The 72,089-nt window shown below is 38.7% G+C and overlaps 1 protein-coding gene across 4 annotated transcripts; it reads right to left on the reverse strand.

Annotated features, from left to right (window-relative positions):
* Nucleotides 1-5,220: 5,220 nt before the first annotated feature.
* On the reverse strand, nt 5,221-37,883 carry Ddx6 (DEAD-box helicase 6). Of its 4 annotated transcripts, none has more exons than XM_047517452.1 (14): nt 37,640-37,883; nt 33,756-34,224; nt 30,371-30,434; nt 29,232-29,336; nt 22,278-22,407; nt 21,293-21,439; nt 19,934-20,028; nt 18,675-18,797; nt 18,396-18,524; nt 17,297-17,413; nt 15,239-15,302; nt 11,668-11,769; nt 10,678-10,860; nt 5,221-9,585 (listed from the first exon to the last, which is right to left on the reverse strand). In XM_047517452.1, exons 2-13 carry the CDS (start codon nt 33,953-33,955, stop codon nt 10,685-10,687), a joined length of 1,452 nt encoding a protein of 483 aa, XP_047373408.1. In that variant the 5' UTR covers nt 33,956-34,224; nt 37,640-37,883; the 3' UTR covers nt 5,221-9,585; nt 10,678-10,684. The 4 variants fall into 4 exon arrangements, with proteins under 4 accessions (XP_047373408.1, XP_047373409.1, XP_047373407.1 ...); XM_047517453.1 differs by lacking the exon at nt 37,640-37,883 and adding an exon at nt 37,154-37,274; XM_047517451.1 differs by lacking the exon at nt 37,640-37,883 and adding an exon at nt 36,952-37,046.
* Nucleotides 37,884-72,089: the final 34,206 nt, after the last annotated feature.

The raw sequence follows: 72,089 nt of genomic DNA on the forward strand, positions 1-72,089 counted from the left end.
CAGGGGAGCATACTGGTGGTAACCCCTGAAGATCGATAGCGCTCTTGTGACTGGCACAGGCCTGTTCTACCCAATGTCTTCATCCTCCTGATCAGGATGTCGCCAGCCCCCATTAGGTTTTTTGTTTTTTGTTTTTTGTTTTTTTTTAGTTATAAATGGACACAATGCCTTTATTTTGTTTATTTATCTTTATGTGGTGCTGAGGATCAAACCCAGGGCCTCACGCATGCTAGGTGAGCACTCTACCTCTGAGCTACAACCCTAGCCACCATCAGGTCTTTGAAACAGTGCTGATATTTCGGGCTTGGGGTGTGGGGAGCCGTGTAGAATCTCACTGAATGCCTCAAGGCTCCTTTTGAGTCAGTTCTCCTAGGGGTGTGTCCTCTAGGCAGACATTTCTGCTTTTAGTTTGATAAGGAATCTCTGGGAAGGTTCTGCTTTCTGCATCTCTTGATTCCTATTTGCCTCTAGCCCAAAAGAGTTACTGTGCCAAAGTGACATATTTTGGGGGTGACATCTTTTTATTTGATTTCCTACAAGTTCCACCTCCCAAAGCTTTTGCAAATTTTATTTTGTTGTCAATTCTGATCCAGAAACAAACAGGGAAGGGGATTCTGGGGAAAGCAGTTTTAGCTTAGTAAAGTTAGCAAACTACCAATCCATCAGAGTAGAACTTTAGAGAACAGGAGATTTTTAGGAAATGCAGTTCCACATGAGCTACGTGGGCAAGTTACAAAACCGTCATATTCTACCACTTGCTAACCTGGCATTTAACCACATCTCTCTCCCTCTCTCCCCTTCTCTCTCTAGCAGTACTAGGGATTGAACCCAGGATCAAATGCACTGAGCTACATTCCCAGCCCCACCCCCATTTTAAATTTTGAGACTGGGTCTTTACTAAGTTGCCCAGGCAGACTCAAACTTGTGATCTTCCCACTTGAGCCTCCCTAGTCCCTGAGATCACCGTCATGCACCACCATATGGCCAATCACATCTCTTTCAAAGCCATTTTTAATTTCCAAACAAGACAACAGTAAAATGTTTCTGAAGAATATTCTCCAATGTCGATCAAAAAATCAAACACATGCTGAACCTCTCCCTAGAAGAGGACACCAATTTCTGTATGTCACTTTATCTTCAGGTGATGTTCAAGGCTTTTCTAACTGGCTCAAAACCCCCTTTGTGTAAGAAGTAAGGTTAATCTCTATTAATAGTTCTTAGATGGTAGGACAATGCAAGGAGGGAGAAAGAGAAGAAATGGTTAATAAATAAGGAAGAGATACTCCAAACCATAATGGTCTCACCTCTGCTGATCATGTAGTTAAAATGGTTATTTACAACTTCCTTCTTTCTCCCGCCTCAGCCTCCTGATTGCTGGGATCACAGGTGTGCACCAATGGGCCCGGCTATGCTCCAATAACTTTTATCACATTATATAGTAGCCCCGAGAGATATGCATTACAGACATCATCTTCCTTATCCTCTTCATGTAGTCACAACCCTAGTCCACTATTCAAGTCAGGATTAATCACCATGAAGTGGTTCTTTATCTATTGGTTCATGAGCTGGTGAAGCTCCAAGTAGGCAAGTGACAGTCTCAATTTCCTGTTAGTGGAACCACTGCTGAGCTCCTTGGTGGAGGCATTCCTCTCTTGGGAACTAACACCTCTGGGCCAGGAGAGCCCAAAGTTGCCTTATGCTGTGGTGGGTCAGGCAACACATGGTTCATGACGGGCAACTCCTGTCACACATGAACTTGGTGACGCTCGGTGGTTTCACAGTCAGGCTCTGTCTACCCTGGTCTGGGTGGCAAACCAGAGCTGTTTTTCAAAAGGGAACCAGTATTGCAGAGGATGGCATAACTTTTCTTTAAAATCCTCAAGGTCTATGCAGTCATTCACCTAAAGAGGTATAGCAAAATCTCCACAAAGCATCCCTTATCTGCCATAGGGACTTTAAGATCAGAAGACCCCAAGTGACAACTACCTGTGATGACGGCCTAGATGTGTTGTAAAGCCTTCTCTTGTTCTGGACCCACCTCAAAAATTTGCACAAGTCAGATTTCCCAGCGAATGGGTTCAAGTAGCACACTTACCATCTATTGCTACCAAGAGTTAAAGAAGCCCACTGGGTTCTTAACAGTAAGAGGCACCAGATGCAGCAATTTGTCTTTCACATACAATGGGATATTTGCAATATGCCCAAGTTCATTGAGACCCTGGAAATTTCAGGGAGGATGCTAGACCAGGATTCTCTGTGGAATTTATTTCCTATCCTATGATATGCTTGGGTTTTAGAAAAGTATCCAGGGCAAATGGTACATCCTGCTCTGCATTTCCATAATAAGTTTACCAGCATGATGATCTGTAACATTCAGAGGTGATTAAAGTGATTAAATTAGAAGGGAACAGAGCCCCCATAAAGGACAATAAAGTTACAGTTGGTTCTGCCAGCTGAAAGAAATTGTTTTCACAGTTGTTACTATCACATCTGAAGAATAAAGGTCTTCACTACAGCAATAGCTGCATATAGGTGGTAGGGGACATGTCGATTCGCTCCAGCAAAATGAACATCTGGAACAGCAGTTGGGAGTCACCTCCTGATTTTTTGATAATCTATCATTCTCTTAGCCTCTTACCTTCAATTGTGTGCATTGAGTGGAGACTGGTGGGAACCACCAACCCTGCATATTTGGGTCTTTGTTGATAACACTCATCTCTTCAATCTTTCCGGAGAATGTGATATTTTGGTTATTTTGATAGAGGTGCTTCCATTTAGCCTTTTCTGTCACAATGTTCCTTGTTCTGTTGGCCAGGGAGCTTATTTGTGGATTCTGCCAGTTGCTGAGGCTCTTGATTCTTCCTGTACTGTCTGGATCTGTTTATACAGATCAAGTAAAGCTTTCCTAGGCTGCTCTTTATTTCAGTCCTAGGGACATTAGCCCAAGATGAGGGCCCTTCAACCTCCCAAGGAAGTCTTCTTTGACTATTGATGCCTGCATGTTTCTCTTATTCTGCAAGTGCCTGAAGACCTACTGTTGCTGTAATGATCGCCACAGCCCCATTTCCCATAACTTTCCTTCTACCTGCACTTCCTTCTGTGATACCCCCAATCAAAATCTGAACTGTGATATCGTTTGCCATGAATTAGTCATGTTCCATCCTGTTCCTCCACCAACCCTCATAAGGAGGACATCATTGAGCTCACAAGATTTTACTAAGTTTACCCCAGAATCTCATTTAAAGGAACGTTTCCTGGTGCCACTTCTGGTACCAATCTGGGTTCCAATTAGAAAAAGATTACACACTTGCAACAAAGCTTATTATTACACACAATCTATTTAGGATGTATTAGGTGTAGTACAACCTAATAAGAGGAGATAGTAAACAGAAAATGAGGTAAAGGGTCATGTCGATTGAGCTTCCTTCAGAACTCTTAAGAGACAAAGCAAAGGCAATTTTACAAGTAGGGAACTAACTCTAATTAGGGAATCAGAGGATCTTACTCTTCCCTTTGAATTCTACAGAGAATCCCCAGCCAGCAAAAAATGGAAACCAGGGAGCAGAGGAAATGTTAACATAATTCATACAGGTTAATTCTGGAGACTGAGCTGAAAACTGACCTGGGAAGGCAAACAGATATATCTTGTAATTAGTGTAATCAGAGAATGGAAATCAGAGACAGATCTAGAACTGTTCTCCAAGGAAATCTGACCCTACACCAGTCTGTACAATAATCCTAAGTGATTTTCACATCCATTCTCCTTATGCCTTAGAAAGGTTGGTGGCACGTCCCCCTACGTGACTTCATAGTCTAAATGCATTCTAGTCAAAGAACTCAACTTGATGGCAGGTTACCCAATTTGACTTTCTCATGTCCAAGCTGTGCATCTTGGACAATCTCCTTAAATTCTGAATTTACTGGAACTAAACTCTTAATTTGTTATCCTAAGACACTATTTCTTCTATATTTTCCACATCTCTCCATATAAGAGCACGTTCAGCTTTCTGCAGAACCCAAACAAGGTCACAGAGATTGTTTTTCTAAGTGTCAGTTATTTTATCTTTAGGTAATTTTTTTTTTTTTTTAAACAGATGGGGGGTCTGTTACCCAGGTTATCCCAAACTTCTGGGTGCAAGAGATCATCCTGCTTCAGCCTTTAGAGTAGCTGGGCCTGTAGGCATGTGCCATTGTGCTTGGTTGGCTATGATCACTTTAAAGTTTTATGTAAGGTGCAAAGAATAGCTGAATGATGGTCTTAAAAATATGGACATCCAGTTGTTTCAACACCACTTGTGGAAGGATTTCATTGAATTGCCATTGCACTTGTTTAATTATCAACCATTAGCCAGTAGTAGTTGCACACACTTGTAACCCCAGCAACTCAGATTAAGGCAGGATTCCAAGTTCAAGGTCAGTCTCAGCAATTTAGCAGGGACCCTGTTTCCAAAAAAAAAAAAAAAAAAAAAAAAATCCCCAGTACAGCAGGGGAAAATATTTTTCAATTGTTTGCATTTATTTTGTTCCATTCTCATACAGCTCTATCCTTTTGCTAATACCATTAAAACTCCTGACAAGACTTCAAATCAGGTAGTTCTTCAATTTTCTGCTTTTACAAGGCACAGCTTGCCTCCCCATATAAGCTTAGAATCATCTTGTGGAAATGTACAAAAAGCCTGCTGGAATTGATTGAAAATGCAGTTTAAATAGATCATATTTAACCTCACCTTAGCATTTTCCCTATCCATGAACATTACCTCTCTCTCCAGTCATCTGATTTCTTTCATCAGCATATTTTATGGTCTTAGATACCTGTATATCTAGGTATCTATTGAGGGGAGGGGTAAGGTCTGTGTGAGAAGCTTTGTGTCTGAATTCTTTATTTAGGTCTCCTGATTTCTTTTATCAGTGTTCTGTAGTTTTGTGGGTGTGCTCAGCTTTTCATCTGAAAACAGTTTTGGGAGGTGATGGTAAAAATTCTTGACATTCTAGACATCTCCCTCCTTCCCAACTGATTACTGGGTTCTCTATTTAGGCTATGAAAACTGTGAATGTACAGTGGGACAGTACCTAGGCTAGATGAACACTCAGATTTTAGTTATCTGGGCTTACAGAAATACTGTTGGAAATGTGACTGCTTCACTGTATGAATTACTTTAGTAAATGCTCTCAGACTCCTAAACATGCAGCCTGCTGCCAAGGATGTACAGTACACACACATTTGGAGTTCCAGTGGGCTTTTATTGAGATAAATTAACAAAAATCAAGATTTTACCAACCATCTTTTCTGAACCTTATAAACTCAATTAAGACTCTGGTCTATATACGTGTACATACAACATAACACATCCCATCAAAAACAGAGTCCCACTGGAACACACTTGCCAATTAACAGAAAGCCAATTTTCCCTTTCCCCAAATGTTTTCAAATTTGAGTTTCCACTGTTTACTTCTCAGTGGAACTGGTCCCTTGTGACTAGGGACATTGAAATTTTCTCCTGTTTTTACCAAACAAAAATTATTTTTTTCAAGTTTGTTTTGTTTCCAAAAAAAAAAGGGGAAGTGACTTTGTTTTGTCCAGGCACCCCTCCCCAACAATCACTGGTTAAAATACAGTAGCCTGTATCTTAATAACCCAGCCCTACCCCCTCCCTTGCCCTGCCCAGCATTGTCTACTGGAGAATTTAAATACACTTCTGTTGGAATCTGTCAGCTGTGGAGGGGCAGAGTCCAGGTGCCAGGCTAGCTCCCTCTGACCTCATGAACAGTTAAAACCTTTGGACACTTCTTTACCCCAAAGATGAGTTTTTAGATCAGAGAGAATAGCTTTTCTTTGGGAGTTAAGAAAAACAAAAACAAAAACAAAAAAACCCTATCTTTATGAATATAAAGCAGAACTACACAAGCTCACCAAAGTCCACATTAAGTTCAGCAAAAGCTGACTTAACTTCAGCTTCCACAAGGTCAATAATTTTGCTTGACAGATATTTGGCAAGAAAATGATTCCACCATAACAACTGTAAAGATACACAGAACACTGGAAAATGCAGCAAATTAAAATAACATGGCTTAATTCCCAAGAACTTATTTCATCTTTTTGTTACTCATCTAGAAGGTCAGGAGTGCGGCTAAAGGCAGTTTCTGATGAGGTTATGAGCTTCCAAAGTGTTTCTAAATCCTTAGTGCAGACACCCTCCCCTTTGGGACACAGTACCCTCCCCTCCCACCCACATTTAAACAAAAACAAAACAAAACAAAACAAAACAAAAAACAGTGATCAGAATGAGATGTTTTGATTCCAACAATTTATACTCAAGGCTTTGTGCTGAAGTGTCTTGTTTTAACCAAGCACGATGGTATCAAAAACAAAGCAGAGGAAAGATGCTCCCATCTCATTCTGAAAACAAATAATGATTAACTATCCACCCACCCCAACCCTTTGGGACCAATTTGAAATAATTTAGAAAAATATTTTGGTTTTCCTCTCCCACTTCTTTTCATCAAAGATCACTTTGGGATAAATTTATCCCACACCAAAGGGAAAGGCAAGAGTTTCACTTTAGAATACGAGAGAAAAACAAAACAGGCTCAGAGGCAGCAAGGTGTGTAATAAATGATCCATAACCCATTACACTACCACATGACCAGAAAGCTAAACCACAAATTGGATGTAGTTTCAATATTAAAACGGGGTCTAGTTCTCATCCAAATGAACCACTAGGAAGGAAAATAACCATTACTAAAAAAAAAATAAAACAAAACAAAAAACTGGAAAGAATCTGAAGACAATTTCCAATAGTAACAATGCTCCTTATAAGGGATTGGGGGGAAAAAAAAAAAAGAACTAGGCTTTGACCTAGTCTTTAGAGCATCTTTCCATTTAACGATTCCTATTCAAGTCAAGCACCAAAACTGGACAGCTGCCTCTCTAAAAGACAGTGTCCAATTGTGGTGTCCCAGATAGTTTAAGTGCCACTTCCTCATCAGAGGCTGTACTTCAGTAATACTTTCAATTTAAGTCTGTGCTTTAAGAGGGACCCACAGGCATGTGGCACCAGGCAGCAGTCTAAGATTGACAAAGGAGACTGCTTTTTGTTTAGTTACCCACAGGCTCTCTGGCAAGATGCAAAATTGCATTTATACTCCTTTCTTGTTCTACATGAATGATCCCTCTTATCTCACCAGAGGCGGTGGGAGCAGGGGGTGAGGGGTGTAAGAGAGCTGCATCAGTACAAGGCCAAGATATGTTGGTCAAAAGATGACACCTTTAAAGTTCCCTCCCCCACCCCTCCTTGGAAAAAAGTTACTTTCTTAGTATACTGTTTGTATTTAATAACCAATGTTGACTGGACATTATGTGACTTGGATGCCAAATAAAGGAGCTTGCTCATTTTGGGTTTGTACTGTGCAGCTCTTGCTACAGCTGTTAAGGAATTAGGGCTATGTCTGATCAGGAGGCATCTGCAGGATTTTGATTCCCCAAACAATTTGGGGTGAGTCACAAATAGTTTTGCTTAGAATTAGGCAAGAGTCAAAAAAGCAACTTCAAATAATTGATTTCTTTACCCAGAAATTTACTGAGCATGAAAGCATATGCAGGATTTATCTGTAATATTTTAGGGTTTTGAAAAACAATGGAAGATGGAAATCAATTTTTTAAAAATTTGTTTTTTGCTTTTTTTTCTCCCCAAGATGCCTCCTGATTAACCTAGTACACTGGGTTAAAAGGGAATTAAAAACATTAAAAAAAAAAAAAAAAGTTCACTGGTTTTGATTCATCTCACTCCTTTTGCCTGGAGATCAGGCCAAACATCAAGCATGTTGGGAGGGGCACAATTTAAAGCAACACTACTGACTGTAAAGCATTTGCCAGCAATTTACAATGCAAAATGACAGATAACAATTCTTGTCACAACGGAAGAGGATGGCAAGCAGCTTTCTGTAGCATGGAAGTTAACAGCTCTCAAGGGTTGCCCATTTCTGCAGAAGTTTATTTACCAAGATGGGCAGAGGGCAACACATTTACACATTACAAGAGATGATCCACAGAAAATTAAGCTCCAGAACTGCTAACGCTATCAAAGCTGGTACTGGCTAATATTCTGAAATGCAAATCTGTGCTTTGTACATATTTTGCTCAAAGACTGCTATTCCATGTAATTCCCACACTGCACAGATTAATCTTTACCCCCTTTTGTAGAGCTTGAAAAGTTCCTCACACTTTTAGAAAGGAAGAAGCAAAATCAGAGAGCTTCTCAAAAAATCACCTTGAATTAGATTTTTGAAGCTTCCTTGCTCTCTGATGAAGACTACTCCAAATGTACTATATGTGACAGTGTGGCAGCAAACAGTGCATTTCCAGACCTCTGGGTCCCTTTTCTAACACAGGGTCCCCATAGATGTCTGATCTCTACAGTAAGAGGCCAAAGTACTTGTTTTAGAATTTAGTGTTGCAGAAAACTGAGCCCCTCTCATCTTTAGCTGCTCCCATAATCACTCTAATCCCCTTAATCCCAGCAACCTTCATCAAAGAAAAAAATAATATATATATATGTATATATATATATATATGAACCCAGAAAAAAACTTATTTACAAAGTTTATACAAGTATACACACCCAATTTTCTATGGGACACGCTCTGCCACAGAGGAAAGAGGGTCAAGGCTCTGACATGTCTACACATCAAGTGCCATACTGCTAATGGAGGCGTATGTAAACCAGTCTTTAGTGTTCTGCTATAGAGCACAAAGGCTTGTCATATGGCTCCTGCAATGATAGACTGCTCTTTCCTTTGGGAGCGATGATGTTGTATCTACTCAGCCCAGAAGAAATTTTTACTTGGGATTGTTTTTTTAAATACATGTATTTACAGTGCGGATGAACTGCAGTTGCATATCAACTCCTCCTCATAAACAAAAAGAAAATGGTGTTTAACATTACTAGTAAGTTTCATCTTTCAGCCCTGGGTTTCAGTATTGGGTAGAAAGGGAAAAGAGAGACTTCTACTTGAAACCAAAATGAAGAGACAAAAAAAGTTTAAAAGAGGGGGGGAGGGGAAGAAGGAAAATTGTTGATTCCGGGCTGTGTCTAAAAGATGATATTCTGAATGGTCTCATAGCATAAGGCACTTCGCACAAATAAGTAATAAGCTCTTCAGGCTTAAAAAACGGATGAGTAATTAGGGAGAAGTTGAAATGCACTTGAAGAGTCAGCTGTTGGAGAATTTTGAAATTGTAGACAAGCTTGTGTGTTCAAGATTCTTCTCTTTTTAGGGTTTCTCCCCTTCTCTTCTTTTTCCTCCTTCCTTGTCCCCTTTCCCCAAAAAACATTTTTTTTTTTTAAAACCAGTTAGTGCAACTAATGTTCAGTCAGCACACAGTGCAAACAAGTGGAACAAAAAAGGTATATTCCTTCTTTTCAGTTTTTTTTCCTCTTCACCAGTTAAAAAAAGAAAAATGTCTGAGCTCTTTTAAGTCTTCATAGCTCCAAAATAAAAGAAGATGAAAAACCCACAAAGAGAAGAGCACCCCCCCAAAAACGATGTGTCACAGATCCAAAGGAGCGTTCTGGAGTTTGTCAAAGCCTACAGAAAGAGCGAAGAAACCTGAAATTAACATTTTTGAAAGCAATGCAAAGCTAGGATACACACATTTCACAATTTTCATCCCAAATCTTTGTCTAGTAGTTTTCTACTGAGTCTTTGTCTACTGAAAATGCAATTAAAGAACTTCTCCTAGGCATCACTGAGACAGAATGAGATCCTGAATGTTCTTGTGGCAACCCTCATTCATGACAATTAAGTCAAGGAAAAAAATGTCTATTAAAGGCTGGGGTTGTAGCTCGGTGGAGAGCTTACCTACTGCGTGTGAGGCACTAGGTTTGATTCTCAGCACCACATAAAAATAAAGGTCCATCAACAACTAAAAAATATTTTTAAAAAATGTTTATTTAATGAGCTGAATAGTGTGCCAAAGTACTAACAAATATTGTAGTTTTGTTTGTCTAAGGGTTTTGCATTTGATATTTAACTTAGGAAAAAAAGTGAAGAGTAATTCAAGAATTCTTTAAGCTTAACATATTCACTATAATTTCAAAATTACTGCCACATTAAATTGGACTTTCCTAAGGAAAAACTTTGAAATATTCTATATTGCGTAACATGGAGCCTTATTTTTATGCATTTCCTAACAGAGCCCAAGTGTCACCAAAAGATGAAGGAAGACGGTGTTCAGGAAATTAGAGGCATTTAAAATGACAGCCATCCTTATAACTGATTACACACTTGGTAAAATAATTTTACTGCATTTATTAATGCACACTTTGGAACTGAACAGTGAATGCTGAAAGCAAATTACTTTGGGTGAAAAAGTAACAGTAGAAAATCTTTTCACACTCCAAATTGCCAAAAAAAGAAAAGAAATTTTCTTAAACTTTATTTTTGGAATCTAAATGCGTGTTAAGTACTGCTATCCCATTAATTAGGAAGCTACATTCCAGAACATTCAAATATTCTATGATATTACTGCCTCACCCAAGCGATGTCTGCTTCTGACTGTCATTTATGCTATTTGCTATCATACATGGTAGTACATCAAATTTCCCCTAGGAAAGAGAATCTTATTTCTTTCCTTTATATTTAAAGGTTCTGCTCACTTTACTATTGTCAAGTACTTACATGCTTGTTAAGGTTTCTCATCTTCTACAGGCTCGCTGTGGTATTCTGCCACATACAGGCTCTTGTCAATGTTGCTTGGAATAGGTTTAATTTCTGTTCCCAGCTGCTCCTCAATACTTTTCAGGTTGAAACGATCATCATATGTGATCAAGTTGATGGCTAAGCCAAGATGACCAAAGCGACCTTAAAAAAAAAAAAAAAAAAAAAACAAGAAAAAAAAAGGAAGGAGTTAAATATAACAACATGCAGGTGACAAGTCTTTAACCTGACAAAACCACAAAGGATTAATATCTATGTTCAGCACCATCTAAGTGTAAGAAAACATTTCTTATGGTCTCCTCATATACATATTACCCCATTATCTTCAGGTCTAAATCCAAAGTAGTACAGTTGGCCTTCTGCATCTGTGGATACAACCAACTGTGGATCGAAAATAGTTGGATAAAAAGTGTAACTGTACTGAATGTGTACAGACATTTTTTGGCCATTATTACCTAAATAATACAGTATAACAACTACTTCCATTGTATTAGGTATTATAAGCAAGCCAGGGATCATTTCTAAGTATATAGTAGCAATGTGCATAGGTTATGTGCCAAGTACCATGCCATTTTATACAAGAGATTGAGCACCCAGATTTTGATATCCACAAGAAGTACTGGAACCAAAACCACATGGATACTGAGACAGCTATATTTTACCTTCTTCAAATGACAAAATAGATGTTCACTTGCATCAAAAATTGCCAAAACATACACACTGAACAGTACCGTCACATACTGTACCATCTAATGAGTCAAGTTTTCACATTAATTTCATCTCAAATTAAGTAGTTATTTTAAACTCTTCTTAATAATTAAAGTCGAAATTATAAGTCAATCAAATAAATCAATTATTGTAATTTCACCGTTCTAGTAGATACTGTATTTTTTTAATAATTACACTTCTCAAAAACCAACTCCCACCAAACCATCCCCTTCCTCTCCTCACCTGATCTTCCAATACGATGAAGATAGGTCTCTGCCAGCTTTGGGAAGTCAAAATTTATTACCACATTCACAGCTTGTATATCAATACCTCGGGTAAACAGATCTTTAAAAAACAAACAAAAAGATAATTTTCACTATACCTTTTAATTTAAACATACTTCTTCTTGACACCATACTTTAAACACTCATTTCTAGTGTAACCTAGTTTTAAAATTTCAGTTATTAACACGCACTTGCAAATTACCAACACCTTTCATGATTACATCGACATAAACAACTTTCTACTTTAAAGTTACCTTTTCAGTTCTACAAGTAGGTTTTAAATAATAGTCCAAGGTAATTGGGCAAATGCAGGAAGAAGACATGACTGGTACATTAAGTTCATAAACGAGTTTCAGGAGTAAATAATTTCCTTTAAGTCTATTTTCTAGCATTTATCCAAGATATATAAAGCTAGAATACTTCAAAAAGAGGCAATTTCACTAATCAGCATGTTTAGTTTAGAATTCATTCATTCCATTCTGCTAAATGATTCACAACAGACCTAAAATAAGTTAATGTGTAAAATTCCTTCTACTCCTTTCTAATCACAGAATTACTATGCTAGTTTGAATTCTGGGGGAGAAAAAAACTCCAAAACACCTAGACTGAGATAACAGTCAAGTTTTCTTGTTTCCATCAGCTCCATACTCCAAAAGAATCCACGACAGCTGGGCATGGTGTCACATGTCTTTAATCTAAGTTACTTGGTAGGCTGAGTCAAGGGGATGGCAAGTTTGAGGCCAAGCTAAGCAACATAGTTAGACCCTGTTTCACAGTGAAAAATAAGAAGGGCTGGGGATGTAGTTCAGTAGTAAAACACAACTGGGCTCAATCTCCAGTACCATAAAAACAAAAACAAAACCATGATACAGACTGGTGTCTCTAATATACTGCTTTAAATCTGTAATTCAAAAAAATTGCTACTAGAAGCCAGGCCCGGTGGTGTAAGCCTGTAATCCCAGCTGCTTGGAAGACCGAGGATCACTAGTTCAAAGCCAGCCTCAGCAACAGTGAGGCGCTAAGCAACTCAGTGAGATTCTGTCTCTAAAAATATAAAATAGGGCTGGGGATGTGACTTAAGTGTCCCTGAGTTCAGTCTCTTGTACCCACTCCCACCAAGTGTTACTAGATAAAATTTAAATTGCGAGTTGAGGTTCTCTACTCCACTTTGGTTCTAATTTAATTCTCTAACACATTTCTACCAAACTCATTCACATATTCCTTCTCAAACTTACCTTCAAGGCCCTTTATGGATCATTTTTTAAAAAAATTCGTCACCTACCTAAATATTTCTTCCTCTGTAGGTCTAAAACTTACCTAGGTTATAAAGCTAATTAAAATTCCATCTCTTCTCAAACCACCTCACAGCTATTCACTTTGCTCTCTAATGAACACTTAGGATTTCTTACTATTGTACTTCATATGTGCTAATCACTTTTACTTTACCTCTCTCTTTTGAATTCAGCCCAACTAATATTTTTTTTTAAAAAAAGTTTGACTGCAATATGATTATGCCCTTTCATTTATGTACTAAGGCTGCTTCAGAGAGCTACAATGACAGAGTTGAGTACTTGTCTAAAATATTTACTATCTGGCACTTTATAGAAAAAGTGTGGAGGACTTGCCTTAAAGTAGTTTATCTTTGGGTCTGATTAAATCACGGTTCCCTGAACAAAGGGTGGAAACGTTTATTTGTACATTTCACACCTATATGTTATGCAGAACTTATTTACATAAAAAACCTTATCTGAGGGCAACCATATAATTAACGATTAAAAATAAAACCAATTAACCAGTGTAACAATTCTTCTCAATGTGCAAGTACTAAGAACTTTTACTGTTTACTTTTTGGGTACTAGAGATGGAACTCATGGCCTCTGAGCCTCAACTTCCTTTTCTTAAAGAAAGAATAATTCATTCTCTAATAAGGGAATGCCTGATGGCAAATGGCACCATGTTCCTATAAATTCTGATTAACTTCTCTAAATGTTTTACTGATTAACTATTTCTTCTTCTAGATTATGGGTTCCCTAAGTGTAGTGAAAATACATATAATGTGTAATAAATTTTTAAAACCATGTATACAAATACATATCTTTACCATTTTCAAGTGTCTATATGTGATATATAGATATATGTAGTAAAGGTTAATACTTGTTGAATATCAACAAACATCTGTTGAAAGAACAACAACATATTTAGAATCTAGTTTATAAAGCATCTCCATCTTATTAAAAAAATAAAAAAATAAAAAACAGAAAATATGACTTGTCCCAAGTCACAATTAGAGGTTAAAAAAAAAAAAAAGTGAAGATTGGAACCTAATCTCAAAACTCTAGGTGTCTAATATCTTTTCCACTAAATCAGGTATTTATATTTTAAGTACTATACTTAAAGGTCAAGTTGCCAATAAAAAGTAAGCATAAATGTATTAATTCCTAGCTTAATTAATCGTCCTTTCAGAAGGCAAAGAAATAAGATAGACTATAAATATGCATGATATTTTATAATCATTTTCTTACTTTTTGTCAATTACCAAATTTAATAATCCAGGAAAAAAAGTGTTGAAGTTTATTTCTAGAATAGCATTTTTAAAAATCCAGATTTTGAAATATTCTAAACCTTTATCTAAGTGATTATTGTTTAGGTGTATATGTACAAAAATTAATCAAGTAATATACAAATCAGTGTATTCTTCTGTATGTGTATCTCAAACTCCAAGTTCTTCATTTTACATTAGATTATTAATCTCATACCAATAAGATTAGATTTCAAGTGTAGAGATGGAAGGGGTACTGAATCCATTTGCTTTGTCTGACTTGACTATCTACCTGAGTTTTCAATTTGTTTTTCTTTATGTAGCAAAATAAAAGAAAGAGATTAGTCTGTTTCTGGGGAAGAAAAAAAGAGAGAACTTCAAAATCATAAGTGATTTCTTAGTATTCATTTTGTGTTAGCTCATTCCTGTATGCTAAAACTACTCAGAAAACATACAAATTCCAAAAATAACTTAAGAGATGAGTTATGAGTGCCAGTGTGGGGAAGGAAAAGGCAGCAGAATGAACTGGACATAACTTCCCCATGTTCACATATAAATATACGATGTAACTCCACATCACATATAACCACAAAAATGGGAAGTTATATTCCGTGCATAAACAATAGCAAAATACATTCTACTATCATGTATAACTAAAAAGAACAAAAATAAATAAATAGTTATGAATTCCAGAATACATATTCTGCACATTCAGATAAGGAGGACCAACTTTGGGGGTTAACTCAAGTTCATTCTTTTGTAATTTCCACAAACCCAGAGTTCTGGGGACTCGAACCCGGGCCTCCAGCATGAGAGGCAGACCCTCTAGGAGATGGGCTATATGGCCTGCACTTCAAGTTCATTCTTAATTTCAGAAATTCTCCAAGTGGTACTATGGTTTGCAGGTCTACGTCACAAGATGCACTACACGACAAGAGAAAGCAAGCAGAAGTAGGGAGAAAAACAATAGATAAAATATAAAAATCCTTACCAGTGCAAACAAGATTGCGGCATAAGCCATTTCGGAAATCATGAAATACACGATTTCGATGTTCCTAGGAAGAAAAGCACTCTATTTAATTAAATAAAGCTAATATACAGCCTGAATTTTTCATCATTGTTTCTCCTAACCCATCATTCTTTTTTAAAAAAATTAAATTCCCGTGGTACTGGGGACTGAACCCAGGGTCACCCTACCACTGAGTTACAGCCTTTTAATTTTGAGATAGTTGCTGCGGTTGGTCTTGAACTTGTGATCCTCTTGCCTCAGGTTCCTGGATCCCTGGGATAACAGGCAGGTACCATTACCTTTGGCTTCAATCAGATCTTTATACCCAAAAATGATCCATGATATTAAGCTTATTTTCTCTCTCTTTTTTTTTTTTTTGATACTGAACCCAGGGTCTTGCACATGCTAGGTAAGCACTCTACCACTGACCTACATTCCTAGACTACATTAAATTTCTTTCAAAACCAAATTTAAGTTCCTCATCAGTCTATAGAAACTTCTATGAAATTTTAGTGTTGTAGACAGCACATTAAAAAAAATGTAATATTGTCAGAGTCCTAAATTATTTCCTATTAAATCAAATTATGACATTCAGAAATTGCTTCCTTTTCTTATAGGCAAATAGTAAAGAAAAAAACAAAACAAAAAAAAAAAAAAAACACCTATCAGGTTAGGGACCATATACAGTAGTTCAACCTTTTCCTTTGTTTTGCTTTCTATGGTCTGTTACCCATAGTCATCTCAGTCCAAAAATGTTAAATGAATAAGACACTCCAGAAATAAATGTAAGTTTTAAACTGCATGCTCTTCTGAACAGCAATGAAATCTTGCACCATTTCATCTGAGAAGTGAATCATCCCTTTGACCAGTATATCCAAACCATACATACTATGGGTATATACTACCCATATCACTTAGCTATCTCAGTTATCAGATCAACTGTCATTTCATAGTGCTTATGTTCACGCAGCTCTTATGTAATAGCCTAAAGTTGCATCACTCATAATGCCTATGTGATTCACCTCACTTCATTTAATCATGTCAGCACTGTATCACCTCACATCATTATAAGAAGGGCAAGTATAGTACAGTAAATATTTTGAGAGGGATCAGTCACATAACATTATAGTCTACTATTATAATTATTCCATTTTATTAGTTACTAATCCATCACAATGACTAATGTTTAAATTGTAAATGTGTAATACATAGAAAAAATAGTATTTAGGGTTGGTTTTATGACGTTTCAGGCCTCCACTGAGGATCTTGGTACCTCCTCAGGTAAGAGAAAAGTATTATAGCAATAAGTTAAAAATCTAGACCAGAGATTTCTGTAATAAAGGAAATGTTCTTTATTATACTCTCCAATATGAAAGTCACTAGCCATAGGTAGCTATCTGAGCACCCGAAATATTGCTGATTTGTCTAAGACACTAATTTTTAATTTTCACTTTAACTAATTTAAATTGTCACATACGGCTAGTGGTTATTGTAAGAAACACTGCAAATCTAGAGCTTACCTAGGAAAAAAGAAGAAAATTTCACTTCTGTATCATACCCCTTCTAAGGTATGAATGTGTACCATTAACCTGATTTTATTTTTAGATAACTGAATCTCAGGCAGTGTTGTAATGAAGAGTCCCTTGCTACAAAAGAATGATACTATTTTTCCCTCCTCCTAGTGCTGGGGATTGAACCCAGGGCCTTCTCTGCCACTGAGCTACACTCTCAGCCAAGAACAGTTTACTCTTAAATCCAGGGCACTTGGATTTAAAACAAAACAGCCCAGTGCAGTGATGCATGCCTATAATCCCAACAACTCAGAAGGCAGTTGGCAGGATTGCAAGTTCAAGGCCAGTCTAGGCAATTTAGCAAGACCCTATCTCAAAACAAAAAATAAAAAGGACTGGGGATATCATTCAGTGGTAAAGTGCCCCTAGGTTCAATCTTTAGACATGAATAAAAAAATATCTAAGAAATAATTAGACAGGTTTTTTTTTTTTTTTGTTAAATCTGTTCAAGTTCTAATTTTATACTTACCTGCCTCATTTTAGCATGGATATAGAAGCAGGAATAACCCAGTTGAGAAATCTTCTTGGCTAGCAATTCAACTCGCTGAGAAGAGTTACAGAAAATGATCGACTGGTTTATCTGAAGCTGAGCACAGGAAAAATTAATTGGTATGAGAAAGAAAAGCAAAGGTCTTCATTTGTTTTGCCTATTAACTAGCAATCAAGAACTGTTGAAAATGTTGCCTAGCCAGGCCCGGTGGTAGACACCTATAATCCCAGTGGCAGACACCTATAATCCCAGTGGCCAGGGAGGCTGACACACCTAAGCAATGCAGCAAGACCCTGTCTGTAGATAAAATATATTTTAAGAAAGGGTTGGGGATGTGGCTCAGTGGTTAATTGCCTCCGTGTTCAATCCCAGGTACCAAAAATAAACAAAAAATTACCTAAAATTTAGAATTTCATGATAGCAGATGGAAGGTATAAAAACTGTAAAATGTTTTGTTTACTTAAAATAATTGCAGATAATTATTGTAGAACAACTATAACTCATGTTTGCCAAAAGTTTATCCAACCCACATTTTCTCTACAAGGCAAATCACTCTTGTGTTTAGGAGAAGTGAGCAAATACTTCAGCACTACATGCAGGGGCCATGGGAAATAGTCAATCATCAACACAAAAACAAAACAGAAACACAAAATTTGAAAGATATGGCATTAAGAGTGCAAAAAGGACACCTGTTTATAGTATGAGAGCTATAACAAGAAGGCAGAGTGTCCTCTTCCTGGACCTCAGTTGGGAAATGTACATCTAGGGAGTCAAATATTTTGAAAAACTGCACAATCCACAAATGATCATGAAAGTGCATTCAGCATTAATTTTGGAGTTAAAAGTAAATTTTAGTGACCAGGCAAATTCATAAACTGACCGTGAATAATAAGGATAACTATAAGCAAGGTTACATTATTGTAGACTAAAATTAAAGTGCCTGTGTTGATCATAAAGTTTCAACTTCAGATCAACTAAAATTGCTATTTAATGATGATCACAACAAAGTTGATTTAACTGTCTGTTTTACTGGAATTAAGTGATAGATAATATTCAGCAACAGAAACCTACTACTTACCCTGGAGAAAAGTGTATTGAGGCAGTGTACTTTTTGGCGCTCAGTTACATATGCGTAGTACTGGGTTACTCCCTTCAGAGTTAGTTCCTCCATCAGGTTTATCTCATAGGGCTTCTGCAAATGGGAATTCTGAAAATAAGAAGAGACACTTAAATGAAAGCAGAATTTTTCTAACTCAAAAAGCCAAAAACATGAAATAGTGTAAAGCATATACTCTAAGATGTAATTATGGATAAAAGCACTGGATGGCACTGAATACAAGTACAGATTTATACTCACCATGAACTTTTGTACACTAAGAGGGAAAGTAGCAGAATACAGTAAAATCTGCCTGTTTTTAGGTAGCGTGAGAATAATATCCTCCATTATCTGCACAAAATCCTGTGACAGCAACTTATCCGCCTATAGTATAAAGAGAAGACAATTTTTAATGTGTGGACAAAGAATAAAGAATAAACCAACAAAAACATCCATGGAATGTCCCTGGTTATAAATAAGTTCACTCCAATATTGCACAGAGCACAATGGCACCAAGACAAATTCCCATTGATTCAGAAAGGGATAAGTCTACCATTCCCCATTTTTAGGAAAAAGAAAAAAAATTCCAGATGAATAAAATCCACCACCACTCTCCCCCAGAACAGAATTTTTCAGGTGATTCCCATTAAAAAGTTAGTATGGTATAGTGGTTAAAAACAGGTTTTAGAGTCAACCACCTGGGTTAAAATGTCTCCTTTATTTATTAACTGTGTTGGGATATTACTCAATCATTTTGTACTTTGCTTTCCACAACTATCAAGTTATCTTCATACTGTAATAACTGTATTATATGATACCCACACCTTACTGGGTTGTTATAAAAATTAAACAAAAGTCTGATCAGAATTACAGTAAGATCAGTGACATAGTTATTCAAAACACAAACCAAATGGGAAAGGTAACTATACTAGAACATTAACAACACTGATTCTACATTTATAAAAAACTATCAGATTCCAGCGATAGCAAGTCGAGTAAGTTTTTAAAAGGTACTTATAACCTGTTCAGACAACACACATAATGGAGACAAAAAAAGCAAACAATATTATAGACTAATCAGAATTTAGAGACATTATATGCTTTTAAAAATGTATCACTGGGGGCTGGGGAGATAGCTCAGTCAGTAGAGTGCTTGCCTTGTAAGCACAAAGCCCTGGGTTCAATCCCCAGCACCCAAAAAAAAAAAAAAAAAAAAAAAAAAAAAAGTATCACTGAATATAAAGAGTTATATGAACTTGGCTTTGAGGTTATTCAGTAACTCCTCATCTTAAAAAATAACTATCTGGTATCCCTAAAAGAAAAAAGGCTGAATTCCTAAATGCCCATCATATACTACCTTGAAGGGAAGGATAAACATGCTTTTATAAGCAAACCAGTTTGAACTGACTAGTCATGTTATTAGAAGGTCATAAACAGAAATAGTCTCTGCTGTTTCATTGGAAATTATAAGCAAAGCATAGAACAGTACAGAAAAATATCTTTCCAAATGGAGACATTACCTCATCCAAAACTATCATCTGGACATGATCAACCTTTGCTACTCCTTTCTTGATAAGATCCAGGATTCTGCCAGGGGTAGCAATCACCACATGCACTACAACAAGATTTAGAAAACATTCTCATTGATTTTAGTTTGACCAAAAGGATATAAAGGCTTATAATAAATACCTTTTAACATAAACACTGATGTAGAGACAGGAATAATATAAAAAGGCACAAGGATGTGTTTTAGGATATGTATTTCCATTTTACTTCAGGACAGTTAAAAAAAAAAAACTTGTTGCACCTCTACACTGGGTAAGCTATAGCTTCCCAGATCATCTGCTCCAAATAGGGAACATACATCCTTGTCTGAGGACAATCCAGAATAAGCAAGACATACTAGGCTTCAGACATGGTAGAAATGCCTCTAATCTACAGCAGTAGTGTTCAGGAGATACTGTTATAAGGATAAAAGAATTTTAAACAGTTGTGCAATATGAAGAATGTATTGAAGTAAACAAAGATAATTATATATAAAATTCTGACTAAAATCTATATGACCTTATTTAAGTAATCTCATTCTTGCTTGAGGTACCTTTTCAGTACTGTACATGGAGCTCTCTTCATGGAAGTAAATATCAATCAGTTATACTTTTTTTTCCATGCTGGGGATTTGAACCTAAGGCCTCGCAAGCACTCTACCAACTAAGCTATATCCCCAGCCCAGCTTTACTCTTTAATGGCTAAATGGAAGACCATTCACATCAAAACCCAATGTATTTAGTTATAGCCAATTAACTGATTTTTCAGCACTATACATCATTTAGTATACATACAATCTTACAGTCTTGTATTTACCCAATTATTTCTTTAGGAAAGAATCTTGAAAACATACATTTATAATATTGAAATATACTGCCAAACTGACTACAATAGAGATCAATTTATACTTGCTAATTGTAAGATAGCCTATATTTCCAATAACTGATGTTAACCATTACCAGTATTTTTTCGCATTACAAATTAGATCAATCTAAATTTGCTATTTTCAGTTACATTAAAGGATAGGTTGAATATCCTTTAATTATCATCAATTTGCCCTTTATTTTATAAAATGGTCATTTTCTTCTTTAATATTTTTTTAGTTGCAGATGGACACGATACCTTTATCTTATTTATTTTAATTTGGTGCTGAGGATCAAACCCAGTGTGCTAAGCGAATGCTCTACCATGGAGCCACAACTGCAACCACTCTATTCATTTTCTACTGCAGTGTTTCTGTTACTTAATTCTTAAAAACATTTTTACTAATTAATTGTAAGGAAGCAACATGACTAAAATTATACCTATATTACCTTATATTAACCATTTCCTACCTGTATCATCAAGCCTCATTATGTCATCCCGTAAATTGGTTCCTCCTGTGGTTGCCATTACTTTGGCCCCTCCCATGTGTTTGCTGACCTGGATGCAAATTTGACTGACCTGTAGAGCAAGTTCTCTAGTGGGAACAATCACCATTGCTGGAAAAAAGCAAAGAATGGAAAATGGAAAAAAGATGTCATACTTTAAGAGTTAAATATTGTACCTTGTAAATAAGATACTGAGAGATATTAAAAGTCTAATTATAACAGGCCTAACAGATATATTAACAATATTTTTAACAGTTCTAACTACACTTGTCTCACAGGAAGAGATTCACTAATCTTAGCATACAAGTAGGAAACTCCTACTACCCAGGTTATTTGTACCATATAAGAGGATGGAAAAATGATAATTATAGATCAAGAAAGCTGAATACTTAAATGCTTTAGAGGTGAAATCTTAATTCTATTATTTTACCCTGGGTACAACTACAGAAATTTATTTTTTCTCTACTAAGTCTTAAAATCTCCAAATCACGACCTTTAAGTAAGACTGTTGAGGTTTCTACAAGGAACTTTGCAGAAACACAACTATGACAAGAAACAATTCAGTTCTATAGTTTATAACAGTGTCCACTAATTTCCTATCAATAGGACAAAAGTACTTAGTTTGCCTATGGCACTGAAATGTTATCAAAATTTTATTATATGAAAGTATTCTGAAGCCAAGCACAGTGGCACAGGGTTGCCTATAATCACAGTGATTCAGGAGGCTGAAGCAGGAGATCGCCAAAGATGAAAATGAGAATTCCCTTTAAAAAGTTGGGAATGGTTTTTACAAGCTAATGGGACCCAAAGCTATGAAAACAAGAAAGAATAACTCCAGATTATGTAAATTCTGTCCAAAAAAAAAAGACAGGAATTATCTTTTACATGGTTCAAAGATTTAAACTGCCATGTTTACTTTAAAATAAAAACGTACTTTTCTCCAACTAACCTTGTATATTGTCCTTCTTCAGGTCTAGCCGTTCAAGTAAGGGAATGAGGTAGGCACCGCTCTTGCCTGTTCCATTTTTTGCTCTAGCTAAGATATCCCTACCAGATAAAGCAATGGGAATGCTCTCCTCCTAAGAAACAAGATAATGCAAAATTATTTTTGAATAAAAGCAGTACATAAGCTAATTATTCTCTAAAACATACCAAAGTATTCCTCTTTTAGTTATTGCTTCTAAGTGTCTTACATTTCCATTTTACATGAATAACAAAAACCAAAGTAAATTAACAAAACCGATGAATATCACCATTATTGTCAAACGATATCCATTGCTCATAAGGATACATTTTCAGCTGCATCCTAAAGTAACAAATGTGTGAATATATATGTGTGTACAAAGGAAACAAAGAAATTGGAGGAAATACACAGGGCCATAAAAAGGACTTGAATATATGGATTAAAAAAGCAAAGAATAAGTCTATTAAAAATTGGGGGAACCCAGTGCCTCGGGAAGCTGAGGCGGAAGGATCATGAGTTCAAAGCCAGTCTCCACAAAAGCGAGGCGCTAAGCAACTCAGTGAGACCCTCCCTAAATAAAATACAAAGTAGGGCTGGGGATATGACTCAGTGATTGAGTGCCCCTGAGTTCAATCCCCGCCCCCCCCAAATGGGGGGGGGTACACCAACAATGTCAAGGAATGACTACAACAGATAATATTTTCAAACCAGTAAGCCGATTTGACTTTGTAGGTTGGGTTAGGGGTATAGCTCAATGGTTAACAGTGTGTTTAGAATGAGGGAGGCCCAAGGTGCAATTCTCAGCACCAAAACCAAAAATAGTAACGTGGATAGCTTATATTTGCATAAAACAGAAATAGGCTGGAAATGTTTAACCTAAGGTTCTATCTGGCATTTGTTTATAAATTACATAAACCTCCAATGTCTGATATGCCTTACACCAAACTTCTTTACCCTGAAATGTGTTCAACTGGGAGCTCAATCCTATTTTGGTTACCTCATCCTACGGTCCCATCTTTGATGACTTCTCATTTTCGTATTTAAGCTTACTTTATCATGTGGGTTTTACAAAGACAACAATACTTCCTATTAACTTGGGACATGGTAAAGGATTCCTAACAGTTACTGAAAACTAAATATATTTATAGAGAGAAAAGTAAAAGGGTGAAAGGATACAAATAAGCATAAAGAAGAACATACAGATAATTTCAGTTAAAAAAGTCTCTATAGAGCTAGGTATGGTTACACATGCCTGTAAAATCAACTACTTGGACAGAGGGATGCAAGTCTGAGGACAGCTGGGAAAACTGAGGGAAAACTACCTGTCTCAAAAGAGTTGGCGGGCTGGGGAGATAGCTCAGTCGGTAGGGTGCTTGCCTTGCAAGCACAAGGCCCTGGGTTTGATCCCCAGCACCGCAAAAAAACAAAAAAAAAGGGTTGGAGATATAGATCAATAACAGAGCACCCTTGGGTGCATCCCCAGTACCAAAAACAAACAAACAAATCTCTATAGACAAACAACAGATAACAGCATCTCAAAAACATAAAACCAGTCACACGATAATGGGCTTTTGTCTTCACAAAAAAAAAAGGTGGGGGGGTCTCGGAAACAATATATGTTGGAAGGATATTTCATCTAAAAACAACTAAGGTTTTATACCTCTGAAAATTGTCTTAAAAAAAAAAACAAAAAAACTCTGTAATCCTTTATCTTAAGGCAAATATCAAGTCAAAAACAATAATTCTGCCACCCTTCCCCCACAATTTGACTTTAAGTCCAGCTAATTAGACAAAATTAGTCTTCTCATTCTAATTTAATGTTAAGATACTTCAGAGACAAAACAATCATCAGACTCCATGTACTTCCTATTAAAGAACAAACAGATCTGTTGATGTTGTGATAAAAGTACTAGATAGTAATCCAAATTAGTTATTTTGAAAGTCTATGCCTTGTTTATGAAAAACTAGATAAAGCAGGCGTGTTGGTACATGACTATAATCCCAGCAGCTTGGGAGGCTGAGACAGGAGGATCCAAGTTCAAGGCCGGCCTCAGCAATTTAGCAAGACCCTACCTCAATACAAAAATAAAAACAGCTAAAGATGTAGCTCAGTGGTAAAGTGCCCCAGAGTTAGATTACCAGTGCTCAAAACAAAAACAAAAACACACCCCCCAAACCTAGATAAGACAGTGTCAGTAGTTCAGTATAAGAAGCAACTGCTGCTTTTACCATTTATTACATCAGACATATTTAAGCCTGAAAACTACTCATTACAGATTTTAGAGAAAGAAACCTATTTTTTCTTCTAAGGACTTCTTTGACTTCTCAAAAACTAAAAGCTTGAGAACATTTAGAATTTTGATTTTTAGATGAAAATGTTTTAGAAAGGTGTTTGTATACACATTAAGACTTTTACCCCCCCCCCAAAAAAAACAAAAAACAAAAAACTGAAATAAAGGGTATTATATTGTTAACTTGTAGTCTCATGTAATGAGGACAAGGTTAATTGTTATTATTAAGTGAAAGAACTCAATACCTTTCCACTTCTAGAATGTTATCATTTTGTACCACAAAACAGAGAAAAACAGATTTAGTGCCTTATTTGCCATTGTTTTGCTTATGGTTGATAAATTCTGAACTAGGGCATGACATGAACATGATACTAGTAATCAAGTACAATTTAGAACCTATTATAGGTTCCAGTTCCCTGAATTTCAAATAAATTAATTACAAATATTTCTTTAAGGCCAAATATAATTCAGCAATCATATCTAATACATTTTATATATCTAAATTTAGTGGGTGACAATCTGCAAATTACTTTAAAAACATTAGACATACTTAAAATGTTAGTGTTTTCTTCAAAGTCCTCCATACGATTCATAATAAAAGGAAGGCTCCTTTTCCTTTCAGTTTCAAGAATACAGAAAGTTTTCACTAATCATTACTAAAATATAAAGCATATGCATTAGCAATGATAGATCAGTACTATTATCAGTACTGTTATGTATTTGAGAAAGGACTTACTAAACTGTTCATTCATTCTGCTGTTTAAAAATGTCACTATCATTTCGCAAAATACACCATGCCACTGTAAAAACAGAATACTAACACTTTGTTAAGAAAGAAAAGATCACAAGAAGAATCACAATTCTCAGTCTTAAACAGGGATTTTTGAGGGGAGCAGCAGGGAGTACTAAGGATTAAACCCAGGGTCTTACACATTAAACTAAACTATATCCCAATTCTTTTTTGAGGCAATGTCTTGCTAATTTACCCAGGCCAGCCTCAGATTTGCAAACCTCCTGAACAAGAAATATTTTTAACAAGCCTTCTTAAAAGCTACAAAACACTATTCAGTGAATTTTAAGTGTCTTGTTGACACCGACAAAACAGTAAGACAAGTCCATCCCCTGTCTGAAGTTAAAATTTAACTGTAAAGTGAATGATTGGAAAAGTTCAACCGTCTGTTAGAAGGAAATGAGATGAAATTTTTAATTTGCAAAACTAAAAAATTAGGAAAATAAAAAAGAGATTCACAATCACTAACTTTATTCCTTTTATGCCTAGGCTAATGACGGAAAGAAATATCTCTAGCACTTTAAATTATTAATATATACATAATTCATAAGCAGCATAACTTCCATCTCCCATCATAATACCCTTTCTACCTAGAACCCCAGTCATAGGAGTCAGAAAGGTTCCAGATGGGCAGAATATAGCTGTTGACCCATGAAAATGTTCCAGTTCCAATACTGTTACCTTAGTCTTACAGACAGATTAAATAATCTGCTTATTAGGGTAAGGCAGTCAAAAGTCAAAAACCTTGGCTTTGACCCTTGGTCTGTCTTACTTCCTTCCTACAGAATTTGAGTCAACTTTGTTAACCTTCAGTTGTTTCAGAGATTCCAACTACTCCCACAGATTCATCCTCTTCTGTGGTTGTGGTACTTGTGGACTGTGGTTTTTTAACAAGTTAACTATACACTATTCAATTCCATAGCATTAAAAAAGTTAAGATGGATGGTCTCTGCTGGGTAGGTTCTTTAAAGGATAACACTTTTCAAGAAAATGAGGGTAGAATTAGGAGTGGAGGACTGACACTTGCTACAACATGAAAAAAACACTAAAAACATTACATTAAATGAGAGAAGCCAGCCACAGACACATACTATGATTCTACTTATATGAAGTGTCCAAAAAAGGCTCCTTTCCCCTTCAGGACTGGGGACTGAACTCAGGGGTACTCTTATCACTGAGCTACAGCCCCCAGCCTTAGTTATTGACTTATTGTTTTGAGACAGGGTCTTCCTAAACAGCCCATGCTGGCCTTGAATTTGTGATCCTCCTTCCTCAGCCTCAAGAAGCCAGGATTACAGGCATACACCACCGATGCCCAAAGATGCAAATGTACAGGAAAAAAAGTGTATTTATGATTGGGGATGCAGCTCAGTGGTAGAATGCTTGCCTAAAATGCACAAGGCCCATGGTCCAAACCCTAGTACTGCCCCCGACCCCAAAAGATTAGTAGTTGCTTAAGGTTGTAAGAAAATGAGGGGTGACTGCTGAAAATGTTTCTTGGGGGGGGGGGGGTGATGAAACATTGCGGAACTGATCATACAACTTGATGCAAAACTAATGAATTGTTTTCTTCAAATATGTGAATTGTATGACATGTGATTTATATCTCAATAAAGTCATCACCTCCTCCCTCCCAAAAAAACAACACCACACAATTTTAGGTCTCTAAGTCTATGTTTCACTTTCAGGTTTAGGGAGGGACTGATCCATAGGTGTAATTATTGTGTGTGTGTGTGCTTTCTTTTTTAACCTAGTAGTCCTTTCCTAATAGAAACCCAAATTCCCTCTAAGGAATCCCTTCTTCACCCACCCCAATATATGGAGTTTGGCCAAACTCCTAAGCCAGGTGGTAAACAGATAACAAAACTGAGGACATCTTAAGGTTCCCTCCTAAGAATCTACATTGTTAATGCATTCATTACAGTTTCCTAAGCCGTTAAGCCCTGCCTCAGTTCTTGGTCATCCCCAAGTATTTCAGGCAAAAGCACATGCTCATTTCTGGGCAACCACTACCGCAGACATCTCTGCCTAGAGTTAAGACAGCTTCTTACAGGTTGTCCCACCATACTCTACTCTAATGGCTACAATCATGTGCCAGTTACAACTAGAAAGGTACACATCATATTATATTAAAATTATCCATACAAATAGTTAGCTGTCCCACCAGATTTTAGGACTGAAACCTTATTTATCATAGAATTTCCAGTATCTTATACTAAGTCACTCAATACATGCTTGTTCAATGATAAAATACTCAGTGATGTCATAGTATTTGTCCTTAGCACAGCATGGATTCAACTTAAACTTGTATCTCTAGTCTTATCAAACTGGTATATGTTTGGTACGTGCTTTTACATAAGTAAATGCATATGCATTTCCTTGTTCTTTTCACTGAAAAGGTTAAGTAGCAAAATGTGTACCCAGTGCCTGGAACGTGGTCCCCAATACTATTCCCCACTAAAAAGAAAACAGGGATCCTTGAATTTCAAGGAGTATAAGATAATCCTGGTGTCACATTATGCCAAAAAGTAAGAAAGTGCTCGAGAAAAATGAAAGGAGTACATCACAAAAACATAGGAACTGGCATGAAAGTGCTTTCCCCCCCAATCTTTTTTTTTATATGTGGACACAATACATTTATTTTACTTATTTATTTTTATGTGGTGCTAAGGATCCAACCCAGTGCCTCATATGTCCTAGGCAAGTGCTCTACCACTGAGCTACAACCCCAGCCCCATGAAAGTGTTTTTAATGGCCAAATCTTTAGGCAATCTGAGCATGAAAACACCATTAAAAAAAAAAAGGAATTCATGAATTCATATTGATAACAGATAAAGGAGGTGGGGAAAGAGAAGGCTCTTCTTTATAGAAGGGTCAAATATGGAGGAAGTGCTAGAGCTGGAAACTCATTTTAACCCAGAAGAGATGAGACCAAGCAAGAATCATCAAAAGATGTTTAAAATGAGAAGAAAATTTTGATGAAGAACAGAATATCTGCATGGTCCTCGAATGTGACCTAGACTGCTTGTCAGTTTTAGGAAAAGTGGAGGGAAAGTAGTAATTAGACATAGCAAAAATAAATAAATAAATAGACAAATAAATCAGACAACACTCTGACAAGGTAATGAATTAACTACAGGAACACTCTGTACACCTTCAAATGCAATACCTTGAGAAGACTGTAACATGACTTCTGCAATATTCTGAGAAAACGTAACTTGAAGTTAATCACATGGAACATCAGACAAACCCACTTGAGAACCCCTTTTTCCTATCAGAAAAAAGGAAGGGGCTGTGTTTGAATATGTTAAAGTCATAAAAGGGGGGAAAAAAAAGACTGGGGAAATGTTCACGATTAAAACAGGTTAAAGAAACAACAACTAGAGAGAAAATGGGGACCAAAATCAAATTCCCGATATGTATGATATATATAATCATGTCAAAAAGAACCCAAATACTATGTATAAATATAATGCTTTAAAAAAACCAGACCAAACAACAACAAAAAACCCGTAACACCTACAATAAATACTTGATTCCAGATTAGATTCTGTACCAGATAGGAAAAAATGCTATTAAAGGCATTTTGGGGTCAATTAATTAGAATATAAATGATAGACACGTTATTGATGTTAAAATGATTAATGATAACTGTACTGTAGTTAGAGAATATTCCTATTCTTAGGAAATATCCACGGAAAGATTTAGAAATAAAAGAACATAATTCTATAACCCAACCTTAGAATTTTGAAAAATAGTGTGTACAGGTATGTATATATGATCTGCCACAGATCAAAAAGTAAAGTATGTAATGCATGAAACATAACCTTATATATATGATAAAAAGGGTAAACGTACCTGAATAGGAGATGGCTTTTCCCAGCCCATTTCAAAAATTCCCATCAATAACTCCCGTTTCAAACAGTAATCTTCAAACTCATTTCCTTTTGTGGAGGTCACATCCTAATCAAACAAACAATAAAAATATAATACAATTGTTCTTTGGTAGTTAACAAGCTTAAAAAAAAATTATCTGAGAGAATTTACTTTGGTACTGGAGACTAAACCCAGGGGTACTTAACTAGAGTCACATTCCCAGCCCCCACCTTTTTTAAAAATTTGAGACAGGGTCTCACTAAGTTGCTTAGTGATTCACCAAGTTGCTGAGGCTGCCTCTGAACTTGTGATCCTCCTTCCTCAGCCCCTTGAGTCACTGAGATTATTATCTAGGAGACTTAACTCTTTACATACTTAATCTTAAACATATGTTGATTACTACTGTTTTAATCTATATTTCTATATTTCACCTTTTCCTAGAGAATAACTACTTTTACTTCAACACGAAACAAGCAACTTTAAAATTATGCTTTGGAAAAAGGTACTCTGTGGTCACAGTCTTCTAAGACTGGTGGAATACTGTTATTTCTAAACAGGTGTCAATGCTGTGAATTGTGAATCACAAAATGTGAAGTCAAACCCTAGCTCTACCACTCTTCAGCTACATCTAGGTTTTTAAAGCTCAGCACTACTGACATTTGGGGTTGGGAAATTCTGTTTTAAAATGGTGTCCTGTTGCATCCACCAGGGGAGATAACCAAAAATGTTCTTAGCTATCTAAATGCCCCATGGGAGATAAAAAGCACCCCTGGTTGAGAACACTGGGTTAAAAACACTAACTTCTCTAAATTTCCAAGTTCTTATCCACAAAGTAGGCATAATACCTAACCTGAATATCTCACTGGGTTGCTGGGAAGAAAGGAAATTTTTGAGAAAATTAGGTAAAATGTGCATATTTATGAACACATTATATTCTACAACATGATATATAATTTCACCAAAGAATGGTAAATTAAACATTTTGGCAGTCCAACATATATAACCTATATTATTTCAACCATTTTCACTTTAGTAAACTCAGTGACTACTGCTATTACAAGGAACTACTTCACTTCTAGTTTACCCACCATTTTTACACTTGAATTCTATACCCAACTTACCGAAGTTTTGATTCTTAGATCCTTTGGAGGGAGTTTTAAAGTCTTTTTCCAGTCATCACCAGGTCTAGAGGGAAAATATAGTACATGTGAATATCAAACTTCATAGCATCCAACTTGATAGTACGATAATACAAAGATAATTTATTTAGAATATAAGTTCTAAAAAGCACAGTAATTTCGTGTATTGTCATGTACTTGTATTCAAGAATATAGTTAACAAGAGACAGTCAACTTCGGAGAAAATGATCTCAGGAAAAACAACAATCTAGGAAGGATCAAAAATCAAGAACAGGGCTGGGGAGATAGCTCAGTCAGTAGAGTGCTTGCCTTGCAAGCCCAAGGCCCTGGGTCCGATCCCCAACACCGCAAGAAAAAAAAAAAAAAAAAAAAAAAAATCAACAGAAGAGCTTAATGGTATCCATCCATTCTTGCTGGGCACTATAGTGCATGCCTGTTAATTCCAGCTACTGAGGAGGCCGAGACAGAATGATCACAAATTTGAGTGAGATCCTGTATCAAAATAAAAAATAAAAAGGGCTGGGAAGGTAGCTCAGAGGTTCAATCCCCAATATCAATCAATCAATCAAGGCATCCAACCTTTTAGAAGCAGTGTAGTATACAGAGCAACTACTGTCAAACGTATTTTATCTATCCTTGTGTTTTAATCTAAATTAGCTAACATTTAAAAATTAGGAGATTTCATATAATTCATCTGATTCTTGACTTTCTTTAGAAACTGAAAGCTTCTCTGGGTTTAATCCCTAATACCACCAAAAACAAACCAAACCAAATCAAATCAAAACAAAACAAAAACCCTGGAATCTTTAGCAACACTGTTCCAAATTCTTAACACAGTAACAGTTTAATAAAGTTTAGTAACTAGAGTTAAAAATCAAGCAGTTGCCCCTTTAAACATGGCAAGTACCTTCTAATTTGGCATGCTACTCTGTAGGTACCTTAGTTTGTAACTTTTGGTGACTAATTAAAATCAAGGGTGCCTATAATCCCAGCTACTCAGGAGACTGAGGCAGGAGGAGCACTTAACCCCAACAGAGTTCCAGGTCAGTCCAGGTAAAATAGAACTCGGCTTAAAAAACCCAAAAGCGGGGCTGTGGCTGTGGCTCAGTTGCAGAGCGCTTGACTGGCACATGTGAGGGCCTGGGTTTCCTCCTCAGCACCACATAAAAATAAATAAATATAATAAAGGTATTGTGTCCATCTACAACTAAAAAAAATTTTTTTTACAAAAACCCCACAAGTTCAAGTCGTGACTATTAGCTCTGTAACCTTTTATCAATTACATCGCCAAATCTCTATTCTCTCAAAAATGAGTCACTAACGATTTTTTTTAAATAACTCATATACTCAATGTAGTGCCTGGCAACATAAGAACTCAGTATTTGTTGTTCAAAACATCTCAAAGGATTAATTTATTTTACTTAAAGTTAGAGCCAACATAATACAAATACTGTTACACAGGTAACCCTTGTTACCAATTCCAAACCTACTAAAGCCTTTCATCTAGGGATATACCATCAAACTTTCTATGAGCAAAAATGTCAATTCAACATCCTAGTGCAGACCAGCCTGCACACTGTCAAATTCAACAGTAAATAATGTGTATAAGATACAATGCAAAACTTACCCAACAAGGTATTTGTACTCTTAAAACGTAAAATAACAATTTAAAATGAGAAAATAAGTGATAAAGTACTAGAAGAGTTCAAATAGTTGTAATTTTAGAATGCTTCATTAAAGAGGTGGCACATAAAACAGATCTGGAGAACTGACAGAACTAAAAAGAGACCATTACTTCTAGGGAGAAGAAAAAGATTAAGACCCACTCTTATCTCATGTCAGAATTTTTAAAATTGAAAATACTTTCATAATGAAGTAGAAAAGCTTTACATTTCTAGCCTCAAGAACTAAAAGCAGTCTAAATTTTGCTAGGTTATTTATATTTTGTCAAAACAAACTACAACTTAGAAAATATTCATTTTCATACCAAAGCATACATTTATTTTTTCAAAAATTTTTTGTAGTTCTAGATGGACAGAATGCCTTTGTTTACTTTTAATGTGATGCTAAGGATCAAATCCAGTGCCTCAAACTAGGCAAATGCTCTGCCACTGAGCTATAGCCCCAGCCCCAAAGCATACATCTTAAAAATAAAATGTACAAATGCCAATTCTCCCAGTGAGCATACCAGTTCTGTTGGGGGAAAATACACACAAACACACACATTTTTTTGATCCCAGGGTGCTTTACCACTGAACTACATTCCCATTTGCATTTTGAAACAGGGTCTCCCTAAGTTGCTGATAGGAATTAATTCTTATATGTAACTAGTGAGCCATACAGCAGTAATCACCTTTATATATTCTGAAGCTTAAAGGACTATTTTGCCCTAAGAAGTAAAAAGACCTAGGTTATAAGAAAATACATATTTCAGTAAAGTACCATCACCTTATGATCATTTTATACTAGATTTTTAATAAACGACAAACCGGGGGCTGGGGAGATAGCTCAGTTGGTAGAGTGCTTGCCTTGTAAGCACAAGGCCCTGAGTTCGATCCCCAGCACCCAAAAAAATAAATAAATAAATAAAAAAATAAACGACAAACCTTGACTGGGATCAAGACTCTTAAGACATTAATTCCTTATAACTGAATCTTAAGAGTGGCAGTTACCATTCAAATAATTTAAAGTTAACACTTAAAGAGGATAAATAGCCTACAGACACTCAGTTTTAAAATATACTCTGTAGTGACCTGAGGCTCTTAAACCTGAATCAACAAATGGTTTTGAAACTGCTCAAAAATGTGTTTCCAAGAGTTGAAATATTCTGAGTTCTTGTGTATTCATAAAAAAAGAAAAAAAAAAGTGAATTTCCATGAACTAAAAAAAGTTATGAATATATTCTCTAAGTGAATATATAAGTTCAGAAAGCTGGTCATGTTTTAGACTGAGTCTTCAAATCTGCCTCTGAAAAAAATTTCCAATTGGTTTTAAACTGCTATTTAAACCAGGGTAAGATGTAGTGTTAACACTAGAAAAACAGTATTGACAAAAACAAGATGAATCTGATAATTTCATTCATTTTAACAAATTCAGCTAAAAACTCATATAACAATTAGGCAAGTCAGTAATGTTTCCAAAAAAAATTTATACAAAATTAATATATACTATCAGTGCCTATGCACATTACTTGCTGAATTATGGCAGAAATACATTATTCTACTTAAACATCTACTGACCAAAAACAACCAGTCATCTTCCTCTTTACAACCAAAGTGATTAAATTAAGTTCTAAAGTACCCAACAGTAGAAATAACAAAAAGAAATCTTGGTTCCACAAGTGGGTTTATTATTTTCTAACACTTACTTAATAGTGGTGGTCATACTCTGTGCTTGCTGCTGAGTGCCATTATTGATTGTGTTGGTATTTTTCAACTGGTTCATCTGTTGCTGTGACTGTGTGCCCCCTCCTCCGGGGCCACCACTGGGTTTCACAGGGCCCCTCAGCTGACCATTTTGACTGGACAGACCCATTATAACAGGGTTCTCTGTTCTGGCCGTGCTCATGCTGTGTTAATTGCAAAGGTGTCTCTTTCAAACTTCAAAACTTTTGAAAGTCAGTAGAGAAACTGTAATAACAGTTTATTAGGCTCTCCAAAACGAAGAGATAAATAAGTCTTGCTCAATATATGAGTCCTTTATTGCAATGCAGGCAAGCACCTGTAAGTCTCTGAACGGTAAGCAGCAGTAACTTGCTGTCATGCACCGAATCAACTTTTTATTTTTAAAAAGCCCTCTAACAAGCTTGAGTAATATCTGAATTCACTCACTTCAATCTGAAACAAAGAAAAAAAATTAAATTAGCACACATAGGAAAGTTAGGAAGCAAACTGTTTCCCTTTTAAAGAATGTCTTCAGAACTACTATCATCTTTTAAAAAATTAAGAATACTGTCATACGTAGGTCAAATCACTAGACACAGTAGAAAGAGACAGTGATGAGCTGCCTCAAAAAACCAATCAGTAGTGACACCAATCTTAAACCTCTAAAAATGTGAGAGCAAAGCAACCCATAGAAAATTATGTGGAAAGATATTGATTAAATTAGCATTAGCAGTCAAAAGACAATCTGAGCCAGGCACAGTGGCCCACGCCTATAATCCCAGCAGCTCAGGAGGCTGAAAGCAGGAGGATCACAAGTTCAAAGCCAGCCTCAGCAATTCAGTGAGGCCTAAGCGACTCGGTGAGACCCTGTCTAAATAAAATAAAAAAAGGGCTGGGGATATGGCTCAGTGGTTAAGTGCCCTCGACTTCAATCCTCCCCCCCAAAAAAGTATCCTCCCTAACGAATTCTCTACAAGTCTCTGCCACCTTTAAAAGTTAATGATTCATTATACTTAATTGTATTACAACTCAGTGAAATATCACTCCATCTGCTTAATGTAAATCTAGATTTAAACAAGGCAAAACAATTTTTTTCTCTTTTTTATGACAGCAACCAGGAGTCCTTAAAGAGTTAAGTTGATTTTTGACTTGGAACATTGTGCTTTCAGAAAAAAACTTTGTTCCTTTTTGAATTTCAACTATTAAACTTTATGAAGAAATAGACTTTCTTTTTTCCCTTACCATTTGTACTTTAAAACAATAAATAGGATATGGACTTGCCTATATATCAAAATCTTTTGCTTGAAAAACAGCCAAGAAAATCTTTAGCTATCTTAATAAAACCTGAAGATTAAAAAGTTACTAGCTACTTTTCAATAACTTTTCAAAAATATATCCTAATTTAAAAAAGCATATTAAAAAAGTAAATTTCCTGTGTTAAAAAAAATTCTTTAAAAAGCCCAACACACTAGTGACTTTAATAAAACTTTCCAAACAACCTAGAGTAGTAAATCTAGTTACTAGTTGTTTTTAAAAAGAACTGGTCAACTTCCTCTATTTTTCAATTGTTCCCAAAATCGAATTGTTATTTTAAAACTTAATATAAACTTGTACCAGAAAAACTTTATATCAGAAAACAAAGTCCAACAGTTATTTTTTAATCCCCTTCCTTTTTTCTCTTACCCCCAAATACTAGCCAAATCAGCGATGGGTATTGCCATACACCAAAATATCTCAAACTCAAATTTTTAAGGCCAAAAAAAATCTCAAAATTAATGAAAAATGTTCCTTAATTACATCTTACTTTTAAAAATATTTTTTTAACATGTTGCTCACAGGCAAAGTCTGATTTTATCACATACCTTGAGTTGTCTATTTAGAAGTTTCCCTGACCTCTGTTACCGGTATACTCGGTTAACAGCTACTTTTCTGTATTGGTAGGTTTATATTATGATCAACACTATCACGTAGTTTGTTCAGGGAAACCTACTTGTTTGCAAAACACTTAGAGGATGAAGAGGGCAACCTCTAAAGACTTGGGAGATACCGTCATCACTGTCCATCATGCACAGTAAGACCTCCTATCTCCTTAAAACCAAAAGGAGACCGTGGTAACTGCTCCCTTCTTAAACTGATACCTGCATTGCAGTTTTATGTCTCAGGGAAAGAACTCTTCCTCCTACCCCTTCCCAATTTAGAATTCCAAGTTACATTTCTACGTTTTCAAAAACCCGAAGGAACGTAGACTACTAGGGAGGAGTCCCTGGCGGAGTTAATTACGGCACTTCCCAGATCGTAGTTAGCAATTGACAGTTTCACACCCAAAACAGTATCGTCATCTCCAACAAGAGCTTTTGTTTGCAAATGCAACGCAATTTCTTCTCTGAGCTTTGGCAGCTAGTTGGAGTGACTGGGATTTATTTTGAAGGGAAAAGGAGGTTGCAGAAGAACAGGGGGAGATAGGGGACAGAGACAAGCCAATGATTGAAGCCCCATAACTATAGGGCAATAATTTCTTGACCCCCTCCCCCAACCACACACACTCAAGTCAGCTCCCTCGGACCATAAACACAAAAGGGTTGGGGCCCTGCAATCCAAACTGCGCAACAAGAGCCAGGAACGAGCTCCGCCGGTTGGAAACAATAGGGACTCCCCCGATTAGGTCCCTAGGAGACCCCCTCAAACCCGAAAAGCCCCTACTTTCCTCCACGACTCGGGGACTCCCTAAACACCCAGTTGTTACTGACCTACAAGGCCTACTGCAATCGAGCAGCTGCAGGTCCTCTTCTGAACCAAGCCCTTCAATACGGCATATCCCTGCCGCCCCCTATAGGGCCGCCTCGTACCCTATAACCTCCACCATCAACCCCCACCCCCGCCAGCCCTTGCCGCCCCTTTTGGCACCCTATCCCCTCATCTTCACCAAGCTCCTGCGAGCTCTTGGCCCGCCTCTCCTCCCGACCCCGCTGCGCACCACATTCCTATATCCCACTCCTCTCAGGCGCCCCCACCCCACACAGCTGCCGCCCGCTTTCCTCCCCAGGCCCGGAGAGGCCTCAAGCCTCCGCCCCAGAGAAACCCCCCACGCCGGGCCGAGGGGCTCCCCGCAGCCCCCAGGGCACCGCTGGCCTCGACCCCACCGCCTCACCCCACACCCCGCGGCTCAGGCCCGACTCCTACCACCGAGGCCACTCCCGCTCGGCACCCTCGGTCCTTTATTGTTGACTCGAAGCTCCCAAAATGGCGGCGGCTCCTTCCTCCTCGGAAACCTCCGCCCGCCCCCACCCGGCCCCTAGCTAAGGCCTCCGCCCGCCCCCGCCCCGCCCCCGCCCGCTCCGGGGGCCGCGCCCCCAGCACCCGCGCCGCGGGCTCCCGGCCCTACCTCTGCTGCTGCCCGCGCTCGCGGTGCCGCCGAAGTCGCCGCCGGGCTGAGCTAACTCGGCTCCTCTGCCCCCTCCCTCGCCGCCGCCTCCCTCCCTCCTTCCCAGCCTTCTCCGCATGGCGGCGGCCGCGGCTCCTCCTCCACTCAAGATGGCGAGAGCTCGGCCGCCGCTGGTGCGGCGTCACAGCCTGCCGGTTTGGCGGCGGGAGCAACCCGGCCGGGGACGCTAGCTGAGGAGAAAACGGGGGCCCGTTCTCTCGCGCCGACGAGAGAGAAGCACAAGGGGAAACCCTGGCTCCTTCCGGAAGGAACAGAAGGCTGCTTTTTCCACAGCTGAGGAGAAGTGGCTGGGGAATGGTGGCTGGGAAGAGTTGCCCTGTCTTCACCCCAAAGTGAACTTCAGGGGCTAGGAGAAGGACCTGCTCAGTCCTGACCAAGGACACGTTCTGAGAACAGCCTGATCGGGCTCGGGGACGGGAAGCTGACCTGACATCTCCTGCGGGCCGGGGAGGCAGCTGCGGTGCCAGGGCCGCGTCCGAGCCCCTCGGGGCGCGCCTCCATCCAGGAACGCGCGGAACTAATGGCCCGGAGGCGCCGGCGCGCGCCTGCCGCGGGGCCGGAAGGGGGCCCGGCCGGGACCGGAGGGCGCGCGGGGCCCGCTTGTCGGATGGGGGCGGAGAGGGTGCACTGGAGAGGGACTGGGCTCTGAAGGCGCGCCTGGGGGAAACGTGGGAGCAGGGGCCGTGCCGGCAGTTTGCCCCTGGTGGGGGGTACCGAGCGCAGAGGGCACGCCCCTTGCTCCTACCCCCACAGAGCTGTGTGTGGAAAGGGGCTGAGTCTCCCCTGGGGGAGGAATACTTCTGAGAAGCGAAATAGGAGTTCTGCAAGGAAATGGGGTGGTGGTGGTTCTCCTGCCTGAGCCTCACTATAAAGATATTTATGCATTCGTTCCCATCATTTCAGGTGCTGTGGTCTGTTTATCCTTAACAAATCCTGTTTTGTTCCAAGTAAAACGAAAATTTGGAGGTAGAAGCTAGGTCAAGGGAAAGTAAGACCCTGGGTCTCACCCAGCTGAGACTGAATGTACTAACGGACAATGGCCAAACCGTATGTGACAATAGAGCTCCGACCTAGTACCTCTCTGTAGCAATCGGCCCAGGATGGGCAGGATTTGGTCTTTGGCACCTTCCATATATTTTTAACTGCGACTTCCAACTCGGGACCAATCAGAGGAAGCCAAATATGCTCTCTAAGCCAATCACAAAAGACGCCTTGTCTCTCAGCCCTCCTCCAACTTCCTGGTGCCCACACCCTCCAATCGGAGCAGACCTAAAGCCTTCCTTCCCCCGCCTCCTCTTCCTTGTTAAGCGTCCCAGTTCCTCAGTGTGTCTGAGCCTTTTGCTACCAAATCAAGTGATGGCATCGGACCCCTTTGCGATAGCAAAGTTTTATTAACCTGTTTTCACTTGTTGGTCCTCATTTATTTCCACACAATGAAAAAGTGGTGGAAAATAGAACACTTTTGGATTGAAAAGTTTCCCTTGAAAAATATAAAAATTCTGAATATAAAGCATGTCATCTCCCACCCATTTAAAAAAAAATCCTTTTTGGGGTGCTGGAGATTGAAACCAGGGTCTCACACATGGCTAAGCAAGTGCTCCACCACTGAGTCCCACCCAGATTTTAAAATATATACTCGTGCAAGGGAATAACCCCATACCGTGTGCTCATACTAGAGAGAAGGGCACTGAGTAGCTTCTCAATGAGATGATAATGTGTGAGATCTTGTTTCCTCTACTCTTCCCAAGTAAAGACATGTGAAGGGGAGGTGGGCCAAGAAATGAGTGGGAGGGTGAAGTGTCTAAGTCTTCTATCTGGTGGGGTGTCTCCTAGGCCACTCAAGGAATGGGGTTCACACACACAGAAAAACTGTAACCTTCAAAAGAAATCAGGTTGAGGTAATGACAAAAACAATACTTAAGAAGCTAAAGCTTTTAAAGATTCTTCATAATGTTTTTGCTTGTTTGTTTTGTTTCGTTTTTGATACCAGACACTGTACCCAGGGATGCTTAACCACTGAGCCACATTCCCAGCCCTTTTTTATATTTTATTTAGAGTCAGGATCTCCTTGAGTTGCTTAGGGCTGGTCAAGTTGCTGAGGCTGACTTTGAACTTGATATCCTGCCTCGGCCTGGGATTACAAGCGTGCACCACCAAGCCCAGTTTTTGTAAAGTTCTTTTAAGATAGTCAAATGCCCTCACTACTCATTTATGTCAGCCCTTTTCAGTTTTCTGGTCAGAATCACAAATGGCTTAGAATTAAGCTATGAATGCTTAGATCTTTTGGGTTGCATTTTAGTGGTTGATAGGTCCAATTGTCAATACATTTTTCTCTCTAGTTCAAACAGATTAGCAAGAATCACACAAAATATGACACTTTAGAAATACACATAAATTATTTGCTAATGCACATGGTATTCTTATATTTATAAAATGTTATAGAAATTCAGTCCTTTGGCCTCTTAGTTAACAATGAGTCTAATAGCTGTGGGTGGTCTGTAGTAAATATTATTTCTGGAGTGTGTGCTATACTCAGTGAAGTTACCTATTAATTGCAGTTCTCTAAAATGTATTGGCCATTTTCATGTTTTGTTTTGTTGTGTGATACTGGGGACTGAACCCAGGGGTGCTTTACCACTGAGCTACATTCCAGCCCATTTTTTATTTATTTATTTATTTATTTATTTATTTATTTATTTATTTTGAGATCGGTCCCAAAAGTTGCTGAGTGCCTTGCTAAGTTGCCGAGGCTGGCTTCGAACTTGCAATCCTCTTGCCGTAGCCTCCAGAGCCACTGGAATTACAGGTATGTGCCACTGTGCCTGGCTTCTTGGTATTTTCAGTCAATCTAACTCTTCCAAATTCCTACTCCAACCCATCCCACTTTTTGGACTTTGAACTATGAATTTGTTAACTTCATAGTTGGGCTTCTATAGAACCTGCCTGTAGGAAGGACATTTTAAAAAGAAAAAAGATTAACAGGTTTGAGGTATTCAATATCTCTGCTTGAAACAACAGGATTCTATTTATTTATTTTTCCTAAAAATGAGATGGGACTAAAAATGCTACCTGGAATCCAATCACAATCCTGGGTCTTAGAACATATTATTCACCAATCTCACATCTTGAACTTATTTGTTTTCCTAAAAATAACTATAAGAAAAAAATTACAGGTTAGTTTATGCTTAGTTTCATTTTTACTTCAATTTAAAATATTTAAAACCTAGAATTCCAAGTGGTTTGAACCTGGAAGGTTTGGTTCTATGATAATATCTAAACATTCAACTGTGTGGGGATTTTTTTGTGGGTTTTGTGTGTGTGTGTTTGTTTTTGTTTTTAGTGGGGGTTGTTTTTGTACTAGGGATGGAACCCAGGAGCACTTTACCACTGAGCTATATTCCCAGCCCTTTATTTATTTATTTATTTGTAAAAAATTTTTTGATGGACCTTTATTTTATTCATTTATTTGTATGTGGTGCTGAGACTTGAACCCAGTGCTTCACATATGCAAGAAAAGCACTCTACCACTGAGCCACAAGGCTAGCCCTTGTGTTTTATTTTGAGACAGGGTCTTGCTTAGTTGCTTAGGGCCTCACTAAATTCCTGAGACTGGCCTTGAACTTGAAATCCTCCTGCCCCAAACTCCAGAGTCGCTGGGATCACAGGTGTTTGCCACCATGCCCAGCTAAATACCCAAATGTTTTTAACGTGCTGAAATGGAATCCATACTCTTTAACTTTCTAGGATTTTAAAAAACTAGTTTAACTCAAATTATAAGCAAATGTGTTTATTACCTAAAAAAAAAAAAAAAAGAAAAAAAACTGGGGATGTGGCTCAGTGGTAGAGCACTTGTCTGGCATGTTCAAAGCCCTGGGTTCAATCCCTAGCACTGAAAAAACAAAATTTAAGCAGAACCCAGTGGCACATGCCTACAATCCCAGCTACTGGAGATTGGGAGGGATGAGACTGGAGAATCACAAATTGGAAGCCAACCTTGGCAACGCAGTGTGAGACCCCATCTCTAAAGAAAAAGGTCGGGGATGTAGCTCTGCTATAGAGTACCCTGAGCCCCCCTGGGTTTGATCCCCAGTACCACAAAAGAGAAAAAAAATTTACCTATGCCATGTCCTTAATAAAATGATTATATGCCACCTGGCTAAGCTTTATAGTATAACATTTACCCTCTTTCGTTGATTTCCAGTATAATCTGCTTTTACAAAAGATGTTCTATATGTGAAGTTCTTTTCAAAATATGATTGAGTAACATCTGATGGTCACTAAAAGGCAAATGAGTTCAAGGAAGCAAATCCTGTTTTCTTTGGACTTCATAGCAGGTAAATATTGCCTTTTCAGCTTATACACATGAAGAAAATGAAGCAGCGTCAGTTACTGAGGGCCGACTAAGGTTGTCCTCAGAGAGGTGACAGACTGCACTGAAGTAATACATTGTAGGCAAGTGTCTCTAATTCCTGAGAGACCACACCAGGCACTTTTTGCTGGAATAAATGTTCTACCTCCAGAGTAAACTCAAATTGAAAAGTAGGAAAGCAAATAAGGAGAGAAGTAGGTGGGTTGAACATATTTTCTCAAACTGCAGAGTTTCTTTTTGACAGATAACAGCTCCTCACTGTGACCAACTAGCAAACTCAGCTCACCAGGTGTTTTTCAGTCTCTTTAGGTCTCAGCATTATATATGTTCTGGTCATCAAAGAGAATTCTAACTACTCATTTTGCCTTTTCAGTTTTCCCAAGATTATTGTGCATCAGCACTTTTAACTTATTTATTAACTTGAAAATAGTGTGTGCCTGGGAAGTTACTGAAGTCTGGAAACTAACTCTAGGCATAAAAATACTTTGGTCCACTCAGATCAAGAAAAAACTAATGCCATTTTTGTCTCAGATGCCTTGATCCCCTTGGGTACTTTGCGAGTTAATTCAAGGGCAGCTATAGACAAGTAACCTTGTGATCTTCTTTTTTTTTTTTTTTTTTTTGTGCTGGGGATCGAACCCAGGGCCTTGTGCTTGCAAGGCAAGCACTCTACCGACTGAGCTATCTTCCCAGCCCCCCTTGTGATCTTCTTGAATTGCAAAGTCATTGATATGTTTACCATGTCCCCTTTGTACCCAAGACTCTGTGACAAGACTCTAATTTCTCAATAAACTTCTTTGCAGGGAGCCCGAAGAGTCATGAATACTGCCCAGCTCTGGTATCCTGCCACTTGTTAATCTGTAGAACCTTTTATTAGTCCTTGAAAATAGAACTGTCATCTTAGGAATGAGCCCTGTGAAGGGGGCTTATAGCTAAGAAGTGGGCAATTCTGTCCTGAGAGTGGAGGATGGATTAATTATCATCTGTGGAATCTCTTCAGTGCAGAGATATCCATATGGACCTTCCTAGCTCTTCATCTGTTTGGTCAACTTTAAAGACTACTTTTTATTATGTTACCCATCCTTTAATTATCCTCTATATCCCCCTTTAGTGTATCCCAGTTCTTTTTTTTTTTTTTTTTTTTGGTACTGGGGATTGAACACAGAGGCACTTAACCACTGAGTCACATCCCTAGCCCTTTTTATATTTTATTTTGAGACAGGGTCTTGCTAAGTTACTTAGGGCCTTGCTAAATTGCTGAGGCTGGCCTTGAATGCACAATCCTTCTCCCTCAGCCTCCTGAAGCCTTTGGGATTACAAGTGTAAGCCACTGCTCCCAGCTATGCCAGAATAATTTTCCCAGTAATGTCACTATCCACCTCAAGAGTCTTCAGTAATTCTCCATTACCTTTAGAATAAAATTTAAACCCCTCCCATCTCCCTTCAGAATAAGTAGGAGGCCCTTAGAACCCCCTCCTCCTAAACCCCATGAATGGAAGTTAGGGATCCCGGTCTCTGGGTCCTGTTTTTGTTTGTTTGTTTGTTTGTTAGAAGTATCCTACAAATTTTAATTTCTAAACAAGTAAATATCAGTCTTTATAACCCAATAAGCAATAAGCTTCAGGAGTCCTTTCTCATGAAACTCAAAAATGTCCTGAAAGCCAAAAAGTGAGATCACCACTGGGGGTTATGCCCAGTGACTGGGCCATTTCTTGCTCTGACCTCAGAAGGAGCCATTGAGAGGAAATTTCAAACACTGGGTGTATAAGAGGCTGGCTATAGCTGGATTTTTGTCCATAAATACAGGAAGTTCTTGGTGGTGACACTTTTGGACTCCCAGATAGCACGTTTGGTTGGTGGCTGGTAGCTGGTGGTTGTGGCCTTCTGACACTGTTTATTTTTGTTTGTTTTGTTTTGTTCGGAGTTTTGTCTTATTTTTATTTAGCATCCTCAGTTGTTGTTTCATCTTAGGATGTGTAGTGAGAATAGTCACTACTATTGCTGCAGGGGCCCAGCTCCTGCAGAGACCACCTTCATGGACCATTATCAGATCCTGAGGGCCATCAGGCAAGGGGGGGTTTTGCCCAGGTGAAACTAACCTGCCATCTCCTCACTGGGACAGAGGTGGCAGTGAAAGTCCAAAAAAGGTAGCTGAACTTCCCTGTCCTATCCGAACGGGATGTGATGATGGCCATGGAACACTGAACTGTGATCCAGCTCTTTCAGGTCATTGAGACCATGGAAAATATCTACATCATGGTGGGGGACAGCTACAGCACCAGAACCCAGAGGCTGGTGGCATGCAGGAGTAGGAGGCCCAGAGTTGAGTTAGATCTTGAGTGCCGTGTGCTACTGCCATGAGAAGGGCATAAAGCACCTAGATCTGAAGTCAGAGAACATTCTGGTGGATGCCAGAGGCAACATCAAACTCACTGACTTCAGCCTGAGCACCAGGTTCACAGTTGGGCAGAAACTGAACAAGTTGTGGGGCACTTTTCCTGGCCCTTGCCCCTGCAGTCATCCAGCGGAAAGAATATGAGGGCCCTCCCAGTGCATGTCTGGAGCCTGGGTATTATTCTGTATTTTATGGTCATAGGGAGCCACCCATTAATGGCAATGACATTCCCCCACATGTTTCCAAGGGAGCATGAAGCCTCATAAATGAAATACTGATGGTGGACTCCATGCTGAGGTTCACAGAGCAAATGATGGGGCACCTGTGGTTGAGCCAGGGTGAAGACTATTCACCCACTCATGCTAGTGAGACACTCCCCAAACACCTGGACCCCACAATTATGACAATGTTTGACTTGGTCTATGACCCCTATAATACCTGGGTGTCCCTAGCAAATCAAAACCATGATGAGGCCATGGCTATGTTTCTGATACTCCAGCACCAGATAACTCAGGGCAGCTGCACATTCCAGATGAAGCCTGTGTCAGAGGGTTGGGCCTCGCCCAGGTCCTACAGATACTTCCAGTGTTCACCCAAAAAAGGAGTGCCAGCGAGCCTGCCCTTCCTGCCTTCCCCTTGCCCTGAGGAGGCCAAGCAGTCAGGACAGAAGGGCAGTGGAAGCGTCACCATCCATCTTCACTTCCTGCATTCAAGGACACCCACTTCCAGCATAGCCTCCCCACATGATCTTGTGTCCCACAGGCCCTACCCCTGGACAGTCCTCACTAGGTGGGTCACAGGAGACAGCAGCGTGTTCTCCCAAGGTACTTCCACAGAGCAATCCCATGACAACAGCAAGGGGGATCGGAGGATTGCCACCTTCATTCAATAACTGTTGTTACGTGCCATGGTAGCGGGCCAGCATTCAGGAAAAAAGTGGTCCAATGGAAGGAGGACAGAAACATGCTAGATTCAGAGACAGTGGCTCCAATGAAAGTGCAGAGCTGAGGCAGAAAAACCAAAGGACAACCAGAAGACTCTGAGCTCTGTGGATTCTGATATCATGACTTGGGCATTTGTCAGGCATGAACTCAAACAGCAGCAGGAGTGAGGTGTGCAAACTGGCTCAGGCTTCTCCACACCAGTTCCAGCCAGGAGCACATCTGGATCCACCAGGAATCTCCTCTGCCTCCACCTTGAGCCTTTGTAGATGGAGACTCAATCCCCTCTTCCTATGGAAGATGGAGATTCTCTCCTTGAGCCAGTGTAGACTTGATTATGTGCAAAACAAAAGTATTCTCCTGCTGAGTGCAGTGGTGCATGACTGTAATCCCAGCAGCTCAGGAGGCTGAGGCAGAGGATGGCGAGTTCAAAGCCAGCCTTAGCAACTCAGGCAGACCCTGTCTCTAAATAAGATATAAAAAAGGGCTGGGGATGTGGCTCAGTGTTAAGGACTCTGGGTTCAATCCCGGACACACACACAAAAAAGTATTCTTGAGATTTGTCTTTGAGAGCTGGTGTGGTTGAATATACCTGTAAACCCAGCTGCTCGGTAGGCTGAGGCAGGAGGATCAAGAGTTCAAAACCAGCCTCAGCAACTTAGCAAGGCCCTGAACAACTTAGTGAGACTCTGTCTCAAAATAAAAAATAAAAAGGACTGGAGATGTGGCTCAGTGGTTAAGTGCCCCTGGGTCCAATTCCTAGTACCATAAAGAAGAAGAAAAGAAAAATTGTTTTTGAATTTTTTGATCTCATCATTTCTTTCAGCTCTTCCTACATGCCTTCCCTGATGGGACACTACTTAAAATAACATCCCTCCCCACTTAATCTGTATCCATTAGATTATCTAGAGTTATTTCGTTCACATTTATTGCCTCTGCCCTCCCAAGAAGTACACCCAACTCAGATCCACTTCCCCAGTGAACTTTGCCGATTCATCCCAAATGCTCCATTGGGTTCCCACCACTCAGACCTCTTTCATTACTAAAGTGCTACAACCAGGTTTGTTCAGAACAGACTGGGTTTTTTCAGGATAATTATTAATAGTGCTCCTGCTTATCCTCGAAAGTTTCCCAATTTGGACAATAAATTATATAATAAATTATAGCTTTGAATCATAAGCCATTTGTAAACAGGTTTTATTTCTAAGCTCAGTGAGGACAGGAACAAAGGCACATTCATCTTTAACCAAAAACACTTATAAAATATTTTGTATACACATAGAATTCAGGAAGTGTTTGATGAATGGATTGGATGATAGATTAAAATAAGATAATGTGGGGCTAGGGTTGTGGCTCAGTGGTAGAGTGCTTGCTTGGCATGTGTGAGGCACTGGGTTCGATTCTCAGCACCACATATAAATAAAATAAAGGTCCATTGACAACTAAAATATTTAAAAAAAAAAGATAATGTATGTGAAGAGACTAACATAATATCTACACATAGTAAATTTGTCAGTTTTTTAAAAGTTCAATAATATTACTTTCCCATCTCTCAGAGGACTTCAAATGTTGTCTCTCAAGGTCTTTGTTTATTGACCATGCTGTACAATATAATACCCGTGTATGGACCGGCTTGTTTGCCCTTTTTTTTTTTTTTTTTTTTTTTTTAGTTTATTGCGTTCCTTATACAAATCAAAAGCTTGTTTAAAACAGGTATCATGTCTTATAGTTCTCTATTCTACATAGCAGAACTGATTTGTAAATCAGTTGATATAGAGATGTCAATATTTATTGGCTGGCAAATTTGCAGAAGAGTGAAATTTTAAAGTGGTATCAGGTGATATGCTGCAGTCAGTGACATGTCATGATCACCTTCTCTATTTTGAAATGCATATCTCCATGTTTTTCCAGGCAGCTTCAGATATTTTCACTCCTATCATTTTCAGTAACTACAAGGACACAGGTACAAATGATCAAGTAATCTTTATACAAAAAGCACATTGTCTTTTGGAAGTAGGAGAGGAATGACTTTGGAATAATAGGACCTGGGTTTGAATTCCTAAGTTATTCAACATCCCTACACCTGCTTTCTGATCTGTAAAAAGGATGACTGTAAAGGATGACTGGGGAGACTGTAAGAAGAGTAAATGAGAAATGCATATAAAATGCTTAGCGTAGGACCTGACTCATTGCAAGCCTCAGTAACAATAGCTATTTTTACAGTACGCATTCTAGGCAACTTCAAAGCTTGTTTCGATGCTAGAGGTGAAGCTAGCTAATGTAATTAAGTTCTCAGATTTTTACTTAAATCTTGTTTCTAGTGTTAATGACAAGCTATAATTCTTGTTCATTCAACTACTTATCCTTTTGTTTATTCATTCATTTTTCATTAATTTATTCGATGCCAGGTACACAAATAAATGCTTATTAAATACTATTGAGTGAATAATAAGAAGTATCTTGAGGGAAATTAAGATTTGGGGGGCCCTATGCCCTCAGTGATTCCTCCACAAAATGCCCTGTCATCAGGACCAGGTCCTTGTGCTGGATGCTGAAAGTGCGAACCCTGTCATGTCACCTATCTGGAGCACAGCCAAGAAGACAGAGCATTCCTTTAAGGCTTCTAATCTATACCTACTCACAGCAGATGATGGCCTCATACTTAATGGGAAAAATCAAGGTCACAGAACTCTCAACTTCCCTTCTCCACCTCTTCACTGTCCCCCACAGACTCTAGCCTTACCACCTTCCCTGCTATCTCTTCCCTCCACCACCCCAAGCACAGTTAATCACTCCCACCTCTCTGGCACTATTGAGCAAATTTCTATCACTGTTCAAATCACTTGGTATCAGAGTTAATTTGGCTGTGAATTTGCCCTTCACAAGGACTGGATCTATCTGGGTCTTTTTCCTTATATGTCCAGCACATGGCCTGACAATTGGTAGATGCTCAGTACACATTTACTGATTGGGTTCTTTTATCCTTTTGGTTTTTTTTTTTGGTACTGGGGATTGAACTCAGGGACACTCAACCACTGAGCCACATCCCCAGCCCTTTTTTATATTTTAGTTAGAGACATGATCTCACTGAATTGCTTAGGACCATGCTAAGTTGCTGAGGCTGGCTTTGAACTTGTGATCCTCCTGCCTCAGCCTCCTGAGCCACTGGGATTACATGTGCGTGCCACCGCGTCCAGCCTGATGGGTTCTTGGATCAACTACCCCTTCCCTTTAGTCTCCTCTTCAAGAAATAACCCTTCCAAAAGACCTATACATTATCTCAGTCTCCACCTCCTTATCCTAGACCTTTCCCTCTTCTCCCACATCCAATCTCTCACCAAGTCCTATGGGTTTAACCACTAAAATATTTTCTGAATCTATCCACTCCTTATCCCCACTGCCTGCACCCTATGCAGACAGAACGTCTTCCCTTGTTTCCTGGTGTAGTGCCCTCACGGGCTGTTTACCCTCTTGCCTTACCCCAGTCTATTCTGCAGGGAGCTTTTATGTTATTTTAAAAATGTTAATGACATCACTAACCTGCATTTTCAATAGCTTTCCAGTGACCTGAGAACATGCTCCAAATTCCCCATCCTGATCTAGAAGGCTGTACATGATCTGAAGCCTGTTTTCCTTTTCTACTTTATCTCATGCCACTCCCCTAGTTGCTCATTCTGCTCCAGCCACAGTGGCCTTTGGGAATCCTGACTAGTTAATTCTCTCTCACCTCAGGACCTTTGCACCATATGTTTATCTGGAGGACATCTCCCTGCTTCTCCTTCTTATTCTTCAGGTCTCCAAGTAAATGTTATACCTCAAAGTCACCCTCCTATCATCTCTCCCTGCTCGCTCTCTCTCACAAGACCTATTGTTTTAAAATCATCTAATTATTTTATTTCTTCATTTGCTGACTTGCTTATTACTTGTCTCCTGTTAAAATATAAACTGCAAGTGAGCAGACACCAAGTATGTTGTCTTCTCCATTGTGTCCCAAGTACCTATTATAGACCCTAGAGCAAAGAATGAACTGCACATTCACAAGTGCATATATAAAAGTGTACTCTCACTATCTTTACTTTTTTATTAATTAAAATTTATTAATTTGGGGGGATTGAATCCAGGGGTGTTTTGCTATTAAGCTACACCCCAGCTCTTTTTCTTTTTTATTTTGAGATAGGGTCTAAGTTGTCCAGGCTGGCCATGAACTTGTGATCTTCCTTCCCCAGTCTTCTGAGTAACTGGAATTACAGGCAAGACTACCACTTCCAGCACCCTCACTATCTTTAATTGCAAAGTGCCTAGCTCTTTCGATTTCATCATTTTAAATTGCAAATAGTTTGATTTCTCAGACTGAAGACATCTTTCCCTAGACCTTGTCTCCTCCTGCCCCCCAAGTTCCTGCTCTATTTCTTCGGCCAAAGAACAGTAAGTTCTGGCTAGACTTCAACCACTCCAGATCTGTAAAACAGCTTTCACTGTATCATGGGTGACCTTTATTTTTAATCCAGTGACATATACTCCCATCTCAGCCCACTTGACCTTTCCACAGGCACGTTTCCTAAATTTTGTTCTGCACAACACTCGTCCCTTGAGCTGCTCTGGTGAAAAAGTATATTCTTGTTCCTCCTCTTACACACTTTTGTAGTACCCTGTGCTTCAATGCCAACCACTTAGCACAAGTGCAATTAATTTATGTCTAACTTACCTGAGAGTTCTTGAGGGCAAGAACCCTGTCTGTTTTGTTACTGTGATGATCTCATAATCCCAGGCATCCAAATGATGTGTAATATTTGCTAAACCGAATGAATGAATGAATGAAAGTGTTTCCCTATGTGGAATTCACAAGGTGAATTAATAGGCTAATGTAAGTTCCTACATAAAAATAAATGTATTCAAATCTGTTTAACCCAAACTCAGTAGCCCTTATCTCTGTTCTCTCAGAGCCCCAGCAGAATATCACCTAGCATCCTGAGGGACTTTTAAAAACACACATTAAACATATTACTCTCCAGCATAGTACATTGATGAGTGCTCACTGTTTCTCCATATTTCTTTCCTTGGCTTCCAGAACTTGGGGGGTCCTCTTTGCCACATCCTGCATGAATGAGAGAAGGGTTAACTGCCAGAAGATGATGTTGGTGGTTTTTCTATTACCCAAAAACTTATCTACTCAATAAACACACAAGCGCCAATACTCTTAAATGAGAGGGGGCATGATGGGTCTGGCCATACCAGCTCTGGCCTCTTACAACAACAGCGACTCGCCCAACTCTCTTTTATTTATAACATACAGGTAAAGCGGGCCAGGACCAGGAGGAGCTTCTTCTGTAATGGACAGGATAGGGTGAAGTTAGGGGAGCCATTCTCTTAAGGGGGACTATTCCAGAAGGAGAGAGGGAACCACTCCCACACAGTGCCACATGCTTCCCAGCAGTTCCTAGAAGCCAGGCCTCTGCGTCCCATGGCTCAACCTATTCTGATTCTGCTAAATAAGGGCAGCTTCCCACACAGAACTCCACCTTTCTTGGTTCTTTCCTTCTTCGAAGGTTATCTTATCCCCAATCATGGCAAAATCAACCGTCATTAGGATGCTGACAACCACCAAGTCTCATAGCCCCCCAAGTTTGGGGTCCCATCTTATCACTTTGTGTACATCGAACAAAAATTACAGGAAAGTATTGTTTAGGACTAATCTCCAGACTAAAAATCTCCAGACTAAAAATCAAATTGGAGTGACTCATACTAAAGTTCCGTGTTGTCTGATACTAAGTTGTTACTTGACCTTCTGAGAAATCAAGAGATGAGAGGTAACAGTCGGATTTCCCAAAAAGTTCAGTTTCCAATGGCATAGTGAAATTCCCTGTTTTAATTCTTACAGAAAAGGAAACTGATATGAATTTTCTATTATTTTGGACCTCTTATTCCCCCTTGCAAGGAAAGTAACTTTCAAAATGAGCAATTTACTCTTTCTTCTGTGTTTCTGTTTTCTTCACCTCTTTGCAGTCTATAAAACCAATCATTTCCGTTCAGCTCATTGGAATACATTCTATTTTATGCAATGAAGTGTTGCCTGGTCCTAGAATCTCAAATAAGCTACTTAAGATGTTTAAACTAGATTGGTTGTAACTTTGCCTTTTGACCTGTGTATCAATTCTATCTCACTAGTCCTTCATTTTGAGCATGTCCAACCTCCTGCTCTTCTTTTATCATGTATCCTAGTATCACAAACCATCCAAATCAGAAACCTAGGGGTCTTACTTATGATGCCCCTTGTCTCACTCCTTGAATTACACTGATCAACTTTACTTTACAAGTACTATAATGTTACAGTTTAACCCCTTACTTTATATCCACTGCCATTGTATTATTATTATTATTATTATTATTATTATTATTATTATTATTATTTGGTACATCCCCAGTACTTCTTGTTTGAGATGGTCTGGCTGAGGCTGGCCTTAAACTTGCAATCCTCCTGCCTCACCCTTCCAAGTCACTGGGATTGTAGACATGAGTCACCACACTCCACATTATTTAAAAATAGTAAGAGGACTGCACAGTTAGAAGCCAGTGTTCCTCTGCATCCCCTGTGGGGCATGTGCTGTCACATCTCAGCACATTGCTTAGTACCAGGTTTTTCAATAAGTATGTTCACCCCTTGGAATTGGTCCTAGGACCTCCCTCAGATACCAAAATCTGGGGACGCTCAAGCCTCCGATACAAACAGCATAGTGATTGTATATAACCTATATACATCCTCCCAAATCCTTTAAATCTAGATTACTTATAATAACCAAAACAATTCAAAGGCTAGGTAAATAGGTATTATTTTGTTTAGGGAATAATGACAAGAAAAAAGTCTGTGCATTTTCTGTAGAGATGTTGTTTTTTTCTCTAATGCTTTTGACTCAGAGCAGTTGAGTTCAAAGATGCAGAACATGCTAATACAGAGGGCTAACTACATGTAGAATGAACAACGGATAGATTGCAGTGAGTAGGACAGTTAGAAATAAGAGGGACTTTTAGAGAAGGTGGAAGGGCAGTGGGGCCCACTTGCCAGATAACATGCAGGACACTCCGTTCAATTAGAATTTCATGTATACAAAAAAAAAAAAAAACTTTCATGTAAGTGTGTTTCAAATATTGAATTTGGGGCCTGAGGATACAGTTCAGTGGCAGAGCACCTGCCTGGCAGGTGAAAAGCCCTGGATTCTATCCCCAGCACTGAAAAAAGAAAAAAAAGATTGAATTAAGACAAACTAAAAAATTATTTGTTGTTATTTGAAACTCTAATTTGTTATTGTTGTTGCAGTACTGGGACCTCACAAGTGCTACACAAGCACTCAAGTGCTGAACTACACCCCTAGCCCTTTTTTTTAACTATGTTTTGCAACAGGGTCTCACTGTGTTGCCCGGGCTGACCTTGAACTTGTACCTGGTAAGAGCCCATGGAAGGAGCACATAACTGGCATGACTTCTCAGAGGAAATTATGTCTAAATTGAGACCTGAAGAGTGAGTCAGAATTATCCAGATGCATGGGAGGGGGAGAGATGAGAATATATAAAATGAGATATAAAAAAGCCCGGAGGCAGGATGGAAGTTTGGTTGACTTGAAGTAAAAGTAGTTCAGTTGACTGGAGAATAGTTACGGAGGAATATGAGGCTGTAAACAGGAAAAGGGGGGCCACACCATGAAGGGTTCTGTAGGTCAGGTAACTAGTATGTCTTTACCTGATGGTGCGGACAGTCAGTAAAACAGGTGATCAAAACACAGAAGCCTGCAGGGGCAAGGCAGGTGAAAGAAAGGAATGTCATGCAAGAGTGGGAACTGCAAAGACTTTGAGAGCACATAGTTTCTTAGAAGCATTCAAACTTAAAATTTAAAACCACAATCCTGGGAAAGGGTTTTAATAGTGGGGTGCCATGATCACATTTTTATTTTAGAAAAAGAAATGAGGGGGCTGGGGATCAAGGCCCTGGGTTCAATCCCCAGCACCGAGAAAAAAAAAAAAAAGGAAATGAGAATACCTAAGAATGGAGCTGAAGCAGAGGCAGGAAAACCAGAAGGTAAACCAGGTGAGAAGGGAGGATTTGATCTAAGATCAAGTGTGTTACAAGACAGGTAGCAAAATGTAGAGATATTTAAAAGGAAGAATTCAGTAGCCTTGGTGATAAATTCAAGGTAAGCCTGAAAAAGTCAAGATTTCCTACTACTACTGCAATAGGGATTCTATAAAACAGAGTGAAAGAGATGGCAAAGAGGTCAATGGTAAGACCTTCTTTCTGCAATGGAAGAAAATACAAAGAAGTAAAAGGATGAGGAGCCAGGCACGGTGGCACATGCCTGTAATTCCAGTGACACAGAAGACTGAGGCAGGAGAATCCCAAGTTTAATAACAACCTTGTCAACTTAGAGAGGCCCTAAGCAACTTAGTGAGACCCTGTCTCAAAATAAAAAATAAAAAGGGTTGGGCATGTGACTCAGTGGCTAAATGTTCCGGGGTTCAATCTCTGGTACCTAAAAACAGAAAGAAAAGAAAAGAAAAGAAAAGAAAGAAAAAAAGAAAGAAAGAAAGAAAGAAAGAAAGAAAGAAAGAAAGAAAGAAAGAAAGAAAGAAAGAAAGAAAGAAAGAAAGAAAAGAAAGAGAGTATGTGGGTCAAAAGCATTACATTTGACCCAGGACACTGGAGACAGAGACATGAAGGCAGTTAAAAGCCTGGAAGTTCACACTGGAAATCCAGTGAAAGGGCAGATTAAACATGGCTAAGAATAGAAGGGACAGAGAAACTCACAAATCAACTTCTTGCTGGGGGTCAGAAAGTTATAGATACAGAGTAAAAGAAATGAGGGTTAGGGAGAGGCTAATTGAGGGAGGGATATTCATGTGTCTTATTATAATGAAGTTAGAGTTCTCTGGGGGTCACTCTGGCAGCCCTCCTTTATCCAACCAGTTTCAGGCAGCCCACCAGAAGAAGAACTTCCAGCCTTCAGGTATCCTGTCCTTAAAGACAAGCAAGATTAGGGCAGGGTAGAAATTCCGCTAGGCCACCCAGGTAGTGTAAGACCAGGGTATGTAACAAGCTGACGGAGAGAAAGTCAAGAAGCAACCTGATTTTTACCAAAGAACTTCCCAATAGCTCAGGAACTGGTACCTGATTCATCCTTAAATTCTTTCCTGCAATGGATTCAGAAGCCTGGAAGGTCTGAGTGAAGGCCTCCTCCAGACCTCCTCAGACCCCTACAAGGTAACACCTTTAGTGCTTCCAAGTAACTCCTCCTTCATCCCTTCTCCCAACAGTAGTAGTGTCTGGAGCAGGTAAAACTGACAAGACTTAAAAGAGTCTGCCTTTGGACATTTCTCAGTGCAACAGCCCTGCCAGGTCAATGAAGTGCCCAAATGATAAGCAACCCTCCTCCTCCTACAGAGAGAGTGAGAGTCAAGAATCACTAGGTATCTGAGGAAGTCCTCTTAATATGAAGAAGATAGTAAAATAAACAAAAAGGAATACTTAAAACAGACTCTGCAAAAGCCTGCTTCCTGTCTTCCTTTCTTCCTTCCCTTCCTCTTGACTAATTTATTCCAAAAGCCTAGAACAAGGTGGACATCTATGTAGGGGTTATGAGAGCTGAAGGGTGAGAGCAGCTTCTGGGATCTTGGGGACAAGTGGTGACAGTAGTCAGTGAGGAGTGAAGTACTGGAGCCTAGGCAGGGTGAGGAGAAAGCCACACAGGTGTTGAGCCTGAATGGAGCAAAGAGGGCAAGTGCAGGGGTGCAGGGGCGGCAGCAGCCTGGAAGGGTATTAGGACCCATGGGAGTTAAGGAGGGCACCCAGCCTAGGGGAGGAAGTTCTTTTAATATGAAGGAGACAGCAAGGCAAACAGAAAAAAGGGTACTTAAAACAGACCACACAGGGCTGGAGCTGTGGCTCAGTGGTGGAGTGCTGGCCTGGCATGTGTGAAGCCCTGGGTTCGAGCCTCAGCACCACATATAAATAAATAAAATAAAAGGTCTATTGACAACTGAAAAAATTTTTTAAAAAACCAGACTACACAAAACAGACACTATGCCTCTATTTTTCTGTCTTCCCTTCCTCTTGACTAATTTGTTCCAAAACCCTAAAGCCAAGTGGACATCTGGGTGGAGGTTTTGGGAGGCTAAGAAGGATGGGCAGACCTGGGTGCCAGAGACTGAGCAGGGCAAGCAGAGTATCTGCCAAGGGAACAGTGGCAGCCATGCAGCTTGGGAGATTATCTGAGGAGAGTGAGGAGTCATCCCTGCAGTCGATGTGGTGTGTTAGAGCCCAGGTAGAGGCTGTATGACAGTGGCCCCCAAATGGATTATAGGTGCCAAAGCAGAATGAGGAGTGTCCTAGGGAGCAATCGTCTGCAAGGGGGTTTTAGAGTCAAATGAGATGAGGCAGTCCTCAGTGAAGGCCAGGTTGAAACAGTAAAAATAGGACATTGGTTATACACAGGATGGTTGATCAAATAAATGCATATATTGAGGACAATGGGAGCCAGTTTTCTCACGAAAAAGGAAGAAATTTACAGCTATGAAAATGAATAAAATACCGTGGTGTTGGGTGGATAAATAAATACAGATGCACGTGTGCATGTGTACACATACACACATTCTCTGTCTTCACCAAGAGATCTTGGAAATAGCAGCATTCCAATAGCAATGAACACCACCAGTGCCCAAATTTTGGTCTCTAAATGCCATTCTCCACCAAAAGAAATTGGGGATCCTCGGGGAAGTAGGTTAATTCCAGGACTGAAACAGAAAGTATGAGATAAACTTGGACCATCTTGCTATGGTAAAATGTAAAGAAATACTTAAAGAAAGAATGTTGGAAACATGTCACAAAGATGTAGAAGGGGCTTAAAGGGGATTCCTGCAACCAAATCTGAGCATCGAAATGAATAGAGTAAAAAGGTATAATCTATTTTTAAAAGAATCGATATGTCCAAAGTGATATAAATAATCTATATAAAGATTAAGAGTTTCAAAATAAATGAATAAATAAAGAGAACATTTTTCTTTATAGTAGAATGAAAATTAATAAATTTAGAAGAAATAGTAAAATTGAAAAATCACCATAAGGTAATCATCATAGTAATAATCGCTCAGTTAAAAAATAAAATAAAAACTAAAAATAATGAGTAAAGTCTTGATGAGAAACAAGCTGTATACATAGCCTCAAAGTACCTCTCCACAAAATAGATACTAATTACAAAATTTACAGTGGAAAAACCTAACAGAAACCACTTTAATCAAGTGGTGGAAATTAACATTCTCAATAATGGAGCACATTAAAATCAGGAACCACCAGACAGACAGCAATAAGAACACAAATCACTTCTGTATTATTCCTGCTCCTTCCCAAAAAATTACGACCAGGATTCAATCACAAGGAAACTCAAACCCAGGGATATTCTACAAGCAACTGACCTGTAAAAAACTATTGTCAAGGTCATGAAAAACAAGGGCACCTCAATGAATTCTCCAGATTAAAAGAAGCAATAAATGCAATGCACAGTCTTAGATTGGATCCTTTTACTGTACAGGGCTGTACTGATTAAACATCCCTATTCTGAAAACCCCAAATCCAAAATGCTCTAATATCTGAAATATTTTGAGCACCAGTAAGACACCCCAAGTAGAAAATTTCATACCTGCCCTTATATGATGGATTGCAGTCAAAATTCAGGCATATCAAAAATATCGTACATTAACTTCCAGGCAGCAAAAGTTTTGCAGAAAAGGAAAGGTAATCATAGCATACTATATAACTTATGAAAGGCACTCACATGATCCTAATGACTTGATAACTTTAGTTAGACTTTTAAACTGACAAATTTGTTCTAAGTTTTTTTCTATTCCTGGGTGATAAAATTTGGCTCAGTGCTACCTCTTTGTGCTAAGCAACAGCAAACTAACTTGGTATTTAAACAAACTACAAACTAACTTACATTATGTTCTTGTAACAGATAACTGAGTCTCAGCCAATCACAGACTGCCAACTTATCGCATCATGACCATATAAGGCAAACACTGATTGAAGTCAATCAGGTTGTTTCTGTATGTTACTTCCCTGAGCTCTGGCTATAGATATAACCTACACATGTGATGGGGTAGGGCATTCTAAACCAACTTCAGCTGGGAATGCTGCCAAGGTCTAGAACATTTTTCTGGTTCAAGTAAGCTTTATTAAATTTAATGTATCTCGGATTTTTCTTTAACAATTTAATAACCAAAATTATGATATAATTATATTTGGAATGGTGGATGAGACATATAAACATATGGTAGTGGTGGGGTGGGTGTATGTGTGTGTGAAAGAGAAATAAATCCTCATGTAATATAATGTGGAATCCATTATAATGTCTGACACAGAAAATTCAGTAAGTAGCCATAAAACTATTTTGTTCAAAATATTCTGGAAGCCAGGCCCAGCACCATGCTTTCAGCTACTCTGGAGGCTGAGGCTGGAGGATCACCTGAGCCCAGGAGGTAAAGACCAGCCCGGGGAACATAGCAAGACCCCATCTAAAACACAAACAAACAAACATAAAATAAATATGGTAGAAAACAAAAGAATCAGTTAAGAGTGGAAAGTGTTGCCCGTGGGAAAGCAAGAGAGGTAGAAGGAATGAAGAAATACTATTTTTGATTGTGTGTGTAAGTTTGTGTGTGTGTGTTTAAGTTTTATAGTGTAAATTCTTTAAACATGTGGGGGCGGAGGAGAAGCAAATTTAAGAAAGAAAAACCATTATCCACTAGGGAAAAAGGTTCAAATTCAAACTGTTGAAAACTTGTTTTGAGGGGTCCTGGGTTTTAGAAATTTTATTCCCCGGGCAGTCCTGGGGCCCGTACTAGCTGAAATCATTCATTGAATGTTGAAGGTTCTGGCCTGTTGTGGGGGTCAGAGAAGGGAGATGGGCCTCAGCAAATCTGTTTGTCAAGTGTTGATAAAATTTTGAATATTTGGACTTCATGATGTGTGTGGGCCCTTTTCAGAGCATACTTTCTCTAGTTTTATATGCAATTTTAATACATTCGATTATTTGAAAAGCTATATAGTACAGCAATTTCTATATTAAAAATGTGAGACAGGTGAAGATCTTTTTTTTTTTTTCAGTGCTGGGGATTGAACCCAGGACCTTGTGCTTGTGAGGCAAGCACTCTACCAACTGAGCTATCTCCCCAGCCCCAGGTGAAGATCTTTATTTATGATAAACTATATTCATTTATGAGGTAAATCATTAGTTTCTTAATCTATAAAACCAATAAACTGCTGGGTGCAGTGGTACTCACCTGTAATCCCAGCGGCTTAGGAAGCTGAAGCAAAGGGATGGAAAGTTCAAAGCCATCCTTAGCAACTTAGCGAGGCCTGAAACAACTCAGGGAGACTCTAAATAAAATACAGATAAGGGCTGGAGATGTGGCTCAGCAAAACAAAACAAAAAACCAGTTAGCTGTGCATGGTGACTCATACCTATGTTCCCAGTTAGTTAGGAGGACTGAAGCAGGAGGACTGCAAGTTAAGGCCAGCCTGGGCAACTTAATGAGATTTTATCTCTTAATAAACAGGGCCAGGGATGGAGCTCAATGGTAGAGTGCCTCTGGGTTCAATCCTGCCAAAAACAAACAGATAGGCAAACATAATCCTGTTATCTTAAATCATTGATGTGGAGTTTCTGTATTAGTCAGCTTTTCATCATAATAACAAATACCTAAGATAAGTGAACTTACAAAGAGAAAAAGTTTATTTAGGCTCACAGTTTTAGAGATTTCAGTCCATGATTGATTGATCCCATTGCTTTGGACCTGTTGTGAGACAGCACATCATGGTAGCAGTGTGCAGTGGAACAAAACACTGCTCACCTCATGAAAAGAAAAGTAAGAGCCTGGGGTCCCATAGTCTTTGCCTTTGAGGGTACACTCCCAGTGACCTGAAGACTAAAATTCCTATCAACTTCCACTAGCCCAAGCCTCTAACACCTGGGCCTTCTGGGGATATTCAAGATCCAAACTAGCCAGGCACAATGGCGCATGCCTCTAATCCCAGTGGCTCAGGAGGCTGACGTAGGAAGACTGTCAGTTCAAAGCTAGCCTTAGCAATTTAGCAAGACCCGAAGCAACTCAGTGAGACCCTGTCTCTAAATAAAATTTTAAAAAGGGCTGAAATGTGGCTCAGTGGTTAAGCGCCTATGAGTTCCATCGCTGGTGTGGAGGAAAATAAAAGAATTCAACCTATAGAAGTGTTAACGTAAAGTTTGTATTTGTCAGAACTCTTTGATTACAAGTAGCAGAAATCCAACTTCAACCAATTTTTGAAACTAATTTAAATAAAACAAAAATGTAAACACCAAATCGATGTTGGGGGAGAGCATGCAAGCTGCAAAGTCCAGGAGGAGTAAGGTATTCAAATGATGTTGTCAGAACTGCCCCTCGTCTTCTCTCAGCTATTTTTCTCTGTGCTAGACTTCATGTGGCAGCAACGTGGACTCTGGCAGGTCAGGTTTACCTGGCTTTTATAGCATGAAGGTAAGTTCAAGAAAACTGCTGTTCTGATCACTCACTCTGTTAAAAAGCCCAGGGCAGATTCTAACAGATCCACCTTGTGTCCATTCCTGAACCAATTATTAATTAGTAATAGAGTTGGAATATTCTGATTGGGCAAGCCAGGGCCGTGACCCACAGGGTTGCAAAGGTCAGATAAGCACTTTAAAACTTGGGATGAATGGTGCAAATGTAACAATTATTTCCTGCCGATGCAGATTAGGAACTATATGAGAGGAAAGGAGAGTCTAATTGAAAACTCTCTTCCAAGAGCTAAGAGCAGAGAGCTATGGGGGTGAATCACAGGGAAAGTGACAGGAAAAACTGTAAAAATCCTACATAAAAACTTAAGAAGGGGGCTGGGGAGATAACTCAGTTGGTAGAGTGCTTGCCTTGTAAGCACAAGGCCCTGGGTTCTATCCCCAACACCCCCCAAAAAAAAAAAAAAAAAACTTAAGAAGTACAGTTTTCTGGAACATTTTGTATACAGTCAAATAGTTGTAAACACATCATTGTATCCCCTTATTATCTATTTTTTTTTTAAGATTTATATGTTAAAAAATAAAACTAGTGATTAGAGAAGTCTCTCCAGAATGACATTTCCCAAAGTTCGCAGGTGGGTGATTTAGCAGGGACTCTTTCCTAGTAGAGCATCAACCTTCTAGGGAAGATGGTGTATGTTTAATACAAGACAGAGTTTAATGAGAATCAAGTTAGTTGTTCATACATTAAACTCTACATAATAACTATGTTTTCATTTCCGCTCTCAAAGACAGAATATTGAGTTGGGTGGGTCTACTAAAGTAGGGCGGTCTTCATGTTTTCATGTTAGGCTTGCTTGGCTAGAACATGCTACTCTAAAAATACACTCAATCTACTCACTTATAAGATGTAAACACATTCCTCTCTTTACATCTGTGTTGAATCTCTTTGGTTCTCTTTTGCAATTTCCTCCTTAGTAGGGTGTGTGTTGGAACTTGCTGTGGGCAACACAAAAGACAAGCAGGTGCTTAGCTTGTTGATTTTCATGCTGACAGCGCTTGTCCCACAAGATGAAATGTTTCCCCCCTTTTCCCATCTTCCAAACAGCTCTGACATGAGATCCTTCTGTCGTTGCAGGACATTTCAGGAACTTCTGTTCAGAGTCAACTGTCCTCCCCCAGAGCCATCAGGAATGTGGCCATACTCCAGGAAGTATGTCACCACACCCTTCCCCAAGCCACAACTATACTAGAAAGAAGAGGGGAGAAGAAGGAAAGATAGAGAATAGTTAATACATAGTTCATTTATGACTTTTCCAGACTTTGATTGCTCCCCACAATCTCTTTCCTTTGCACTTGGGCTTCATGACAACCTAATCCTGAATTTTACCTAGATCACTCATTGTTTTGGATCACTATTTTGTGCCAATATGTATACATCTCACTGCTTACTTGAAGCTCTGTGCCTATGCATAAAAATTACTAATTCCTAAGCCAATCCCAAAACACCAAAGGCCAAATGTTCTCTCTGATATGCGGATGCCAACACATAATTGGGGAGTGGAGAATAGAAATTCATTGGATTAGACAAAGGGAATGAAGGCAAGGAACAGGGGATGGGAATAGGAAAGACAGTAGAATGAATCAGACATGACTCTCCTGTGTTCATATATGAATACACCACCAGTGAAACTCCACATCATGCACAACCCCAAGAATGGGATCCTAATTAGAATAAGTTATACCCCATGCATGTATAATTTGTCAAAATACACTCTACTGTTATGTACATCTAAGAAGAACAAAAATTTTTTAAATTCTTTTATATATAAAAAATTACTATTTCCTTATGTAGCTATTTGATAGGAAATGAAACAGTAATACCCAAAGTTTCCCTAATTCCTAATTCCAATCAATACAGATCTACACACACACACACACACACACACACACACAACTTTACAAAAATCAATCTTAGTCATGGGAGGTTCCTTTGCGCACAGAATATACAAGTTGGGAGGCAAATACCCATTTATTCAAGAGTGGATCCACGCCAGGAGAGGGAGATTGGGAGGGAAAGGTGGGAGGAGAAAATAGCTTTATGGGAAGATGCAAAAAGTAACTAAGCTGTGCCTTGCAGCAGTGGTCATGAGAGACACCAGGGGCAGAGCTAAGGGTGAAATTCAACAGTCCCACTAGAGGAAATGAGTTGTATTTGTTTATGTTTCCATGGCAACCAAAGTACCTTAGAAACAGGAAATAGGCCAGGTGGGGAAATAAAGAGAAATACAAATCCCCAAATTATGACACTCTCACCTGAACCTTAAGACAGCAGGTTGCAAAGGTTTTTTTGTAAAAAATTAATCTTTATAGAAATGACTGGTTTTTGATTTAATACTTTAAATATTTTTTTCTTCTGCAGTAAACATATTTGAGGACATTAGATGCTATCTTTGAAGTCAGACACATACAATGACTTCATTTCAATCCTTTTTAGTTTGTTGGTTTTGTTTTTCCTTTTTGATAATGGGATGGAACTCAGGGCCTTGTACATTTTAGGCAAGCACTCTACCAGTGAGCTACACCCAAGTCCCACACCCAACCTTGAAAGTCTATAAAATAGATTGAAGCCAAAATGGAGAATTCGCCTTTTTTCATCTTCTTTTCTCCCCCTTTTGTTGGGATTTATTTCCACTAGAAACCCTTTCTAGATCAGAGAAAAGTGTTGTAGCCATGCTACTGCCAATACATTGATATCAATACACCCATATCAACTCAGAATTAAACTGTAATCTAGTAGGTGCTATCTATTTTTTCACTTACCCTATACCCTTTCTGGGGTCATCCACCCTTCACTCTGCCATTGGAGTCATCTTACACAAACTCTCTTTTTTAAAAATATTTTTTGTAATTGTGTATGGACAGCATGTCTTTATTTGTTTATTTTTATGCAGTGCTAAGGATGGAACCCAGTGCCTCACACATGCTCGGCAAGCACTCTGCCACTGAACACAATCCCAGCCCACACAAACTCTTTAATGACACTCAGGTACCTGCAGATAAAGGACCACACTATTGTTTTGTTTGAATTTTTTTTTTTTTTTTTTTTTTTTTTTTTTTGAGATGTGGTCTCTCTGTGTTGCCCAGGTTGGTCTCAAACTCATGGGCTTAAGTGATTCTCTTGCCTCAGCCTCCCCAGCAGCTGGGACAATAGGCACGTGCCACTGCATGTGGCCAGCACCACACTGTTTAAATGCATTCAGAGCCCTCCTCAGTCTATTCTTATATTCTCATCTCCTGTTTTATTCTTCATCCTTTTTCTCTATCTATTAATTCTCAAAGTCTCAGTTTAAAAACCACTACATTCATGAGGTCTTTACACACCTGTTTCCCCCATTAGAATAGAGGTTCCATGATAGCTACTTTCTATGGAATCGATTTTTAAATGACTCTTCCATCTTTTCCCTGAACCTATCATTCATTCACTGACTCATTAATTCATAAATATTTATCAATTGCTTACTCTATGCCAGAAAAGTATGGCTGAATAATTCTCTTATTATAACAATGAAAACAATGAAAAAGAATAATAGTTAATGTGTATCGAGCATTTGTTATATGTCATTACTATATTTTCCATTTTTTAATTGTAATATTTTGAAAAAATTATGATTCACAAAAAGTTAAAACAATAGTACACAGAGGTCTGCTTGCCCTTCATGCAGTTTCGCCCAATGGTGACATCTGCCAGAACTGTAGTATAATTTGAAAACCAGGAAATGACAATGGAACAGTACTTCAAATCACAGACCTACAATTTTTGCCATTTTTTTGTGTACATTCACTTGTATACATGTATGCATGCAATTCTGCACAATTTTAAACTGTGTATGGATTTGTAGACCCATCACAATTAAGATAAGGAACTGTACTATCACAATGAAACACACTTGTGTTCTCTTTCATGTTTGTGAGCAACACACACACACACACACACACACACACACCATCCTTATCCCCTCACAAACACTAACCACTTTTCAATCTCGATAGTTGTCATTTTGAGAATGTAATATAAATGGAATCATTCAGTGATTGACTTTTTCCACATTAAACATCTAAATTCACAATCCATTCTGAATAAATTTTTGTGTAAGATAGGCTTATGTCAAGTATTCTACCTGCCTCTTTTGCATATGGATGTCCAATTTCTCCAGGACCATTTGTTGAAAGATGACTCTTCCTCCACTTAATTGCTTTTGCCCTTTTGCCAAAAATCAGCTGGTTGTATTTGTGGGGGTCTATTCCTGGGTTCCCCAACCCAAATGCATTAATTATTGATCTGCCTGTCTCTCAGTCGGTACTGCCTTGATTACCATAACTTTACAGTGAGTCTATAGCTAGTAGTACATCTTAACATCAGATAGAGTGATTCCTTCCATTATTTTATTTTTTTCAAAATTATTTTAGCTGTCCCAGTTCCTTTGCCTTTCCACGTAAATTTTAGAATAAGCTTGTCTATACCTATATAAAATCTTGCTGGAATCTTGAATTTTAATAATTTTAAAAGTTTTCCCCATTCCATTTATGTGTTTTTATGGACATTCCTTTTTATTACTTATTCTATTGTATGTCCCACACATGGTCATGAGAATTTAATCTTCCTAAGAGTATGCCACTTTTGACATAGAGGTCACGAAACAATTGTATATATTACCTTTACAAGTGTTCTTTAAACTTCATAGTAACCCAAAGAGGAATATGCTAGTAGCATCTTCATTTTATATGTGAGGAAACTAAGGCATGGATAAATTAAATAACTTATCTGATGTTTATAAGTGGAAGAGCTTAGATTTGAACCAAAGCAGCCTCATTCTGTGACAAACTCTTGCATTCTCTGTGCTATATTGCTTCTCTTTGAATATATTTGTTTTATTCAATCAATTTTTATTAAGTGCCTCTTATGTATCAGAAACTATTCTAGGTGTTAGGGCTATGGCAGCCATGAGTGAAATAAAATAAAGATGTAAATAAAACAAAATTCCTATTCTCATGGACCTCATGTTGTAAAGGGCATAGAGAACTTAGGAAATGAATGTAAGAATTATTGTTTTGATTTCCTTTGTTTGTTGTTTTTGGCATCAAGGCTTGAACCCAGGGGTGCCACATCCCCAGCCCTTTATTTATTTATTTATTTATTGAGACAGAGCCTCACTGAGTTGCTTATGGCCTTGATAAATTGATGGTTTTGAATTTTGATCCTCCTTCTCCAGTCTCCTAAGTCTCTGGGATTATAGGCATGCACCACCACACCCAGCTGTGAATTTTTGTTTTGTTTAAACATTATTTTATTATTGAGTTTACATTGGAAACAAAGAAACTCTTAGATATAAGGATTGGGATCTTACCCAAAAGGTATGCCTGTTCCCTGGATATAAACATTCACTTTCATTCTACCAATCTTCTGGGGATGGAAAACCCCTCAGGTGGTAGATAAGACCTGGAAAGACCCAGGGAAGTAGTGAGCTAGTACACCAAGGGGACAGAGCTGTCTAGACATTAGCTCTTGTGTGGTAGGAAATAACACCACACCTGCTCCCAGCAGGTATTCAAGGGACTGAGAAAATAGGAACATATGCAAAATGCTTGGGCATTTGTTCAGTCTCTGAGAATGGACTGTAGATCATTCAAACCTAACATATGAGCATGCTAGTTATAGAATCATCAGGAAATCAGTTTGTTTTACACTATTTTCTAAGAAACCTTTTACTGAGGTGTACTGTAAAGTGCACAAATCACAAGCATACACTCAAAGAATTTTCACTCATATAATCAGTACCGAAATCAAAGAAACAAAACATTACTGACTCCCCAAGAGTCCCTGTGCCCCCTTCAGTCATTAGCCCCAATGACAATGGCCAACTTAACTTCAAACACCATAGATTAGTTTTGACTGTTTTGGAATAACAGACAAATGGAATCATCAGGGGGATCCTTTTTTGTGCCTGGTTTCCTTCCCTCAACATTTTGTTGGTGAGAGTTCCACTTTTGTTGCGGTAGCTCTAGTTTGTTCTTGTGCCACGTGTTATTATTCCACTGCGTGAAGATGCTCTAATTTATCCTTCCTATTGCATATGGACACCAAGGCTGTTTCCAGTGTTTGGTTTTTACAAATAGTGCTGCTATTAACATTCTAGTACATGGTTTTGGTGAACAAATGTATACACACACAAAAAAGCACATTGGACATACTCCTAAGAGTAAAACGGCTAGCTCAGAAGAGTCATGTATGATGTGATCTGTCTTAGTAGAGACTACCAAATAATTTTCCAAAGTCATATCATTGTTTCAGAGTGCTTTCAAAAATGTTCTTTTTCTCCCTTTTATTTACTAAATATTTTATTGGGAATTCCAATCTGTTTCATCTACAAGCAGCAGTTTTTAAATCTGTGCTTGGGTCAGAGAGGAACAGCTAAGACGGGAAACCCGAGGGAAGCAGAAACCAGGGCAGCTTCAGGATGTTCTTCCTCTCTGGATGCTGGAGGTTCTTGTTTTGTTGAAATAAAGCACAATATTCCCTTACATCATTGAATTGAATTGAATTGTTTTCCAGTGAATATGATTCAAATTTGTCTCATCATTTCCTATGTGGAAAGGAACATTGTATGTTTTTTGACACCATAGCCTTAAACATAATAGATGTTCAGTAAATGTTTAGGCAAATGAATGAAAAAAAAAATTAATGTTTCCTAAAGTTAGCAACTATATATCAGAGCCTGATATAGCATTGTGTGTTCTTTACACAGGTGTTAATCTTATGACTCAAATTCGATGATATGATCCCTTTTCTTGAATCTACCCCAAATACCATGGGGGGATATCTGAACTCTCTTGGGTATATGAATGTGAGATCAGTCAACTGGGGACTCCATTCCCACTGGGGATCATTCTGACACCATCCTCATCAAAATCATGATCAAAAAGCAGAGATGCACAGAGAGAACATGACAGACATGTCCATACACTCAGAATAATGCAGCCAAGTCTATAACCGTTCAGCATGAACACATGGCTCATTTACATACAGTATCATATTTAATCCCCTCAAAAGCCCTGTGGGACATGTTATTACGATTTTCATTCTATAGATAAGGCAGTTCAGAGAAGTGAAGTGAGTTATCCAAGGTCACAACCAGTAATTACAGCCTAGCTTCAAACTTGGGTTTGTCTAATTCAAGAGTTGGAGATTTTGATAATTAGGTGTGCATTAATTATTTAAAATTAAATTTTCCTTGGCTCTCAAGTACACATAGCGCTTCTGTATTTCACTTCAATTAAGTTAAAAACATTCAGAGCCTACTATGTGCTGATGACATTTGCATAATTTAAGCTAATATTAAAATTAATTCACTTGTTCTAAATATTCCTTCTGCTTTCCTGGTTAGGAGGCAGCTGTCCCTGAATGAAACTTTTTCTTATGATGATAGGAGAGATGAACAGGAACCTGAGTGAGTAGGTCTTGGTCAGGGTTGGGGAGGGCTTTCCAGAAGGGGAGATGAGCAAGAGTAGCAGGGAGAAAGGACAATGACTTAGAAGGAAAGAGACCGGAAAAGTAGTTTGTGAGAGAACCTTGGGAATTCTATCAGAGCTTTCCATGGTTTGTTTAACAAAAACTATCCAGTTCTTTTTTTTTTTTTTTTTTTTTTTTTTTGGGTGCTGGGGATCGAACCCAGGGCCTTGTGCTTGCAAGGCAAGCACTCTACCGACTGAGCTATCTCCCCAGCCCTTATCCAGATCTTGAGGGCCAAAGAAAGCAGAATAAACTCGAGGCACCTTGGCAGATCCTGGCATCACTGGGCTACTGAGTGCATAAACACTCCAGCGAACAGATGACGTGGCTGGCCACCTCAGGCACAGTGCTGCCCCCAGGTTGGGTCATGCCAACTCCCTGGCAACACAGCAGGCTGTCCTGACTCTAGGCTGGGAGCTGGAAGCGGCTGAGCACCAGGTTACGTGGCAGCAGTGCAGTGAGAGGTGAAGCAATGCTGAGACGCTGTCCCACTGTCCAGCAGTCCTGTGGCAGGCAAGGGGACTACAGGAAGAGGACAGAAAGAGAGTGATTGTGTCACTGTTACAGGGCTCTAACCCAGAAGAAAATACTGCAAAATTCTGCTTCCTGGCCCTCTTGCAGCATAGCTAGTGCTTGGAACTGTCCCATTGCCTGGACAGTTTCAATTCTTTGTCACATACAGTCATGCCTTGGTGTTTGGTTTCCTTCTGCCCCTCAGTTTCAGATGGCCCACTATGGTCCCTGCTCATGATTCAGACTGAAATAGCGACCTGTTTTGCATGCCCGTTCAGGCTGCATTTCAGTTCTTGTTTCTGTGAAAAGGATCTAATAGGGAAGCAGTATGAAATGTCAGGTTCCGGTCTGGTATTCCCCCATTACCTACAATTTGTAGTTTGACCTCTGTGGGATTCCCAGTCATGCCCAGAGTTCCTGCATGTTAAGAGGCCTGCCTGATTCAGAAGTTGCTGGATGATGTGATGATGTCACAGTCCCGTGAGATCATACTTTTTCAACTTCCATCACTTTCCATGGAATCCAAATTAGTTAGTCCATCCTATTCTCATTTAAGACATGCCTATTAAAGACACAGAGTTATCAAAGAATTATCAGTTTTCTCCTACAAAATAACTGAAGAAGGGCTGGGTCTATAGCTCAGTGGGTAGAGTGTTTGCCTTGCAAGCACAAGGCCCTGGGTTCAATCCCCTGCACTGCGAAAAAAAAAAAAAAAAAAATTGAAGAAGCATGTATAGATGTTTATAATGATCTCTTCCAGAGATTCAAATTTCTGAAAGGTAGATAGTTCTTGTTAATATCTAACTCATACTTGTCTAAAAACATTTTAAATTTAATCTTTCCCTTCCTGTCTTGGACAAATACAGATCATGGTTTCTCATTTGTGAGATCCCTCCTTCTCTTGAAGTCTCTTCCAAATATAAGACTGCTTAGATTTTTTTTTTTTTTTGGCAGTACTAAGAATTGAGCCCAGGGCCTCATGATTGCTAAGCAAGCACCCTACCACAGAGCTACACTCCCAGCGGGCCCTTTCTTTCCTTCTTTCTATCTTTCTTTTTTGGTACCAGGGATTGAACCTAGGAAGTTTAACCATTGAACCACATCCCACACCTTTTTTTATTTTTTATTTTGAGAGAGGGACTTGCTAAGTTGCCTGTGGCCTTGCTAAATAACTGAGACTGGCTTCAAATTTGTGATCCTCCTGCCTCAGCCTTCTGAGCCACTGGGATTATAAGTGTGCGCCACCATGACCAGTGTCCAACCCTTTTAAAAAAGATATTTGTTTTGAGACAGGGACCCACTAAGCTTCCCAGCTTGACCTTGAATAGCAAGCCTTCTGCCTCAACCTCCTGAGTAACTGTGATTATAGGCACACCCTGAGCCTCCCTGATCACTTAGATCTTTATCGTTATCTTGAGGAGTTCAAGGTTATATGTAAGACATGGGGAACTTGAACTTGGAGATTTTTAAGTATGAAAATTCTCAAGATCATAGTGTGCTGTGACCCCTGAGGACTGTATTTGTTAACTTTTCTGACTATTAGAACTGGTCAAAGAGGGCAAATATTCCTTTCGGAAATGGATAGCTTTACCCTTGATCCCACATATTCATCCCTCCACTTTCTGAAGAAAAGCCCCTCTCTGGTTATCTATATATTCTTTATTATCCACTTTATTCAGAAAGCCTCTTTCCATATATTCTGAGCAAAAAACCTACATGAGCTGAGTTGAGGAGCTAGGATGTAGAACAGTCAGTTAGGATTGATCAAGGACTCACCTAAAGAAAAAGTAAATGAACTTGAACAGTTCACAAAAGAGGAAATATATCAGGCTAAAAGACACGTGGGAAAATGTTCAACTTCACTAATAACAAAAGAAATGCAAATGTAAAAAACCCAGGTACTATATTCACCTACAACACTTGCAAAAGTTAAAAAAAAAAAAAAAAAAAAAAAAAGCCTGTGATGGTGAGCATGAAACTAATCAATACTAATACTTATTTTAGGGAAATGATCAGGTGATACATATCAATTATATTTCTGTTAAATTGTCCTAAGAAAATTATCCAAAATAGGTACAAATATTTATTCACAAAGATTTGGTGTTTTCATAAGACTGAGAAAGATGGGAACTACTTAGGTATAAAAAAAAATGCTTTTATTTAAATAAGAATATTATTTTAAATACAGAGTAATAGAAGTATTATTTAATATTCTGGTTAAATCAATTACAGTGGGGGCTGGAGAGATAGCTCAGTCGGTAGAGTGCTTGCCTGGTAAGCATAAGGCCCTGGGTTCGATCCCCAGCACCCCCCAAAAAAAAAAAAAATCAATTACAATGTAGTCCCATGTAGAACACTAATGCAACCATAGAAAGATATTTTATAGTTTCTAGTACCATGAGAAAATGCTTTTATTCCAATGTTAAGAAGAGCAAAATATAAAGAGTATATGTACCTCTGATCTCAGATATGTTAAAAAATAGAAAATGAAAAGAAGAAAGGAATGAAATACTGCTTACTAATTTAATAAGAGTGAATGATGAAGCAGGGTGTAGTGATCCCAGTGACTCAAGGCTGAGGCAGGAGAATTCCAAGTTCAAAGCCAGCCTCAGCAACCTAGCAAGGCCCTAAGCGACTTAATGAGACTCTGTCTCATCTGGGGTTGTGGCTCAATGGTTAAGTGTGTTTGGGTCGAATCCATGGTACCAAAAAAAATAAAAAAACTAAAATTAAAAAATATATATATTTAAAGGACTGGGGGTGTGGCTCATTGGTAGAATGCCCCTGGGTTGAAGCCCCAGTACTGTAAAAAAAAGAGTGAATGGTTATCTTGTAATATGGGAATAACTTTTTTCTTTTTTTCCCCCTCCTATTTCCCTCTAAAAATAATATATTACCTTTATAAAAATTTTTTATTTAAAAATAATAAGTGGAATAATAAACATGAAGACTGTGATACTGGCATAAGAAAGGACACATAGATGAAAGGAACTATCACAGAATCCAGAAATGAACTATTATCGTTAAGGTCAATTGATTTTCAACAAGTGTTCTAAGACAATTCAGTGTGGAAAGAAGAGTCTCTTCAATAAATAATGCTGGGATGAGTGAAAAACCACAAGTAAAAAAATGAAGTTGGACCCCTTCCTTATACCACATACAAAAATTAACTAAACTGAATTATAGGGCAAAATGTAAAAGTCAAAACTATAATTTTTTTTTTTTTTGGTAGCGGGGATTGAACCCAGGAGAACTTTACCACTAAGCTACCTCCCCAATACTTTTTACTTTTTATTTTGAGATAGGATCTTACTAAATTGGTGAGGCTGCCCTGGAACTTGTGATCCTCCTGCCTCAGTCTCCCAAGTTGCTGGGATTATAGGAGTGCACCACCACGCTTGGCTAAAACTGTAAAATTCTCAGAATAGAGAATAGGAGTAAATCTTTATGTCAGGGAAAGCCTTCTTAGATATGACATCAAAAGTACAAACAACAAAAGAGAAAGCAATAAATTGAACTTCATCAAAATTACATACTTTTGTTCCTCATAGGACTTGGCAAAAAAAATGAAAAACAATTTAAGTAATGTGGGAAATATGTGTTAATCATATATATACTAAAGGATTTCTATCCAGAATATATGAAGTACTCTAATACCTCAACCATAAAAAGGTAAACAATTCAATTGAAAAACAGGCAAATATTTGAACAGACATTTCTCCAAAGAAGATATGCAAATGTCCAATAAGCACTATTTATTTCTTTCTACTGCCATAACAAATTACTACAAATTTAGTGACTTTAAACAATACAACTTTATTATCTCATAGTTCTGCAAGTCACGAGTCCAACATGGTCCAACGTGGGTGGAAATGGAGAGTGATACTCACAGGCAGATGGTTTCTTCAGGGGGTCATGAAAATGTTCTAAAATTTATCCTGGTGATGTTTACACAATTCTGAATAAACTAAAAGTCATTTTGTATGTACACTTTAATTGGATGGATTACATGGCATATGATAAAGATCATTAAAGCTATTTTGAAATTGTCAAATGGGTTGGGGGTGTAGCTTAGTGGTAGTGTGCTTGCCTCACATGCACAAGGTCCTGGGTTCCATTCCCAGAACCACACACACACCAAAGGACAACTGAACACTAAATAGTGTGCCGTGTCACTTTAACAAAAAATCCAACTCAAACTGGCTTAAAGAAAATTTATTGGCTCCTTTAACTGAAAAGTATAGAAGAAAAGAGCTCTCGTGGGATAATCAGAACTCAACTGCTTCCCCCGAACTAGGAGCTGGAGCTCCAACTGCGCAGGGGAATGTGGCCTATTCAAGGTGATCCTGCAAGCAAAGAGAGGCAAACAGAAGGACAAGTTCAAAGGTAAATATCAGAGTGTGTGCACAAGTCATAGGCGCATTCTAGGGAAGCTGAAGCCTTCTTCAAACTGAGACGGAAGAAACCAGCTGAGAAGGGCTAGAAACACAGCTTAGTGGTTTAGCACTCACCAAGCATGTGTGAAGCCCTGAATTGGAT

Source organism: Sciurus carolinensis, chromosome 11 (genome assembly GCF_902686445.1).
Source record: "Sciurus carolinensis chromosome 11, mSciCar1.2, whole genome shotgun sequence".
Lineage (NCBI taxonomy): Eukaryota > Metazoa > Chordata > Mammalia > Rodentia > Sciuridae > Sciurus > Sciurus carolinensis.

What these genes read in the sequence shown, in the direction of transcription:
- Ddx6 (XM_047517452.1), bottom strand. Translation starts at nt 33,955, where the DNA reads ATGAGCACGGCCAGAACAGAGAACCCTGTTATAATGGGTCTGTCCAGT. An exon ending in GAAGAAGGACAATATACAAG is followed by an intron (nt 21,440 to 22,277) that starts GTTAGTTGGAGA and finishes GCTTTTTTCCAG; the next exon opens with CAATGGTGATTGTTCCCACT. An exon ending in AGATGATAGTTTTGGATGAG is followed by an intron (nt 18,798 to 19,933) that starts GTAATGTCTCCA and finishes TTTATACTATAG; the next exon opens with GCGGATAAGTTGCTGTCACA.